Below are 72,089 nucleotides of genomic sequence, written 5' to 3' on the forward strand. Positions count from 1 at the left end.
GCTGTGTGGCGAGTGGTGAGGGTGAAATGGGATTTCTGTCTAAATGTTGTTGAGCTTCACTAATTTCAAGGTTGTCAAAGTGAGAAAAATGTCAGTTTTGTTCAGAGGTTTTCTAGGATCATTTGATTGAGACTGAATTAATGAGAAATGATTTTCTCACGTAACTCATTTCACAGAGTGTCAGAGGTTGAATAATGTGCAATAACTCTATGAAGAATTTGAATTAATATGAGATACAATATTTAATTTCTCTTCGGGATCATAAAGTATTTTTGGTTTGAATTTTGTGTCTCGGAAACTACAAATTGTTCGTCATCAGAACAGCTAAACTCCAATTATTGAACAAACAACAAAGAAATGTTACTTTCCAATGTTTGGGGAAAGGAATCTGCTTTGAAAACTGACAATTGTGATTTTCAGAAGTTTCTTTTAAAATTTTTTAGAATGGATTTTCTTAGATTAGCTCAGGATGATTTCTTCTTTCATTAATTTAAAAAAAATCTGACATTTCAAGTCCTGTTTTCTTTTTGTACCAGTTATATAAGAACAAAAAAGGAAACATTTTCACATGGATCTTCATGACCAATATACATGAATACATGTAGGAAATGTAAATATTTGAGCTAAACTTGTTGAATCAGAGGAAATTTAATTGTATTTCAATTTTATGTCTTTAATTAACAAAGCCTGAACTGTTTTCCTTGCTCTTCCTGAGCATGCAGAAACACTGAGGCTCTCCACTGGCTGAACAGAGGAGGCCGACTCTGTCGTCTGCTGACTGAGTTCCTGCAGCAGGAGAAATTTACAGACCAAGCCGTTAGGGCTGACATGCCATCATCCCTGTCTTGTCCTGTCCAGACAAACAAAGACTGAGGATCCTGTTGAACAGCTCAGTGTTGATGGGACTCCAACAGCCTCCTGTCTGTCTCAGCAGGGATTCAGGATGCAGCAGAGAGCTGCAGCTACACTGAGCCCTATTCACAGTGGCAGCTTGGTGATGGAAAGCCTGTTAATGTTCAACCACACACAGGAGCTGATGCAGAGCTCCCCTTCAGGCAGCAACGGAGGCTCGTTTTACAGATTTGTTCATTTATTGTATTTCACTTTAGTCTGAAAAGCTCCAAAATATATCAGTGTGAATTATTTAATATAAAAATGTAGTTATAGCTTGAATCACAGAAATACATGAGATCCCCCATACACACTGCTTCTCATTGTTTTCAATTAAAGACTGGAGAACATTTGTCACTCAAGGGTAAAAATCAACAAGCTTTGAATAACCCACTGGGTACTGGGAGTGAATAAAACAGCAGAGAAAAGTCTGGAAACCAGAGGAATAAACAGACATCTGAAAAAATGTTACACTTACTTAAAGAGCAAGTTTAATTAAAGATTGTTCCCACTGGATTATAACATGACAAAAATGAGTTTTACATGTTCTGCCTGTGTCATAAACAGAAAGATGTATATTAATAATCAGCAACTAACAAACTTAGATGGCTCAACTCTCACTGTTTACAGTTTAGATGATATCCAGGTCTGGATGGATGGATGGATGGATGGATGGATGGATGGATGGATGGATGGATGGATGGATGGATGGATGGATGGATGGATGGATGGATGGATGGATGGATGGATGGATGGATGGATGGATGGATGGATGGATGGATGGATGGATGGATGGATGGATGGATGGATGGATGGATGGATGGATGGATGGATGGATGGATGGATGGATGGATGGCACCAAATCCATGAAGGGGCCGTTAAATGGACCCCAGGTTTAAGACATTTACAGGATTCCAACGACTATCAGTTGTCCTTTTCTAGAGCTTAGTGGTTATTAAACCGTAGCAAATCAATAATATATTTCAAAAACTCATAAATTGTATTTTGCTCCACATTATTATAATTATTACCGGTAATCATTCCAATCCTCATCTGCTCTGGATAGATGAACTGAACACATATTAAACATACAGGTCTATTTTTACTGTCAGTATAATGATCAAACCCTCAAACATTTCTAAACTTCCATAGAGACAGAAAACAATGTGAACTGTTGCTTCTGTATTGACTTTATTTTTTTGATACAGTTGACTGCATGTTTGACATTTTCAAAGGACTCCAAGAATAGAAACAGGATATTTTAGAAGCCATTTTACATACTTCTATTATTATTATTATTATTACAGCTAAGGTTGTGTGAGGTTTGATGATGCATTTCATCATCAAGTTTATTAATAGACTATTTCAGCAACAAGGCATTCCAAGTGCTTTAAATAATAAAAGCACAAATCAATAAACAAACAAAAAACTTTGCAGTGACATAATGAAAATGAATTAGAGATTGTTATCCAGACTAGAATTAATCATTGTTCAGCCTTGATATAAACAAACTCAGTGTTCCAGCAGTTCTACAGTTTTCTGGAAGCTTGTTCTAGGTTTGTTGAGCACAAAACCTGAAATCAGTGATTTATGAACTAACATTACTTTAAAAGTCTATTCTCTCAATGGAAGGACTTTAGAGAACTGTGTGATGTAGAACTGTGTGATGTAGAACTGCGTGGTGTAGAACTGGGTGGTGTAGAACAATGTGACGTAGAACAGGGTTATGTAGAACTGTGTGATGTAGAACTGTGTGATGTAGAACTGGGTGAAGTAGAACTGGGTGGTGTAGAACTGTGTGATGTAGAACTGGGTGAAGTAGAACTGTGTGATGTAGAACTGTGTGATGTAGAACTGTATGGTGTAGAACTGTGTGATGTAGAACTGTATGGTGTAGAACTGTGTGATGTAGAACTGTGTGATGTAGAACAGGGTGGTGTAGAACTGTGTGATGTAGAACATGGTGGTGTAGAACTGTGTGATGTAGAACTGGGTGATGTAGAACTGTGTGGTGTAGAACTGTGTGATGTAGAACTGTATGGTGTAGAACTGTGTGATGTAGAACTGGGTGAAGTAGAACTGGGTGGTGTAGAACTGTGTGATGTAGAACTGTATGGTGTAGAACTGTGTGATGTAGAACTGTGTGATGTAGAACTGGGTGATGTAGAACTGTGTGATGTAGAACTGGGTGATGTAGAACTGTGTGATGTAGAACTGTGTGATGTAGAACATGGTGGTGTAGAACTGGGTGATGTAGAACTGTGTGATGTAGAACTGTGTGATGTAGAACATGGTGGTGTAGAACTGTGTGATGTAGAACATGGTGGTGTAGAACTGTGTGATGTAGAACTGTGTGATGTAGAACTGGGTGAAGTAGAACTGGGTGGTGTAGAACTGTGTGATGTAGAACTGTGTGATGTAGAACATGGTGGTGTAGAACTGTGTGATGTAGAACATGGTGGTGTAGAACTGGGTGATGTAGAACATGGTGGTTTGCTCCATCTTCCTGGTTCTTGTCAGAACTTCAGCAGCAATGTTCTGGATCAGCTGCAGCTCTCTGATTTTTTAGGCAGACCTCTGAAGACACTGCTGCAATAATCAATACTAAGACACAGGGACATAGTTGATGAAATTTCCAGACTGCAACCATAAATACTGACTTTCTGTAGGAAGTATTCAGGCTGGAATATGATATACAAATTGTCTTTCCTTGAGCAGATGCAGCTACAGTCTATCATTTTGAATTTTGCAGGTGGCTAAGTTGATGTTTGAGTGGAAAAGTTTATTCTAACATTAACTTTGAACATGTCATGTTCTGAAATTGAACTGATATAGTTCATCTGCAGTGCATATCCAGTATTCCCAGAAACGCTGCAGCTCTGACAGAAATTCATCCATCTCCAAAGTGACAGTCAGTGTTACTCCAGCCAGCCTCTTCCCATCTTGCAGCTTCACACACTCTGGTGCCTCCTGCTGCTCCTTCTACCCTGTCAGAAGAGCAATCTGTCCATCTACTCCTTATTGTTGACACTTACTGGTAAACCATGAATTTTGGATGTCCATCTTTTCAAAAAAATATTTGCAGTGGTTGTGAAAAGTCTAAACTGTGAAGTTTTTGTGATAGAGACCATAAGCAGGTTTAATATGACCGATAGTCAATTCAACTGACAAACAATTAAATCTGTTAGAGCATATGTTAAATAAACAAATAAATATTTTGTTGAAGCACATTTGATTAATTTAATAATGATGATATTCAATTGTCCTAGTTAGATTTTCCCAGTTTGAACTTCTGATGTGTTTTTTCTCATTCGGTTGTTCACACATACATTGAGAATGAAGGAGTTGCTGCAGAGTTTGAATGTAGAAGAACTGATTGGTTTGAGTTAGTAGCTTGGTTGGTCACTGAGGCAAACATTTCTTTATTTTACCTGTAACTTGGTTGGGAGGCAGGTAGGTAGAGCCTGATTGATATCGGTGTAAAAATGTTTCACTGTAATGTTTGCAATGTCTTCTCTACTCCCTCATAGTTCATTCTCAGTTCAGTTCATTAAATAGTGACGACTCAAATAAAATTTTATCTTCAGAGACTTCTGAAGACAAACAGATCCAAATTATATACATAGATATATAAATGATTCAATCCAAACAAATACATTTAACATTAAATAGAAATTATCCAACACAGTCCTGGTTCTAAATGCAGTGAGGTCAGTTTATTGCAGCATTTGATAAAAGAGTTTCTGAAAACCAAGCAACTGCATCCCATCACCCATCAGGGCAGAGGCCTGTCCAGGAGAAAGTCCAGGGCTGTTGTCCCACCTCGTCTAAACCACCACTGATCAGTGATTGTTTTCTGGATCTTTGCCTTTTTAGTCGCACAGAAAACACATTCTCTTTTCCCAAGTTTAACAAACAATATTGAGGCTTATGGAGGAGAATCTGTTGGGGAGCGGATCTTCTTCCCCCACAAAATCAGATTGGTGATATTGCATAACTGGATAGTAATATGAGAAGGTAGCAAAGTGAAGACACTGGTCATTATGTCTTTCAGAAGCCTAATCCAATGTCAGCAAAACTACAGAAAAAGCTGAGGATAACCTGAGGCCAGCCTAACTATAAGCAAGAAAAGGTTTCAATCTAGCAGCTTTTGATATGGGTGACATGGGCAACCGCCCAGGGCAGCATCTTGTGGTGGGCAGCAAGAGACATGAGATATGGCTTCTGACCCGTCATCCACCTTACCCCCCACCCAGGTCCTCAATCGTCCGTGAAGGAACCTCCACCCACCGACGGGAACCGGTCCATCACCATGGGGACAGTCAGGGTTACTACTGTGATACTTAGCAAACTTTTGTAAAAGCTTCCAAAATAAAGTCCATATTTGTTTGGATATGGACTTTGGATATGGTTCAGGAATGACTTCAGTTCCACGTTGCTTGTGTTGCCCAAAAAAACTATCCATAATTACAAATGTAGGAAGGTTTCATCTGTGTGCTGACTCACAGGATCAGCGTTATCTGTCTTCTGCTGTCTTTGTTTCTCTGACAGGACAAGACAGGAGCGTCGACACAGCAGTGCTGCCTCTGGCTGTTGGTTTTGTTGAGGCAATAGCAACGACAGGAAAGAACTGAATTCTAATTACACCTCTAAAAATGATGTGTAGAGATTCTAGACCATCAGTCACACACATCCACTCTGTGTTCTGTTGTTTTCATTTTGATGACTAATCACATTTTTGGAAATCTACCTCATCCATATGTATGAAAAAGATAACTGCTCAATACTCATAGATCACATTTACACTCACATATAAGTGAGCCGAGATATTGGGAAGAGTTGGTCCCGTTTCCAGATATCTGAATGTCTCACCTGCAGAAGGCCAAACATTTATATTATATCAATACACAGCATGGCAATGTCCAGCCATCACACTGTTCAGGAAGGAGATGCATTCAGAGTCCCAGAGATTAATGTTTATCAGTGTGAAATCCCGTAACGATGTTGCTGAATCTGGTAGTAGAGTTATTATCTACAGTGAAGCAAGTCCTGTCCCAACATGGGCTGAGAGACCACTCAGAGACAAAACCAAAAAAAACTTGATGATGCTGATGTGCCAGTAAATTTCCCTTCGTGGTGCAGAATATGGATTCAAATGAACAGTATGAAAAGAACTACAGTCTCACAATAGCACAACATTCTTCATGCAAAATAACATAAAGGGCTAAAATGGCTAAAAGTACCAAAGCTGAACTTTTGAGAATCAGCTAACAACACAAAGGAGAAAAAGCCTTCCTGCTTAAGAGAACTAAAACACACTGGTACAGGATGAAATGATCGCAGCATGATATTAACCCTGATAGAACCAGAACACCAAGAAATCCCCCCGAATTCAACTGACAATCAGGTAAAAGCTTAGAAAATGCAGCAGAACCATGATCATTATTAATCATTTAAAAAAGATTTGATCTAAGCTTCCCGTTGACTTTCATTGTCAGCATCATCATCTGCATCACAACAGCAATCTAAAGTTTTACCACATTCTCTGTGGCTGGGGCAAATTGTTCAGCAGCAGCCCAAATATATTAAAATCAGCTATGCTAATTAATTGATTTGTTATGATACTCTTGCAACCATAGATAATTTGCTGTTTAATTGCATTTCATGGGAGCTTTTAAGCAGCTCTGTCAGGAGGAATGTGTCAAAATTCCTCTTATCTATTATGAGACGTTTGAGGAAGAAAGCTGAAAAAGTTTGGTCTAAGTCAAATGGTTTAAAAGACAATTCTATGAAATACTGAGGAAATATAAAAATGTGAGAATATGAAGAAAGCCCTCCTAATATACTGTCATTTCAAAAATGTGAAAATGTTGGTAATTCTTACTGACCTCAAATTGAAAAAAGTTCCTTCATGATTTAATCTTGGACAGTGATGTAGAAATTATTTTTCTCCAGAGCATGCCAATCTCTAATTCAGCTGTATTTGCAACCATTTTTATTTTATGTGATGATATCACCAGTTATTATTAATAAAATATTTATGTCTGCATAAAAATTGCATTGTTTTAATTAAGGAATACAAATGTTGACATAGTGCAGACTGGCATTATTGAGGGGGAATGGAAACAGTAATGAATTTTACTTTGCACTGTTTACCTGTTGTAATTATTGGTTTCGAACAAATACAGTTAGGGCCAGAAATATTTGGACAGTGACACAGGTTTTGTTATTTTAGCTGTTGACAAAAATATGTTCAGAAATACAATTTATATATAATATGGGCTGAAAGTGCACACTCCCAGCTGCAATATGAGAGTTTCCACATCCAATCGGAGAAAGGGTTCAGGAATCATAGCTCTGTAATGCAGAGCCTCCTCTTTTTCAAGGGACCAAAAGTAATTGGACAATGGACTCCAAAGGCTGCAAGTAACTCAAAAGGCCTTTCCCTCGTTAACCTGTAATCAAGTAAGTAGTTAAAAGGTCTGGGGTTGTTTCCAGGTGTGTGGTTTTGCATTTGGAAGCTGTTGCTGTGACCAGACAACATGCGGTCAAAGGAGCTCTCAATTGAGGTGAAGCAGAACATCCTGAGGCTGAAAAAAAGGAAAAAATCCATCAGAGAGATAGCAGACATGCTTGGAGTAGCAAAATCAACAGTCTGGTACATTCTGAGGAAAAAGGAATTGACTGGTGAGCTTGGGAACTCAAAAAGGCCTGGGCGTCCACGGAAGACAACAGTGGTGGATGATCGCCGCATACTTTCTTTGGTGAAGAACCCGTTCACAACATCAACTGAGGTCCAGAACACTCTCAGAGAAGTAGGTGTATCTGTCTCTAAGTCAACAGTAAAGAGAAGACTCCATGAAAGCAATACAAAGGGTTCACATGTAGATGCAAACCATTCATCAATTCCAAAAATAGACAGGCCAGAGTTAAATTTGCCCAAAAACACCTCAAGAAGCCAGCCCAGTTCTGGAAAAGTATTCTATGGACAGATGAGACAAAGATCAACCTGTACTAGAATGATGGGAAGAAAAAAGTTTGGAGAAGAAAGGGAACGGCACATGATCCAAGGCACACCACATCGTCTGTAAAACATGGTGGAGGCAACGTGATGGCATGGGCATGCATGGCTTTCAATGGCACTGGGTCACTTGTGTTTATTGATGACATAACAGCAGACAAGAGTAGCCGGATGAATTCTGAAGTGTACCGGGATATACTGTCAGCCCAGATTCAGCCAAATGCTGCAAAGTTGATCAGACGGCGCTTCACAGTACAGATGGATAATGACCCCAAGCATACAGCCAAAGCTACCCAGGAGTTCATGAGAGCAAAAAGGTGGAATATTCTGCAATGGCCAAGTCAATCACCAGATCTTAACCCAATTGAGCATGCATTTCACTTGCTCAAATCCAGACTTCAGACGGAAAGACCCACTAACAAGCAAGACCTGAAGGCTGCGGCTGTAAAGGCCTGGGAAAGCATTAAGAAGGAGGAAACCCAGCGTTTGGTGATGTCCATGGGTTCCAGACTTAAGGCAGTGATTGCCTCCAAAGGATTCACAACAAAATATTGAGAAAAAACTTTTTTGTTTGGGTTATGTTTATATGTCCAATTACTTTTGAGCTCCTAAAATGTGGAGTGTTTGTAAACAAATGTGTACAATTCCTACATTTTCTATCAGATATTTTTGTTCAACCCTTTAAATTAAACGTTACAATCTGCACTTGAATTCTGTTGTAGAGGTTTCATTTCAAATCCAATGCGGTGGCATGCAGAGCCCAACTCACGAAAATTGTGTTACTGTCCAAATATTTCTGGCCCTAACTGTATGTTGTGAACAAAATTAGTTGAATTAGGCCAACAGGTTTCAAATTGAAACTCATGGACCTAATACCTAATATCAAAAATATCCTGGGCTCTATAGTGGACAGAGCCATCACTTCACAATATAATTAGTGTGAGCTCTGCTCCCCCACATACACTCCTTTTATTGATGAAATATTGGGATAAACTGAAAGTATTGTCACATAACCTTTTCTATTATATGTTTTGAATGAAGGACCTCAGAACAAATCCAGACCTAGAGAGCAGAGAGCATTGAGCTCCAGTTTCCAGCGGAAGCATCTCTTCCCACACAGATTCTCCTCTGGCAGGTATCTCTGTCTTTCTTGCTCACTTTGCAGCTGTCAAGGATGTCTGGGTCTCCACTGTCATTCTTGTTGACTTCTCTATAATACAGAGGAATCTGAGTGTGGGAGTGCTCCTATTCTCCACTCCAGGCTGCTCACACCGACACACTTTCTGCATCTTTATCCTCTTCACACTTTCCCTATCACACTTTTTATTGCCCTCACTTTCCTGCAGTCTTTGTTCTCCTGCCGCCGGTTTGTTGTCCTTTTCATCTATGGTTTCTGCCTTGCTGGCTGTTTTGATGAGAGACTCCAGCTGGAAGTCATGGTAGGAAGAAAGGCAGGATCCTGCCTCGAGTGTGTGGGCAGGTCTTTAGACTTCTGCTGTAAGGGGGAAGCCTACAATAACTCCCACAGACTTTCCTCACACACACGCACACAAGGAATTTTATTCCTGGCAAAAAGCTTTTCCTTATGAAAGTATTTGTTGTTAAATGCAACACAGCAGACGGTCAGCAATAGGGTTTTAAAATGTAGTTTTAACTGCAAACTAATTCCACTTCAACCAAATTTTAGGCTGACCCCAAAACAAGCTAAGAAAACTGATAAAAGGTCTTACTGAAAAACAAATCACCATCTGAATCAACAGATGGATGTTTCTTCTCATTGTGTTGTATCAGTGTCTTTATGTGAGATGCCTTTTTTTTCTTCTAAAAAAATTTCAATTAATATTCTTCTCAACTGTTTATCTGAAATTAAGTTAAAACAGATTTTTAACTTAGACTCGGGTTATTTAAAAATGTGTTTCAACTTTGAAAATGAAAAAATAAAACTAAATGCTTCTATTGCTTAATACACAGTGTTGCAGCTGCAGGCCTTTTATTTGCAACAAGAAGTTACTGGGTTTGATTACTTTGGTTTCCATCCTCAGCCCAAAAACGTTCATGTTGTGTTAACTGACCTCTAAAAATCTCTTTGGAGTAAAGTGAGCATGTATGGTTGTTGGCGTGTGTGTGCAGGTGTGCGCAGGTGTGTGTGTGTGTATGTTCGTGTGTGTGTTGCTACTTATTGAGTATGTAGCGTCTCTCATCCTATCATGACTGAGATTGGGACTAACCCTGCTGTGTCCCTGCAGTGATGAGGAAGGTAGAGCAAATAGATGAGTGCGACATTCATTTTCAAATTTTTTTTTTAAGTTTTCTTACTTGGTAATAAGTAATTCCCCTCAATTTCTTCCAATTAAATGCACACTAATTAAAGGTATTATTTTTCCTCAAATATTTAGTGTGTCTACTGCAATAAAATATAAAAAATATGAAATTGAACTCCCCTGTGGTGACAGAAATAAAATATATAGTGTGGAAAATAAAGTTGTTATGAAAACAGTAATTTCCAAAGGTTTCTTAGACTGAAGTTATTAAATGTTCTACTTTTCTGTTCTGCATAAAGACTTGCAACAATTATGATAATAGAAGTTTGGCCTCTGATTACAGGCCCTTCCTGTTCCACACCCTGTCAAGCTGAACTTATTTCTTTATTGAACAAGTGTCATGGCATTAAAAACAGACATTCTGCAATTTCATTAACAAATATTCTACTAATAAGCAATAAATTATGTTAGAACTAAATAATAGTTTTATTGTGTAAACTGTAAGATCAAAAAATGATAAAGCGATTTACTCTCCATCTGAAGATGGTACATTCAGGTTGTCTTAATAGGTTTGTAAAACAGACAAAATAGTGTAAAAATGCATATTTAAAATATTTTAGAAAATAAAGGAAAATTTGCTTTGCTTTAAGTTCACTAATCATAACCCTTTGATTGAAGGTGGTCAGAATATTATTTAATTGTGAGTGTGCCTGTTTTACCGTGTTAGTCTGTTTCTGAATATTAGGAGAGGGTGTAAATAATTGTGTTACCTACTTTGGGGGTGAATGGGCAAAGCTTAGATGTAATATATATTTTAAAGAAAACAATTTTCAAAATTCCACTTAAATGTGATCTCAGTTCAGCTAAATATGAGTTTGGGTTTAATATAAAATATGTTTTCAACTATGTTTATTTTTTTAATCATATATTGACAATAAAATCACCTTTTTAATATTTTAAATGAAAAAGGGCGTATACTGTTCACATGAGGGGAGAAATGACCAATTTATGAGCTCAGCGCCACCTTGTGGAAACAATGCAACTTAAATCGATTGTATGGAGAATTACACAGGACTGTAATGGTCATTATAATGTGACTATATTAATGAAATGTTAATGTATTTTATTAATTAAGTTCAACAGATAGATTCTTTTCATACGCAGTGGCGCATTCACGTGTTTTGTTTGTTTATTTCTGTTGACTTAGATTTTTTTGACTTGGAGCCAATTAAAGCCCCAAAATTCAGTTTTTCTGAAAATTAGGAAAGTATAAATCATCTATCTTTATTTATAAAGCGCTTTGCAACATCCGAAAGATGAACAAAGTCAGCAAAATTAAAACAGAAATGATCAAACACATAAAGAACGCAACATAAAAATCATTAAAAAATATGTAAAACTTGTAACAAAATAAAAAGTGCCAAGAAAATGTGTGCTAGTGTTAAAGCATCACAGCTCTACTATTACAATCCTTTTGAAGGAAAATGTTTTAAATTTAGATTTAAAAACTTCAGGATCCACAAGAAAAAAAAGAGCAGTCACTCCACTGCTCACCTTGAATTTGGTACCACAGTGCCCTCTGGTGGAAATGAGATTTTGTTTGAGGTTAGAAAGTCAATGGTAAATAGTTAGTATCTGGCAAATGGTAAATGAACAAAAGTCAGTACAAAGTCCTCAGATTAATAGTTCAAGATGTGTGTGTGTTCTCGTCCCCACTTGACCATACACACCCACGCGCTCCCACACACACACACACACACACACACACATTCCTGCAGGGAAAGCAGAGCCACTGGCCAGGAGCCACTGCAGGCCTCAGATAATACTTACTTCATGCTTATGTACCTAATTCATAATTGCTGTTTACTTAATACTACTTAGTACATAAATACTTACAAATTACTTAATTATGTAATTCTTACGTACATACTGTTACCTACATAATAGTACTTAATACTGACATACTTAATACTTATTACTTCATGCATACTTAGTACATAATTAACACTTAGTACTTAGTTAATACTTACATTTTTAATACTTCATTACTTAAAAATACTTACCCTATCCACTCTCTAAATGCTCTGGTAAAGCATTTAGTGTTTTAAGTGCATGTTCCCTGCTGATAATGTTTAACCTTTTTTTTCCAATTATTTTCCAGCTAACTTCTCTGACCACTGCTGGAAACCCCAAACATTCTGTTTATTTAGTTGAGGGAAGTTTACTTCCAAACATATTGCAATCCCTGATTGCTCAGTTGCTGACAGACCCACGCCATTGATTGACAGATGTACGTGTGTGTATGTGTGTACTCATTTAGTTTTAACAAATCAAAATTGTGAGAAAAACATTAGAAAACTATTTTTTTGTTTTGTTTTGTTTACAAAAGCAAAGCCAGACTGCAGGAGAAACTACACTTCTTAACACTTCCTCAGTAACTAAAATAAGAAGTAGCGGACAGGCGAATCAAATGTATTGATTAACTCATCAATTTCAGAGGATGTGTCCACCTCTAGAGCAGCAAGACTTTTATCAGTTTGATGGTCTGGTGCAAACAAGTCTGGACCAAACAACAGATTAAAAAATTACCTTCTTTCAGCAACTGTTGTCTCCATCAATCTAAGAAGGGTTGTAATGCTATATCAAGCTATTGAAGTAAAAATACTTAGAAAATGTTTATGACCGCTGTCAAAATTCCCAAAGGTGGAAGTTAAAGTGATGGCAGCACAATCAGACAGTCAGATGTATGACTTGTTTCGATGGGCTGCTGGGAGGAACAGTCAATGAACTGAAGCAACAATATAAAGTAGTTTGACTGAATTCTTTAGCAACAATGCAAGACACTGAAAAGGGAGATTTCCAAACAAATCATGTAGACTTGAGTTCTCATGCACTGCTTTCACATTCTGCCTTAATTTTATTCATTACATAGTGATATGATATGTAATGATTTTAGCTTTGATATTAATTTATCTAAGTCCTTAAAATAAAAACCCTCAACACTGAAGGACATTGCAGGCTTTATGACAACAATGACAATAGAAAAAAATCATCTTAACAAAACATCTGAATAAGACACAGGTTTCAATATTTAAGTGAGGCTCTATAAAACATTACAGTAATAGATCCCTTGTCTGTAGTAAAAAAAATTAATTGCCATAAAAATGTGGATACATTTAGCCTGATCTGCTTTGTTTGAATTCAGAAGCAGTTTAAAACAAAAACAAAAGCTGTTTAGTTTTCATTTTAAACTGAAATTAAATACAGTATACTTTACCATGTTAGTGAACATTAACAGACTGAGATGTTTAAATAGCCAATACCAGCCACCGATGGAGTGGTTAGCTCCCACCATCCTCACTTCTCTTCATTTTCAAGAAGTTAGGAGTCAGATGAGATTTTTCGATCACAGCCAAGGGAACTATAATTCACAATAATTTCATAAACACTCATTCCTAAATACTAATACCAAAAGAACAGAACAATTATACTTTTACAATGTATTGATCATTAATATTTCTGATTTTAATCACAAACAAAAAAACTAAAAAACAACTGATAAGCACATAAAATATGTCTTTACATTATGATGGCATTATGATGAGACGTCAACAGAACAAGTGTACTTCAAAGTAAACCAGGGTCTGAATTCCAAACCCATATTATTCTTTTAGACAGTTGGTTCAGTCTTGATCCACAGAGACGTATCACCAATTCTTTTCACTTTCACCACTTTCACCATAAGCTTACTTATGGTATGATTAATTTTACTTGTAAATTACAAGCATTCCATCAGAAACAACACTGACTGATAGAAAGTGCAAAACAATTCCCATTATAAAGTTGAGACATGGGTCATGTCACTGAGAATACATGTGTCAAGTGAAATTTTGTAGGGTACAGCTTCAAGTGTCAACAGCAGGATGAAAAAAAAAACCTCATCTTCAGGATGAAAAAAAAAACCTCATCTTCATATGGGCTTTTATGTATTCAAGCAGTGCAAACTGGCAGAGACATGGCACATAATTGCACTAAACAGCAAAAACAATAAAGGCCATTCAAACAATTGGTAAACTTTCAGTTCACAATGAAATTTCTTAGAGAAAGATTTACCAGACGATATATAGGACATCTAATATCAAGCATGAGAGGATTTTATTTATTTGTTTTTTTACTTTCTAAAACATTATTAAAAATCTTTCTGACATCCTGGCACATTTTAAAACTGGAATCTCAGTTACATCTGAGCTCTTCCAATTCAATATTTCAGTTTTAACCCAGCATGCATTCAAACCAAACTTCCACCCAGACTGAAGGGAGTGAACTTCTGAGCCTGTTGAGCTCCAATCTCTGCCACGTACAAAGCTCCGGCCTTTAGATCCAGATCAACCAGGTGAGGCTTCACATCTTCCGCCAGCTGGATGACGCTTGCCACTTTACACTGACCAATTAACCCCACAGGTGGTGCATCTAGCAGTGTAATCTGATTGGTGTTTAGCTGTACAACAACAAAATATTTTTTGTCTGGAGTCAGGCGAACAGAGTAGGGTGCATCCTCTGTGAAGCAGCTGCCCCATGTGCCCAGCCAGTCCCCTGTAATGGAGTTAAACACCTGGATCCTTTTGTTGCCCCTGTCAGCCACCCACACTCTCTGGGCACTATCCACTGTCACGCTGTGAGGAATATAGAACTGAGCCAGGCCTTGTCCTTTCTCTGCATGCATCCACAACACTTTCTGGTCTTTAGAGAGCTTGATGAGGCGGTTGTTCGTGCCTCCATCACCATCCACAATATACATTTCCTGAGATTCATGGACAAAAATCTCAGCTGGCTGGTCGAACTGCAGAGGGTCCAACCCAGAACCTGCTTTCCCTGGAGTCCCAAGCACCTGACACATGCAAGAAAAGATTATAAAACAATGTTGAGTGATAGAGAATGTCTCTGTGTTAAAATCCTGTTTCTGGCATTAAAGAAAACTCTAAAAGAAGCATTTACCTGCAAAAGCTCTCCTTTTGGGGAGTACTGTTTGATGGAATGGCCATACGGACCATCCCCCACATCAGTGATCCAAATGGTGGGATCTTTGGAGGATGCGTCTGCTAAAAACATCCCATGAGGCATCTCCAGGGTAGTTGTGTTCCACGACATGAGAAACTCTCCTTCTGTGGTGAAGACCAGCACTTTGGGGACATTAGCTCCTGGAGAAAAGCAAAACTCAGCATTGACTCAAATAACTAGAAATACGTCTAAAAATGGTGCAGCTAGGAACCGATAAAGATAATTTCAAAAAGAGTCTATTGTTGTTTTTGGTGCATCACACAGAATCATCAAAGTTACTCCAGACAAAGAAAAATTAACATTCTTTCAACATCTCAGTCGGTGAATGTTCCTTGTTGTTTTCAGTTTGAAAGAATCCGGATGATTTGCTGATCTGCCTTCTCAAGCTTGTGAGACATCTGTTCTCTGGCTTAACAAAACAACTGAATAAGACACAGGTTAAGTATAAAGTAGTTTGAGTGAATTCTTTAGTCAAACTACTAAAGAACAGTGCAGATTGTTGAAAACTAACAATCTGCACTGCAGGCTGTTTGCTGAGTTTTAAAGCCTGTGGTGGGCTTTAGATAGAACTGGTAAGATCATCTCAAAATGACAAATAAACAGTGAGGTTTTCAACCCCTGCAAATATGTTTTCTTTTCACTCTTGCTGCCATCACTGGTAAACAAACAAATAGCTGGAACAGATCAATGTTCTGCAAAAGTCAGCTGTGGCTTACTCAGCTAATTAATCTGATCTGAGGTTTCTATCAATGTTTCCATTGATATCAACTAAACAGAAATATTTGTCACCAGCTAAATAACATTATTGGGGGGGGAAATGATGGCAATATATTTCCAGATTAGTAGATTATCCCCACGATAATCACCTTTGTGACATTTGCCGCTGATAAATCTTCCGCAGCCAAACACACACAGTGTCACATTAACCAAGGTGTGTACCTCTCTGTGCTACGAACACCACCGCCGCGTACTGGTTGACAGCCACACAGAACACCTCTCCGGTGAAGATCTCCGGGTTCTTGGGCCAGCCCAGGTCCAGTTTGTACAGCGGTGTCCCCATCAGCTGGTAGTCATGTCTCAGGCTGGAGCTGCTCCGGCGCAGCCCGCCGCCGCTGCTGCCGCTGTACAGCAGCATCATGAACAGGATTAATGACACCATACCTGAAGCTATCAGGCACCAATGGCTCCTCTTCTTCATCAACATTTGCTGCCTCGCTGTGTCTGGAACTAGAATCTGTTTCAAATCGACGAGGACATAGAGCGGATGCACAAATTCAAACCCATATAACGATTAATAAAATGCGCGATAAAGTCCGTACGGATGTCAATCAGTAGGTCATAAACAGTAGTCACTTCCTGGACTCATTTGATGCGTTCTATCATGCTCGTAAATTGGATTATCGAGTCACCAGTTGGAAAAGGAATTAGAATGCGCCATGAAGTTGAAACCGCCCTTTAAAGTCGACGCAAGAATTTCCGAATTCAGCATGGCCGCTCCCATATAATGTTGAGTCAGTTGTTGGTTGGTTTATTGGATGTTATTGGCATTGTACTGCTTTCAGGAGTTAGCAATTTCGCAGCGCTCACCTAAGACTTCCGAGAAAACGTGAATACATCACCAGGCGAACAAACGTGTAGTTCCGGTTTGAACAGGACAAAACTAAATCACATGACAAAACTAAATCACATGACAAAACCAGAACCCTGACCAAAATGCGATTCAGGTTTTAGTATAAAGTAGCAAAAATGTTTAAATGGCTCATGGACTTATAAATGCATATTTTATCCAAAAGGGGGCTGTCAGTTTTATTTATGTGCAAATAAACAAACATTGCAGTGGAACTCTAATTTTCATTACATCACACCTGGAATATAACTTTGTTATATTCAACAAACATGCTTCTCAAGGTACTGTTTTTACAGAAATATCTTTTAAGTAAGCCCATTACTAGTCTAAATTCCAGTTCACACTAAACATTTTAATATCTATCAATAGCAAAATTCAACATTTAATGTTAATATTATTTTATATTATATTACTTAATACTATAAAATGTATTACAAAAATTTCTTCTGCGTTTTTGTAGATGTTGACAGCTCTGGGCATCATTTCCAAAAAGAAGTAAATGTCATTTATTATACTCAACTAGAGCAATGTACATTTTCCCAAGTGTACTAGCAATATGTTAGCAAGTGAACTATATAGGGAATATTTGACCCACTTTAAATTTATGAAAGTATACTTTGAAGTGTACTGTAAGTTTATTTGTACTAAAACTGCAACTTTTACTTTTACAAAGTATTTTATACAAGTACACTGAAAGTAATCTTCCAAATATATGGTTAGTTTTATAGAAGTAGATTTCTGTGGCCCTTTTAAACATTGTTAGGGTGAGAGTAATGGGCATGGATGTTGGGTGTATGACCTTTGATACCATGTGGGACATGCCAGGAAAGGAGCTGTCAACCTACAAAGAACTTCCATTGCACTTGTGTCAGTACATTTATTTTTCTATCAAGGTCTGTTCCTGACTGTTTTGGTTTGTAAATGCAAAACATTGACGCTTATGTGTTATATTGAGTACATCTGTCCACTGATTCAGAAACCACATTTTAATGTTGGTTTCTGTGATTGTCATTTTGAACTCATCCAAGAATCAATATGAATGTAACAGTAAAATATTAAATTAATGGCGGTTTACTAGTCATATGGCATTAGGGATGAAGCTGATGTGGAATCTGGCTGTTCTGCATTTGAAGCTGCTGAATCTTTTCCCAGAGGGCAGCAGGGAGAACGAACCATGCTGAGGGCTCAAGGGGTCTTTTGTATTTGTCCGAGCCTTGGACAGGCAGCAACTGTCAGGGGTGTCAAGGATGGAGGAAGTGTTACATGCTCCAAACCATATATGTGTTGCTGTCCTCTCTATTGTCCCTCTGTAGAAAGAGTGAGACTTAGAAACGCAGAGAAACATAACAAAGTAACTCCAGTGTAATGACGTGCATGTGAATATATCAGTAAAGATTGGCAGGTGTTGCATGTAACTGAGATATCAAGTGTGCACTACAAATCCGTTCATAAGGATCTTCAGGACAAACTCTCTCTCTGGTCCAAGAGTCATGTCGCTTGTGGTCATGAGTGAAAATCCTGTAGAACTACACTACAGCCAACAGCTGTTCTGACTATCATTCCTCCCCCTAGAACCTACTGATACCAGCGAGTTGTTTTGCCATACAAAAAATGGCGGCTTGCGTTTGCTCACCTCCTGCCTACTGCGCGTGCGCCTCTTGCCACGTCTGAATTGACAACTTGTCACGTCACGACGTTTTGCTGTACCTCTGAATGCTACGAGGGCAAATGAGCTTCCTCGGCTGTAATTATCTTCTTTGTGTTTATTGTACATTCGATATATTTGTATTGTAGTGCGAATGACACTCACGGAAGCTCAGACGCACAGTACATGTAGAGCAAACCATCGACGAAGCGGCACCATGGAGGTCGTGGACAGTCCGCTGAACCTGGTAAGTTCTCATCTTGATGTTGCAATAACAGGCTAATGTAAAGGAGTCCGTCCGTGTTAGCATGGTGAATGTTAACACACCGACACGGTGTCTGCCTTAGCGCTGGTTTTAAATGCCGACACAGTGCCTTACAAGGACTTACTGTATAGTACTTACTGTACTATCATGTTTGTTTCGGCTGTGGGTCAAGTATACCCCTTGTATCGGCATATTTGCTATTATAGCAGTAATATTTGTCCACACATTGACCCTCGACTAATTGCAGCACACGTTTAATGTTTTTATGTCATTAAACAACTTCAGTCTTTTTCCTATGAGGCAACGTTAGGCAAGAAAACCAATTATGTGAGCTGCTAAATATAGTCAGTGTTTTGGATTTCTGATATGCTAACGCTTATGAGGAGTGACGGGAACTTACTTATTTCTCTTTTTCTCTATGGATAACATCGAGGGACAAAATACTTAATGAGAAATTTCTCATTAAAGATAAGAAAGGCATTTTTATTTAGCTTTATTTTCACAAATGTTAGTTGTGACATGTCGATTAGGAAGTAATTGAACCTTGTTGAACTCTTGTATATGTTAGATCAGATGGCGCCCAGTCCTCCAGAGCTACCACCCAAATCCAACACACCCGAATCAAGTGAATGACTTATACATCTGCAGATGGATCGGCTGTGTTGAAAGAGGGCATGTAGGACATAGCGCTGGAAAAAAATCTATATATCAGAAGGACTTACCCAGTCTGTACTGTGTGAGGGAGGATTCCTCAGAATTCACCTCTCAAGTTACCAGCTGCATTGTGCTGTTAAATGTAACCATAGTAACATGTTAGTGACGTTTAAAAAAAATAATATTTCAGCTGCTTTATCTGCTGTACAGTACATTTCTACTTCCAGCTTGGAATGATGATAAATCATGTTGATGAAATTGTACCATCTCAGTAAAACCAGAGTCATAATTTCACTATTTACATGCATGCTCTCAGAAAACCATTTTTAAATTATGGATGTGCCAAGAACTCTGAGCTTCTTTGTGTGTTAGATTTAACTCTGTCTCATCATGTGTTAAGTGTGCATACAGTGTAGAGAGCTTGACGACTGTGTGTTTATTTTAATCTGTTTAATCCAAACATCACTGTTTGAGCTCCTCAATGTGTTTTATGAGCACATTGCTGTGGGACGTATTCTACTCCATATATGTGTTTTCACTGGGAGGGTTCTCATAAAAAGGCCGGGGATGATTATGAAATATTTTTCTTAATGCATATATTGCAGTTGAGCAAAGTGTAACTCTCAACAAATTCTTTTATTCTGCATCCTCTTCCCTGTTTCTACCATATTGCACGCGTGCCATCATTTTACTGTGGTCAGGCACATCAGCAGTGCAGAAAGGCAGAACGTTTGGTCACTGCTGGAAAGTATGAAGAGGCCATTTCCTGCCATGGAAAAGCTGCAGGTATGGTTTTCTGGATGTGTTACTCTTAGGAACATAAGAACAGAAACATTAATGTGGACTGCACTGACAAATATTTGTGTGACTATGTGGTTTTCCTAGTAATTTACCCTGTAATTATACTCATGACATGCAGTAGTTCTAAATGTTACTGAGGCAGGCTCACATTGACTAACAATGAAAACAGGTCATATCATTATTCTCTAATTCTATTTCAGAATTACTGTGATGCTTCAGTAATTTACTAATAAGCAAAATCCATTTTTCAAATGATTAACTTTATTGATATTAATTGAAATTATTGGGACGTATGTAAATTCATCCCAAAATGAGTGGAGCTCATTTCTTATGAATGAGCTCCACTCAGCATGCTCATCTTAATGAGCTCCACTCATCTTAATGATCTTCCACACAGCTCATCATTCTGATTCTTTCTGTATGGCTTCTTCAGCTCTCACTTTGTTGCATTCCCATAGATCTGCTATTGCCTCTAATGGCTTGGGGTGGTAAGACAACTGACAAAGACATGACTGGGGATACCACATGTCATTCCCATGTCTCTCTGTCTCTTTTAGATCTTCTCACAGAAGCAATGAAGTCAACAGAGTGTGAGCAGGTGATTTGCCTCATATTATACTATCACAATAGGGTTTGAATAAATATGAAAAGAATACATTTTTGTGAAAGTCACATACTGCATTAAACTTGTGATTAGAAATAAAGGTGTACAATAGCTGTGTATTTTCTTTGTCAGCTGAGTGTTAGAAGTCATTGCTAGCATAGTGTAGCGTAGCTCATGGCTGATGTTGGTGTTCTGCTTCTGAAGGCCCGTCTGTCCATGGAGCTACAGAGAGACAGCCATATCAAACAGCAGCGTCTGATTCAAGAGCGCTGGAAGAGAGAAACTCGACGTGAAGCAACCAGGGCGCGACCCGGCGCCGGGCCAGGCCCCCTAACCAAAACCCAGCCGTCAGGACAGCCCCCGGCTGCTGCCGCTGCCAGGCTCTCTACTGAACCAGGCGGAGGAGTCGGTGAGCGAGAGTACGACACCCTGCTTTACCAGTTCCAGACTCGGCAGGCTGGAGCCTGCCAGCGTTTGACTTCACCGTGCGCTGGCTCCAAAACCACCAAGGATGATAAGACCCGCCTGGAGGAGCAGCAGACCACCATCGACGACCTGCGGCGCCTGGTCGACCATCTGATGAACGATAACCAGCGACTGTCGGCCGAGAACAAGCGGCTACGTTTGGAGAACGCCCGGCTGCAGTCTGAGGCCGCAGACTTCGGGGAGCGTTCTGAGCTCTGGGTGCTCCCTCATGCAGCAGGTGCCATGGGAACGGGGAGTGGGCAGGAAGGGAAGAACAGTGGGAAAAGCAAGGAGATCGCTATCCCTCAGCTGCCGCCATTGGAGATGCCGGCTCAGGAAGATCTGTGTTTGGATGACCTGCCACCCCTGGAGCTGCCTGAAGACATTAAGAATGAACTGCAGGAGCTCCTAGACATAGACAAACTGGGATGAAACAATACTGAGCACACACACACACACACACACACACACACACACACACACACACACACACACACACACACACACACACACACACACACACACACACACACACACACACACACACACACACACACACACACACACACACACATCACCATCTTCATCATCAAACTATGTCAAATGTGGGTCACTGACAGCTGGGTTAATCTGGGTGAAACCTAAAGTACAGACATCTCTACTTTCAGGACAGGATTGACTCCTGGACTGTCTCAGCAGCTCAACATGTTCTACTGGACTGGAAATCACAGTCAGACATTAGCATCATTACACAACAGGGCAACTGTGGAGTAAATTCCTCTGAAGTAATAGCATACACTCATTCACCACACTGATAACTTACCCAGGCTTTGTTATTTGCTCCTGTTTAGAGGTAACACCATGCCTTGACCTTTGTGACCTAAGAACAAAGTGTTGCATAGAAGGACATCAGGTGAGGAACAGAAAGCTGCATGTAGTTCATCTGGCTGTTACCATGGAGAATGCAGTCAACAACATTACATCACCTTTATGTTCCCCTCCATCGTCCTGCATGGTTGTGGATGAATGAGCCCTGCCCCTCCCACAACATCTTTGGGATCATTTTGAATTACTATCCATATTTCTGCACACAGATAAAGATGCAGTGAGAATCAGCTGCAGGTGAGCACATTACTGCTGCTCTCTGGAAATCATGGCTGCAGTTTTCTATCACTGTAGCAGACAGAAATTAAAAAGTTTTAATTATATGTGTGTGCTGTGATCTTTATCTCTTAAGCATTACAACATAATGTCTGATCTGCTTATGCCATTAAAGTGTGATATCAGATTCCAGGCTTTAAAATTATTGCCGTGTTCATGTAACATGGTGGCATCACTCATTCACCACATTCACCCTCTGGGTCTTATAGTTGAAACAATGTTCTTATATTTTGTTTCTAAACTTAGGAAATTTAATAGGAGATAAGAACTAAAATGGTGTGGTTTTCCATTGTTCAGCTACCAAAACCTAAAGTTATAAATGGCATATGGCATGTTGTTCACATGCTGCTTATAGCATGTGAACAATATGTTATAAGCAGCATGTATTGTATTTACCCATCTGCATGGTTAAATACAGATGGAAGAGAAAAATGGCTGATTTGTCTCCCTTGACGTAAGTGAAGCTTTTCATGTATACTGAGGGACATCAGAGACTTTCCCCTGTTCTGATGCTGCAGCTGAAGTCTGTAGCCATGGTGACCATTACATTTGGAACAGAAAAGGGGGAAGTTTGCATCCAAGAGCTCACCAGCCCAGATGGGTAGTGCAGAGAGGCAGCATCATGTTGTTTTACTGCAGGAGGGACTGGTGCACTTCAGAAATCTATTTTCTGTGAAAATGTTGGAGCAACATCTCAATAATTTAGCCAGGAAGTTGAACTTTGAACCCAAATGGGTCTTACACATGGACAGTGTCTCTGAGTGAGTCACCAAATTAGTTCCAAAGTAGCTTTTGGACAAAAAAAAATAAAAAATCAATTTATAAACCAGTCATTCCCAGATCAGTCTTCTTTATCAGGTTGTGACTAGTAGAAAAGGTTTGACACATGTCAGAGTTTAAAAGATAGTTATTCCTGATACTCACCAAATGTGTATAAACCTCTGAAATAAAAGAAAGTTACTTTTAAAAAAAACTGTAGCGGCGATTGTTTGCCAAACCAAACATCCAATAAAAGTTCCATCAAGCCACTACTGAGGCACTAGGTCAAGATTCTGTACACAGAAAAAAGAAGTTTCAATGTCCAAACTTGATTGTTCTGGATGATTTTTTTTCAGTAAACGATTACAGAGTTCAAATTTTCCTTTGTTCTCATGCTACCTCTCTTGCTCTGGTAGAAACCAGAGGCCCCAAACGCCTGCTGCTCCTTTAGCAGGCCCTGACAATGACCCACATTTCTTCCCATCTTACTTAGAAAAAATAAATACAAGAAAATAAATAAAATCAACAATTATTAACCTGCAAATAAACTCTGTAAATAATAGAAAAAATAGAAATTTAAGAATAAATAGCTCCAACAAAAACACACACACACAAAAAAATCAACGTTTTTTGGCATTAAGTGAATACAAATTCTAACTGGCCGGAAGAGAAGTTTGGTCTGACTCAATGAAAAAACATCTGACCTCTGGTTCATTATAAGCCACAGGTCACAGCTGGAAACTCAAAGCCACTTGAATGAGTGACAGTTTAGATCAACTATTTGCTTCAGTAGATTCACTAACCAAAGAATACCAGCAGGGGGCGCTCAGGTTTTTTTTTTTGTTTTTGTTTTTTTTTTTAGACATTTTGTCAGCAAAACGGAAACTTCTAGACATGCCAAACTTCATACATGCAATCAACACTTTACTGTTTATGTGTAATGACTATATAGTTGGAACTAGATATCTATATAACCAACTTTATGTTTTCAATATCTGACAAATAATTAAACCAAACGTTTCCTGTTTTAGGTCAACTCCCATTACTAATATTTCTGATAGTTAAATACCAGAATCAGAAGTTTGAAGACATTTTGAAATTCAGAAGTTCCCTTCTGAACATTTTCTCAGTGTTTAGTAGAACTATCGACTTCACTCTGACATAGCAAAACAGTTAGGTTTCTACTTCCACAGACATGGTTTGGTGTGTCTACTGGATGTTTGGTCTACTTACATTTTCTCATGATGCCAAACAAGCAAGCAGTGGTTTAAAAGTCCTGAATGGAGGTTTTCACTGCAGTGATTTTGGGTGATGGGAGAAACAAAGAAACGGCAATGTCTGTCAAGCATAAAAGACAATAAAAGCCTCATTTTTTTTCTTCTGCCTTTGTATTGACAGGCAGATTTTATTTTAGTGTATTTACCTTACAGCAAACTTATCAAAACATTTTTAAAACTGTGTCCACACAGCCCTGGTGGGCACATTGGCCTTTGGTTTAGTCAGGTAAGAGCATTAAACTGACATCAACACATGAGCATGTGCAGCCTGCTGCTGCACATTTGCAGGTTGTTCATTAGGATGTTTAAAAAAACACTGGCTCAGAGAAATGCTGAGCTCCACTGGAAGCAACAGTGCTGCGGCTAACATGGTTTGGTCTGTCTCCACACAGAAAACTAGATTAGACAAAATGAGATGAAAAACATCAGCACATATAAAATAATGGGAGGATATGCATGTGCAAATTATGCTGTTACATTAAAAAGCATATGAATCACAAAAAGTCATAAAAAAGCAAACATTAACACTCAGAAAAATTAAAGCTTGAAATTTACAACCATGATCTTCTCTGGGTAGATCAGTGAAAGTCAGAAAAACTAGAGAATTCCCCTTTTTGACAGAATGAAAGTGTTGGGAACACTCCAACACGCCTGGCTTCCTGTCCATCCAGGGTCAGCATGTTCCCACTTCCTGTTCTGAGACATGACTCAGCTGCTGCCACGTTTGACGGAGGAAAAGCAGCTGAAAGCAGCAGCACAGTCAGAAATGCTCCTCATGTCTACACTGAAACTAAAAGCATCGTTTTGCTTTAAGCAATGGTTCAAAAACAGCATTTCAAATAATCCAACATACAGAAAATGGTCCACGAGTTCAAACCTAACAAGCCACGCGTCACGACGTCCATCAACCAGAAGAATGTTTCAGTTGATGAAAATAATATTTTATTCTGATTATGGAGTCAGATATTTTGGAAAGCAGAAGCAAAAAATGTATACTAAAGCTATATTAACAACATTTGAAATCCCCAAGCCACAGTGGTACCACGTTATTCATATTAAATGAAAGAGCAGATGATGAGGAATGTGTCTAAAAAACAAAAGACAAAATATTTCCCTCTCCTATAAAAACCCATCAGTCCCAGTGAGAGACGACAAATAGACCATAATACCCCTGAACAACGCTCTGAGGGGAAATACTCTGAGCTGCAGGTAATAAATATGTCAGCAGATTGGTCATCGCATAGAGTCCAGCAGAGTGAAACATCAGAGTGGGAAAACAAGGTGACAACATCATCCACCAATCAGCAGGCAGCTCTGCAGGGTCTCATGACGCGCCGTAGTTAACGGAGTTCAGCGCCGGCCTCTTCTTGCTTTTGATCTTCAGTGATCCATAACGAAGCTGCTGGTGACAGAAAACACAGTGAGTTTTCTGAGATGCTGAGAAACGTTCCGCTCAGCATCTTTAGCGCAGGTGAAACTGTGAAAGCATTTGGAGACTCACAATTAGTTATTGGCAAGGAAAAATGAGGGGACTGTCTGGTTTTAGCAATGAATTAGTTTCAGTGGAAAACATGCAGTCATCATTCTGCATCAGCCTCTCACACAGGAAACTACAACTAAGAATGTTCCAGCTAAAGTTAGAAGTTGCTGCAGCAACAAAGATCTGAGAATGTTCAGCACCTCAGTTCCAGTCAAAGGATCTCAGTGGTTGTTAAATCGTCTGGATTTGCCTGGAAGCCTTTGATAAAATTTTTTTTGACTTATTTAAATAGTGTGTAAATGTCCACGTGCAGAAGACAAATAAATACCCTGTCTGTCCCCTGAGGAGTGTATTTCAGATATTTTCCCTGTCAGCAGGGTCAGGGGACACTTACGTCTTTGCGGACTCTGGATCTTGTGATCTTGACGCTCTGGGAACGTCTCAGTCCTTTCTGACTGACGGCCTCATCTTCAGAGAACGTTGGCTCCGCCTCTTCATCGGACCCATCCTCCTGCTCATAGTAGTACTCTGAAGAAACAAAAGACACACACACACACACGGTAATCAATGAAACCATGTGACTGTGTGTGAAGCTTCCTTTGATGAGCTGAATGAGCTGAATCAAATCATCGGGCCTCTCCTTCCCTCATCAGATGTCAGTTTCTGGCATATGGAATGTTACATGTGGTAAAAATATACATGTAACAAACCTAACCATATGGGAAGATGATTATTATGATGCGTACTGTGAGAGAACTGTTCAGAAGAAGTGAAAAGTAGGCTCATGATTTAACGTCAGGCGGGTCCTCCATTTCTCACAAGGTCTTGTGAATGTTGACTGTCGCTCCGCTGAGGAGTTTCAGCTTCCTCTCTTTCCACATCATGCATGTTAGGTTCCCTTCCAAACCAAAAGTGTGTGTCTGTGTTGCTGGTGTGTGTTAAAGAAGTGAGGGTGCGGCTGAGTTCAGCAGAACCTCATGTTTCTGCTACCTACAGCACACACACTTGATCGGATTAATCATGATGAATCAGTTATTGAATTAATCATCAACTAATTTAGTAACAGATTGATTTTTAACTGGAGTTAAACATCAAAATGGCCATTGGCTGAAAAACAAGATTCTTAGAGCAATAATTAAGCCAAAACTGTATAAAATATATATGTTTTGTGTAGTTAAGACAAAAGAAGCCTTCTTTGTCTCTGTATGCTCTAGCCAAACTTCTCAAATGGTTTGTTTTAGCTTCACCTGGTAAAAAACCACCTGATGAGCATGACGAGTCCATCCATACGGCCAAAACACGTTACTTGTGTTTGTGGTACCAACACCTGGGTGACACATACTTTAAACGCTGCGATTAAAGTCAGAAGAATGGAGACAAATTTCACATTAGCTGCAATTATGCAATTATTTTTGAGTCAGCAGCTCAGACTTCCTGCTCTAAGCTTCACCAATAAACCAAAGGGCTAAAATGAAAGAAAAAGGTCGTCTTTACCACCTTCTTGTGGTAGACTGGCTGTTTAACAAAACACAAAAACTGGTCCAGTTTGACGACCAGTTTAAAATAGTAAAAACTGAAATTCAAAGTAAAGCAGATCCAGCTCAGAACTTTATTTATTCTGAATTCTGTAACAACACAAAACTTAGCTGAACACACAGAGCGACGCCCTCTTGCCCCGCCCACATCTCTGCCCGTCCCGATCCAACAGGACCAACAGGACTTTCTGACTCAGCAGCTCTGCACTCCAACCCACATCTCCTGAAAACAATGGTTTCCTTGCTGCTGCTTCCTGACTTGCTGACCTCTGACCCCAACAGCAGTTTTACCAGGGATTTCCTGGTTTTGTTGCAAGTGTTTGCTTTCTGTTTGTTTTGGGTTTTAGGTCCTGCTGTTGCTACATAAGATCTATGGTTGTCTCTCCACTTGTTCCAAGCAAACAGAAAGGAACCAACTACAAGAGTTGGAATGGGACCAAACTTTCCAGGAGATCAAGAAACGCCAAACAACTGACTGAATAAAGAAAATACAGCACTTCCCCTCAACTGTTCTCCATGTTCTCTACTTTTTTTCATCAACTGCAGACCTGATGCTCATCCCTCCGCAGACCAATGAAATGAGGTCTCACTGAGGCAAGCTGCAGATATTCTGCTGTTCATCCCACAGACCTTCCAGTCGGCTCAGAGCTCTTCTGTTCAGAGTCCTGTCACTTTCAGAAGAGCTTCTGCTTCAAACTCTATCAAATATGTAAGGTGGGATCTAGAACACGATAACATGCTGAGGAAATATTTCAACCAATCAATGATGGGTTGAAATATTGACCAGAGACAATCAACCCAGCAGAACTCTGGAGTTTGACTCCCAGCTGACCCTCTGGATTCCACAGAGTCACTTCTGTGGTAATTCTCTTCAACACCCTGAATGTGAAGCACAGAGCCAAATATCATTCCATCAACCTTCAGACGAAAACACCAGGAAGGTGAGTTGTTGCTTGCAAGCTTCCTCAGACACATACCAGGCGATGTTTCCCAGGCTACGGTTGCCTAGACGCCAGCTGTACGCTGTCAGAACTCAAAGCTGTTGATGGAAAGATAAATCAATTCCAATCTTTTACATCTACTGCAATGCCACTAATTACCAACATGTGTGTTCACAGGAGAGAATGTGTAAGAATGATTCACATCTGTGTGATGTACCCCACTATAGGTTTCCATGGCAACTCACTGGCTGTAACATCAGCAACAGAGCTGTGAGCCAGGAGTAAATAAGTCCAATAGGAATATTTGTTGATATAATTTATTCCACCTGTATTCCATGTATCTGGCCACTAGAGGGAGCTGTAGAGCAAATGAGGTAACCCAAGGTTCTGGCTGCCTGAGCTGAATACATGATGCCTCCATGTTCCCATCCCTCCATCACTCTTCCTGCATCCATCCTTGGAATCTCTTTTCTCCTCCTACATATTCCTCTGCAGCTCTGTCTTTTGGAGCTCCACTCAGAGAGAGAGAGAGTGTGTGTGTGTGTGTGTGTGTGTGTGTGTGTGTGTGTGTGTGTGTGTGTGTGTGTGTGTGTGTGTGTGTGTGTGTGTGTGTGTGTGTGTGTATTAAAAAGACAAGCATAGAAGGAACAGTGAGTATGTGTTTGGCATTCTGCTGGCATCCCCACTCCACCTCATCTCATCCCCTCTGTCTGCTGGGAAGTCATCTCACACACACTCTTTCACACACAGCTGCTGAGTGCTTTCATTGAAATGCCGGCCGACCTGCAGGGAAGGAGGAAGCCGAAGAAAAACAGCACACAGAGAAAATCAGTCCAAACAGGAGTGGACAACATGCAGTGATGACAGGCTACCTGGATCTGATCCTGATGCAGCCAGGACGCGACCTGACGATTAGCAACGCAAAGAATGGGAACAGGAAGTAGCCGTAACCCCCGGGAACCAAGCCATACCTTAGCCATGATCAGGTCTATTCTGTTTATTGTGAGAACATCACAGCTGTGATCAGTCCTAAAACACTAAAGATCGAGGTCAGACCACAACTACTCCACTAAATACATACAACATTGTATAGATTTTTGGTAATTTCTCCATTACATAATATGGAGAACAGTTGTTGTTTATTTCGAAGGCAGCAGGTAGATTACAAAATGTCACTGAGTTAGCCACAGATCCTAGTTTTCATGTATAGTCCCTCAGGATCCCACTGATATAAATACAATACATTACAGTGCAGTTGTAGGTACGTTAACAAGCCTCTTCCATAAAAAGACCAGAAACTAATAATAATAATAATAGTAATAATAAATATTAAGATTGTTCATCTTCTCTTTTCTCGTATTGGTAGTAGCCAGAGCAAGAGGACGAGCGGAAGCTTCATGAAAAGAAGAAAATCATTTGTTTTTATTTGTTGTTATGCGTTCAGAAACTTTGATTTTTCTGTGTCTCAAATGTGATCTTGTGGTCATGAGTTTGGATTTTAACATCACAGCCTCTGATAAAGGAGAGGATTTATGACAGACTCATTCTGGTTCAGAGGGAAACATTTCTCTGGACGTTTCTCCTGGATGTTCAGAGCAGTGCTGATGTGGACACATTCTGTGCAGGTGAAACTCACCACAACTCCTGATCAGAGGGAAACGTTGTGGGTTTGATTCCAGCTTCCTCCTGCCATAGGTTATTGTGCCACTGAGCCTTAATTTCTAGTTGCCTACCAATGTGTTGGTGCGTGTGTGTGTGTGTGTGTGTGTGTGTGTGTGTGTGTGTGTGTGTGTGTGTGTGTGTGTGTGGGTGTGTGTGTGTGTGTGTGTGTGTGTGTGTGTGTGTGTGTGTGTGTGTCTACGTACCATCTCTGGAGGCCGGGTCGGTGTTCTGGGACCTCCTGGAGGCCGGGTTAGCTGAGTGGGGGTTGTACGGGTACAGCTGGTTTCCTCTGTCATCCTGCTGGCTGATCTGCGTCAGGTCATGCATGCTCAGGCTGCGCAGCTTCTCTGTTATGGCTCCCTGACCCTGACAAGCCAACAGGAAACGTTACTGTACACAGCTCAACACTTCTCTCCATTACCGTCTACATGTCAGACAATACATTAATATGTGAGCGGTGAGACGTAGCTCCACAACAAAAAAAGACCCTGCTTTAAAAAAAAAATCCTAATTTGCTCTTCTTATTCAGAGGAAAACAAGTAAAGACGTAACATTCAGAAAATACAAAACTCTTCTTGATTCATTCTAAAAAGCATAAACATCATCTTCTATAAAACACTGACAGAAACACAGTTCAGTGAATTTCTGACTCTTCATTCAAGCAGCAGTCATCTGTCTTCACAATCTCAGTGTTTGCATCATTTCAACTGCATCATTCATTCTGACTCAGGTCCAGGAGTAGAGAAGTAAACATCTTCTGTGAAGCTCCACACTGAGCAGCAGCACAGACGCTCAACTAGAAAGCTGCCGACAGGTCAAAGTTAACTAAGGATTATTTAAAGTCTTTTTTTACAAAGATGGAAATACATTAAAAAATGCAAATAAACAAATAATCCAAGTCGTTTCTTAAACAAGAAAATGAAAATTGTATTGCCTAAAATGCAATAGCAGCATTCCTTTAGTGAATCCAAAGGAAGAATCTTTGGCTAATTCTATAAATCTAACATCAATATGTGAAATCCTCAGTCTTTTTTTTTTAATTAAAAAAAGCTCCATTATTAACTAATGGTGCTTTTTTATACAGAATTTGAAAGAGGTGAGGCTAAAACTGCTACTTGAGGACTTCTGGGTAGAACACATTTATAGATAAATTAGGTCGTTTTGTTTTCTTATCTTAAATTCCAAATGCATAGTTTTGTAAAGTTTTCACTTAATTTCTACTCTAAGTGTGTTGTTCTTTCACTAAAGAAAGAACAAAGAAAAATCTGTATACTGTGGTTAACGATCATTCACTTCTAAATTAGTTGATTACTATTTCAATAATTGATTCATCGTGATGGATCTGATTGTCAGTCTATACATTAGTTATGTTTGCAAAAATACAAAGTATTAAAAATGATAAGCTCAGTAATCCGAATGTTTTTGCTCTTTCTGATTATCACTGAGCTAAAGATGCTAATACTAGGAGCCAGTCTGTTAGTTAAAGAGCCACCATATTAATAAATTAGTCCTGTTGCATTAATAAATGAAGGACAGAAAGGTTAACAAGGCCAAACTGAAATACAGACATATGAAATATGATCCTTACCTTCATTTATTCAATAACAGATAAACAATTTCTTCATGCTGACATAGTTAGACACATTTGAACAAAATAAGTGGAAACTACAACAAAAGTAAGAAAAATAACAAAGCCTCGTATATGAAATAGTCAAAGGTAATTTGGGAATCACAGTTGTAAAAATAGAAAATATTTTTGGCAAGACATTGAATTATTAAATCCATACCAAGGCTTTTGGGTTGCAGGTCTGAAAGCACCTCCATGTTTGGTTCTAGGGTTTATTTATTAGCACATCATAAGAAAATGATCCAGTCTTTATCAGAGGAATCACTGTGATAAACTAAGTACACCCTTGCCGTAGGCTGTGTTTGGAATGCTGAGAATGCTAAAGTAAAACTACTAACCAAACAGACTAAACGACAGCTGATGGCAGTGACAAGACTGACTAAGTAGGGATTCTAAGGTTTTCTTGTCGTCTCTGACAGGACTGGCAGCAGGGATTCAGATGGAAAGTGCTGCAGAGACAGACAGTCCAGACCTCAACATGTTGGACTGAAGAAACAAATATCTGCCAGCATCAATAAACTGATGCAACACTGAAGGGCAATGGCTCCCTTCACACACCAGGTCTTGATGTTCAATTCTGAATCACATTTTTGTGTGTGGTTGTTCATTCTAATGAATGATGTGACCAAATTCACATCATTCAGACATCTGTGAACGGTTTGTGTCCCCAAAGTGACCCGCATGAGCAGAAGAAGAATGCCGACGTGACACAGCAGCACTCTTTACAGAGGTAGTATTGGACGCCGCCGTCTATGGAGGAAATGTAAAGTTCTTGAAAGCCGACAGCATCGTCACAGGATCAGAACCAGATGAAGGAAGCTAGTAAAACAAAGAACAACTCATAGCAGCAGCCTTTAGCGGAACATTGACTGCAGCTTCTGGAGAGAAATCTGTTTGGATGTGGAGTCGGACCAGGAGTGGTGCACTTCAGACATGTTTCATCATTTTCAGAATAGAACTTTCAGCCATTATTTTCATCAGAATTCACTTAGTCTAGTCTGTCACTTCTCACCCAATCAATTACATTGGGAATCAATCCGACCCTGACTAACTACAGGGCCAGTATCACCCATACCAATTCCAATACTTTCTTCTCAAAATGATCATCGTTTAATAACTTGATGGATTTGACTTCAGTTAGTTAATTGTGATAAAATGCAGGGCAAAGATTTTAGGAAAATCAAAGTGTTTTTTTATTAACCAACTACAATATACCATGATGAGGCAGAAAATGAATAAAATAATTCTCTTTTTACCTTCTGCTACAGACAATTGTTCATCCAATTCTTTAACTGTAATCTGCATGTAACCAAAATAAGAATATTGTTTTTCCTTCAATAGTTCACACAAAATGTCCGACTGGAGATAAGCACCAGAACCCCCCTGACTCCGAAAGGGACAAGGATGTCAGAAAATGGATGGATGGATAATTAAGCCATATTCATATTTGCAAACACTGCAAAGGTATAAAGTTCTGCTCTCAAATTGAAAATGTAAGCTCTTGATAATTAAGGTTATTATTCCTCCATGGGCAAATATGATTAATTGGCAAAGAGAAACTGCATATAAAAGTCTCTATCTCATAAAGCCAGCTTCTATCCAAAACAATATTCACCTCAATATTGATAGAATCAACAATTAGATCAATAGATACGCCGGCCCTACGCTTCAGAATATTGAACCAGATATGTATCTGATTTCGTTCTACATCTGGGAGGAGAACAGACTGGATTTCTTGGGGGTGAAGAGATCGTAATTGTGCCGTTTGTTCATTCAGATTTAGGTTGGTCTCACTCACTCTCATTCTGATCAGTTCAGTTCTAAGGCATACTTGATTTTACCAAACATTTTTACACTTTGCTCATTTTTTTGGTTTAGTAACTAATGTGTGTTTTTTTATAGACCCTGGTGGACCAGATCATTGCTATGATGTCCTGATATAATAAAGCTTAGAGTCCAAAGAGAGTGTATTTTCTTTACCCATGGCTGAATGCTGAGAGGCTGGTGATGGGCAGCACTGTATGAAGTAAGCATGCTATTTGCTGTTTACCTCTCAGAGGAGCATGCTGAGGTGCACACACTTTGAAGGATGTCAGTGCAGAGGAAGAAAAAAGGAGACAGTGAAGACAGTGAAGACCAGTTCAAGTTTAGAAACATTGCTTCATTCCTTTCTGAAGAAAATGTCTCTGATGGAACTGATAGAACTGCTCCTGGTGCAGTCAGAACCTGGCAGCCAAAGTGGATTTTCACAACTACAATACATCTAGAAGAGTTCACATCACTGTTAAAAAGCAGGTTTTTGAATCATTAGAAAGTATAATACAATAAACGGAGCTGAAGGATCCATTCCGTTCATGAGATGAGCAAATATAATAAAATGTTCAGGAGAACATGAAGTAAGAGTAACATTTTTGGAGAAAGCAATAATCCAGCAGTTTTGTTTTAAAAAGAGTGACTTCATAAACAGCAGCAGTGTTTCAAAGCATCTGCCATCATTGTAAAATAATTCAGTCCAACTTTAACTATGCCATATACTACCATTATGTTGGTCCTGAACTACGGTGGTCTAACGGCAGAAAAGACTAAGCAGGAGGGGCTGATATTTTCATCAGTGTCCTGTGGGCAGGACACGGCTTTCACAGGTGGTTCATTACACTTCAAGTTTCAGATCAGGCCTGGAGATACCTTGGCACAACAGATGGATGTTATCATCACAGTGTACCCAAACACAACACACTACAAGTTTAAAAACAGACGGAATAACTAGACAGATTTATGACTGCAACTGGTTCCCATATCCAGACCCATTTATCCCCATCATGTTAGTCTGAACTCAGCTGGGAAATGTAGCTACAAAGAAGCACACCAGTGGAATACTGGACACATTTACATTAACACATAATTTATTTTCATTAAAAGAAATACATTCAAAATGGAAAATGTTCTTCCACTCACCTTGACAGCAGCAGAGACAGCAGCCGTAGCCGCAATACTTAATCCCTGCTTGCCAAAGTTCACCATGGTCTCATAGCTTCTCTCTTTGGCCTGCACGATATATTCATCTATTTCCTAGATGGATACAATCAATAACACTCTTACTGGGAACGGTTTAATCAGGTAAAAAGCAACAGAAGCAGAATATTCTCAACAGAAGTTAAGCTTGTACTCGGAGGCAGACTGAGACAGATGGATGCTCGTACCCTCTCTCTGGAGGACAGCAGGGGGTGCAGACACTTCCTGTAAATGAGACTTGCTCCTCTGGTGTAAGGCGACAGCAGCCAAATGACAAAGGCTATCTTCAGCTCATAGTACAGAGGGAACCTGGACAGACAGAGAAACTGCTCACTCACACGGGGCTCAGGTCTGAGCTGCTTTTCACCTCAGACATGCAGTCAACATGGCCACTTCCATCAAGTTAAACATTATGTTAAACTATGTGTAACATAGCGTACCTATGTGTTAAGAAGGGCGCCTACAAATTAAATGTATTATTATTATTTTTATCTGATCGGAGTTGGCCCCCTAATCGCTTCATATTCAATGAAATTGGTGCCAAACTGTTATGTTACATTTGTGCATCAAAAAGTTAAAGATTAAATGATTAAATGATTCCAGAAATTAACAGAGGTCAGTCCACATTTACAAAATCAGGCAAATTTAGCATCAGTCAACTATGCTGCAAATATTTTTGCTGCACACACCAGCACAAATGTAGTCCGGTTGATTGACACCATATTTCACTTTATTTTGGTAAATGTTGACTGGATGGTTGACCTTTGATGAGCACTAGAAACATTTATTAATATTTTTTAAATGATAGCATCACAAAAAAAATGTTTGCTGAACAAACATTTGACACCAATTTTGTTCAATGTGGGGGGCCAACTTCACTCAGGTCTCAGAAAAATGAAGAAATGAAGAAAAATGGAGTTTCAGTTTGACAGCATTTATAAACCCAGGAATGCACAATGGACAGATAAATTAACCACAAATTCCTTCATTTTGGGAAATTGCCGATTGGCCAATACTTATCTGAAATCAATTTTATCCAAAAATCTGCCCTACCTGTGCTAGAAAATTTTGTGTTTTTTATTTTTATCAACAGGGCATTGCTCCAACTGTCAAGAGAGTTAATCAACTGAGTACTGAGACTAGTGTATCTAGAGTAGATTAAAAAATCTAAGTGGTCAGCAACAAATCAATATTAGTCATTTTCCCTGGGTTGGCAGCTTATGTCTTAGGTCATTCATAATAATTGGGCTCTTTGTGTTATAGTCTGTTGACAAAAATACTCAAATGATCAAACCAGAAAACTAGAAGCCAGTACTGGCTGGAACAAACTGAGGTTAGTGCTTTTAGCTAGAGGATGTGCACGACATGCTAACATCAATGCTAATTACGTTCAAAAGTGTGTGTGTGTGTGTGTGTGTGTGTGTATCGTGTGTGAGCTAAGGTTAGTAATGTGCTTCATTCAGGTTACTCACCAAGCTACAGTCAGGTCAGTGATTGTCTCCACGACTGTATATAAGGCAAATACAATCCAGTACATCATCCAGCGCACCTGAAGACACACACAGAATCACTACGGTTAATCTACACACACCTAAGCTCGATTGGTGTTTAAACACTGCAGAACATCACCATTACTACATGTTATTGAGTCTAATAACATGCATCTTTATAACAACTGCTAACTAAATGAGTGCTTGTCAAACCATGATTCTTGATATAATTACTACCATGACATGTTATTTTGACTAACATTTGTGAGTAAAATAAATTATTAAAATGAAAACAAGGACTGGAAGCCCAAATATTAAAACAAGCTTTTAATCAGATTCTTTCTTTTTCTCCTTGTTTGATCCATCCTGGAACCCGTAGCTGCTGTAGCAGCAGAAGTAAAGGGCAAACAAGATGAGCTCGCCGTCTTTCTGCTTTTTGCTGTCTTTCCTAATCTGTCACTTCCCCATTCCTCCTAAAGGGCTTCCCAGGCTCTCCTGGCTGCATATGAAAGCCAGCAGCAGAATGTGGCAGCCAGACAGTCACATGGCCAGCTGGAGTAGAAGCCAGACTCTGCTGCTGCATGACTGAACACACACTGACAGGACCTGAGAAAATGTCAGTGCATGTGCTCTCATCTCTCTGCTGGAGAGATGAGCGTGAGTATAGAGTGTGTGTGCTTGGGCAGAGAAAGTATGTAAACCGGAGAACACTCCAGCATCCAGGGGGTTTTCCCTTAAAGGAGCTTCAGAGACGGAGCAGCGTTGGTGCTGCGGTCTGTTCTTAACCAGCAAAATATAATGAAAGACAATACAGCTCCATGAGGGCCTGGAAACCCAGAGCTCCATCATGTTTGAGGTGTCCTTCAGTTTCTGCCAGATTACCCACATGTTGTCCTGGATTTCCGTATCAGAAGCGCCTTGTGTTTTATGCCTTCTTTCAAACAAACAATTCACTAAAACTAAAACCTCAGCTAACCAAATAGAGCACCCCCAATACTTGTCTAGCATGAGGTTTACAAGAATGTTTTGTCATAGTGCCTAAACATTCATCCCAGAATAATTAGAATGACAATTCTACAGTCTGATTTTTAGGGGTCAAGTTTAAACCCCTGCTGGCTTATCTTTACATACCAAAATATTCTGAACCTTTTCCCTTCCCATGTCAACCTATAGTTTCCAAAAAGCTCAAGCATAGAATCTTCACCCCAAACCCTCAGTTCAAGGTTGTACTGAGCTATTTTGACTGTGACATAATGAATCCATTCATCTGTTTTCCTCAAGACCTTCCCACGCCAGCCCTGTCCCTCTAGAACAGGGATTCTTAATCTTTTTGACCTTGGGGTCCAATTTTTCAGGTTCAAAGTGACCCGGGGCCCTTGTATATATTAGCCATCTGTTGGTTTACCAAAGTGATCTGGCTTTTGTTCTACATAAAAATCAAATCCATGTATGGTTTACCATCAAAAACATAAAATAAAGCGAGGTCATAATGTGATCATCACAAGAAGACTTAACCATTTGTTCGCAAATCTGCACATAAAACAACATTGTGAACAGGCCAGAAATTCATGGACAGGTCAAACTGCAGCAAGAGTAAAATTCTGAGATGGAAAGTTCCAGAAAAAATACTGTAAAATTGAAATATTTTCAACTTTTATAACTCAGAAATGTCCAGTTTTTTTTCTAGAAACTTGGCTAAAATAACACTTTTATTAATCTAAATATTTGTGGTTTATTTGGCAGAAATATACTAATTTTTTTTATATTTATAGTGGCCCTAATATGCATAGATCAATTGGTAAATTGAGAGCTTCACCTTGTGACTCAGCTGTCTTCACCATGGCAGACCAGTACAGCCCAACCTACTACCAGCTCCAAAACTCAACTGCATTTGGATGAGTTTAAAAAGATGTTAGCCTCATGTAGACTCTGATCACTTAATTTGCCACAATGTGGCATATATGAACCATAATTCCTGTTGATGCACATTCTACACATAGCAGTGATCATATTGGAATAGCTCAGGATTTAAATAAATTAATCGCATAACCATTTAGTTTGCAATTTTTGGCTCAAATTTCATACCAAATGGCAAGATTTCTACATGACTACATGACTTACAAACAATGTGAATCAGTCTGATTACAACATTGAATGCACATCTGGATTAATTCGGTTTATCCCTTTCTTTATAGTCATATTATATTAAGCCTTTGATGTTTTATGAAGTGTAAGCAACAAAGCATAGAATTCACAGAACATATATTATGCCATCTGGGCTAGATCAGATCACTTCTATTTCAAAGCTTGTAATCCAACATTGTCCAATGTAAACTGGATTATTTCAACAGGTAACTTTAGTTTTCTCTCAAATCCCCAGTTGATGCAGCAGATGGCCTCTTGTACCAGAGAGGTTTCTTCCTTTTAAAGGGGAGTTTTTCCGCTCCTCTGTCGCTACATTCATGCTCCGTTTTGCTGCAAAGTCAACAACGCAATTATTTGTGTGTTATGTACTGGTCCAGGAGGAGAGAATGCTGCAAGTCAATGACTCAATGCAATCTGCTGAGTTTCCCAAGACACAAAACTTTTTACACTAATTTTAATGCTCCATTTGATAACTAGCATCAATTGGAATGTATGTGTGGTTGAATTGTAGTGACTTGTTTGTAAAGAACTTTGAGACAACATCTGTTGAATAAAACTTTAAAATATATCAATATTTATTGCTGCCTTCACAGTAGTTCCATTTTCCACATCACAACTCCAACTCCAATCATTAACCAAGTCCATCTCGTCTGCATTAAATTAGCTGTTAGTATTTAAGGTAGAAATTAATCATAATGTCACCTCTGCTAGATAATTGACTGTTGAAGAGTTTCATATCAGCATATCTTTGTTGGCTGACTAACAATCGCAGTTGGAACGAAAACACCACAAAAATCTATATGCTGATAGACTAATACCATTACACTGAATTCAACATGCAGATGGTTCTGCTGGAGGCAGCATGACAGCTGCACAAGTGAACAGGTGACCTCATGATGAACTAGATGTCTGCTGCATACACACACGCACACACACACACAGTTGTGTTTTCATGTCTTGTGGGGACTTTACATGGACCTACAACCTAACCCTTACCATCACATACCTAACCCAAAACAGTGGTCCCCATACCCCATATTGTAGACAGAAAAAGGTCCCCGCAGGGATAAGGTCCTCTCTCTCTCTCTCTCACACACACACACACACACACACACACACACACACACACACACACACACACACACACACACACACAACACACACAAACACACAAACACACAAACACAGGAATCTAGAATGTAGAGCAGAGGAAAAACAGCGAGTGAAATGGAGAAATCAATATTTTATGAAGCAACCATCTACCTTTTAACACTTTTCAAACACAGTTTAACACATTCGCATAAAGTTAAGAAATATATTTACATTATACACATGTGTAACGAAATAAAATAACACAAGGCTTTGATATGAATCAATGTTGAATAATTACAGTTACAGTTATATTGGACTTATGAGCAAAGTTTTACACTTCACATTTATTTTAGTTATTGACTCAATTCAGAATACAAACAATAAAATGACTTGCGATTAATTATTTATGAGAGTAAAATTTGTTTCAACTGAATAAAAACATCTGCTAGTCCTTTTAGTGGTTTTTGGTTGGCCACCATCCAGAAGCAGGTACCACTGGTCATCCTTAAATGGAGCCAGTTGATACAGAAACAAAGATGGCAGGGGCATTCCACAACAGGAAAGAGAAATCTTCCAGTCAGAGTCTGCTGTGGGATGCAAAATTAACTTCATAAGTTTCTGTTTTGAAATATGAACACTCGACAACCTTCTTACGTTTCACCTTAATAAAGTTCACTGAGCTGCAAAAAAAAATAACTGATGTGATACAAGGAATACAGAAGACTTCCTGGTAAGTTCTTGTAAGACTATAGGATTGATTAGGAAATAATGAACTGATCAAATTTCTGATCAAAACCACAGTAGTGGTTTTACAACATGAGACCAGGTGACGTATCAAAAACAACCTACAAGAAATAGAACCATTTCATTTTCCTTGCAGCCCTGATATAGAGAGCAAACGTCTTTGTTCTTGTGCTGAGACCTTAAAGAATCAGTAAAGGCAAAAATCTAAAATATGAAGAAGAAAGGAGAGACACTCATGGTACCTAGGGTTTAAGATCTGCTCTGGGTGAGCTGGGAATGTGTTTCTAATTCAGTCGACAGGGATTTCACTCTCACTGACACAAGTTGCATCACCAATCTCTCCACAGAATCCAGCATCAGCTTTTAAACCAATATCTACATGTATGTTCCTATCAAAGTCTGGGTTCAAACAGAACCTGTCCTGCGGCATTTTCAGAGCGTCTCGTTTCTTCTAAAACAACATCAGTATAAAGTAGAACGGCCAGTTTCAGAAAGAGTGCTGCAGTTTTCATACAGGATTCCTTTGAAGGCATCCAGCGTTCACATCTGACTAGTTTTAAAACTGAGAGGACACAATGCAGACCAAGTGTCTTCAAAACCCCTGAAATAGCACCTTTGCTTTCATGCTGTTAGAAGATGGAAACCCAATAACTTCATCAGTCAGATCAATACAGATGAGTCGGACTTTAATCTAACAGAGCTTACAAACACTCCTGTCTCATCTGTCACTAACTGAATTTCCATTACAAATGTGCACAAATCTTTGTCCCTATTCTGTTGATGTCATAAAACACATCTTCACAATCGCAATGCTCCCATTAAATAAGAAATTAAATTAAAATTACACATGAATAAGTCTGTTCATGCGATAAGTCATTAACAACCATGGCAGTGACTGACATAAAGAGTCACATGAGATACATTCATAATTCAGTCATGGTGCTGGCTCTCAGCATCTATCAGCCAATCAGAGGAGACATTAGCGTTTTATTTAGGTGTTGGATCGACAAGCCCCCCATACTGGGGAGCAGCTACGTTTGGGACGTTTTGGGGAAATTGTAGTCGGCCATTTTGCAGAAGAGCTATGGATTCAACACGTTAGAATGACAACTTGCTCTGAACTGTGTGATACTGTGAGATGCTGGAGCAGCCACATTGTCAGAAAAACACAAAAACAAACCATCAGCCTCCTACTACTTCCTGTAGTCTTCTTTGTCAGGAGTGACACCCAGCTGTTGATCACAGTGATTCGAGTGATGCTAAAAAGAAGTGTTATGATACAGCTGAAAAACCACTTCATCTTAGCACAAAAGATTTTCATCAAACAACTTGAGCATTTTTTTTTTTTTTTTTGCAAAATTGGCATTTCCATTAAGTGAATTTATGGTGGTTCTGATAGACTCAAAAGTATTCAGATATTTCATTTTGTCTTATAAAAATTCAATGCTGGCCCAAACATTGAATTAGCTGACTAATTCAGATTAGCTGATTATTTTTGCAATAATTACATTCTGGTACTTCATCTTTTTAAATGTGCAATCTCTTGGATATAGGTAATGCAGTCAAAAGATATAAACCGGGAGCGGTAGTGAGCCAAGATGGAGTCAAAATGGCTATTTCAGAGCTCCAGCAGGTTTAACATTTTTGTCTTAAAAAAAATCAATTTCAGTTGACGTTTCTCAATAAATGATGGAACAAAATAGTAAATTTAAGTATGACGGCAGCGTATTGAAGCTAATGGCTAACACCATATCCACGAGGCAGCACACTCCAAAAGACAAAAATTCACAACCCAGGATGTGAAAGTCAACTCCTCAAACCGGGCCAGTGCACCCAGGAAACCAGGAGATGGGGAAAGATTCTGTCTTCATTGCTATGCTGCATTATGATGGAGACGCTGCTAACATTCTGAGGACAGCAGACACAAAGCCCCACTGACCTGCAATGGATTATACCTCCAGTGTGGCAGCCTTCTCAGAACATACAAAATGAGACTGAACCTCAAATGCAACTCTTGACAAGTAGATCTCAACAGTGAAGTATTGTGTTTTAAGTAGATCTACTGTCATCTACTAACTGATTACAGTTAGTAGATCATACTACTAACTGTATGATCATCAATGTCACTTATCTAAACTGGTCTGTCTCCAGGAAATGTGCCCAACATTGTTACTAACGTTTTCATATTACAAAGTCACAATTAGATCTGCCTCATGTACACGATTTATATTAATATTATTAGTAGATTTCACATTGTTGTTGTTGAAATACATATGTAAGTACGTACATAAGTTATGCATACCTGTAGGAGCTTAAACTGCTACTCTCTTAATCTTTCTCCTTTTCATTGTTTTCGTACACATACAATTTTTGGGGTTGTGTTTGTTGCTGCTTATTATAGTATAGGCCAGGAAATAACACAATTACCTTGGACTATTACTCTTTTAATAATTGTTGTTTTCTGCATTGTGATCTTTGGTTCCTGAGAATCTTTTTTAGAGCATTCAAATGCTCTAAAAACAGAGCATTTGAATCCTAGTTTTTAGATACTGTAAGGCAAAGTATTAGTAGTTTCTTAGTAGTTTTCAGCATCCATTTCACTTAACTGTAGAAAGTCATAATGTGAAGGGTGTGGGTAGTCCAATCAAAAGAAACAAACTCCAATAATCCAAGTATCAAGTAGCACTTTTACAGGGAACACACCTATCAGATGTGGAACATATAAAATTAAACAAGTTAAAGTTTAACACTCCTCGTGTTGTTTTGGTAGGAAAAGAAACATTGCCATATTAATCCACTGTGCAAAGTAACTTGACTGCAACCTTAGTACATAAGACATAAGACAGGGAAAGTAGATTTATACTGGTAAATGGGAGTACAGCTATGGTCTCCTGATAGTGGACAGGGGGAAGATTTTATTTGCGTAATTCCAAATCCAGATAGACAACCAGACTGTTTGAGCCCTATATCTAAAATGGGTAAAATGCTTCAAATCTATCTGTAGAAGTTGGATTAGTGAATGCATGGCACTCCAAATACCCAAAATGAGAGTAATCTGACATTTTATTCAAACCAACATGCATCTTACTCACAAACAGATTACTTCTTACTGCTAAAGCAGAGCTACACAGAATTGAAGATATCACAATATTGCCAATCACAATCTCTGATCATGCACCAGTTACTCTCCAGTAGAATATAGTTTCATTGCTGCCCATTCTTCAGATGAGCTGCTAGCAGCACTGCCAGAGCTTAATGCATGTGTTCCTGGCGTTGCTCCAGATTAAACTCCTAGTTATGATTCTCCACACTGAACAGCTCTATGATAGCAGATGGCATGTCTGCTGGCCCACTACTATACTGTATGAAAAATGTTGTTTGACGTAAATCATGAGCCAATCAACGAATATAGTCAGCTTCTTTATTTCTTAAATCAAATTGCTTCTGCACAGTACACGGCTCGCCACGCCTTGTACTGCAGAGAAGAGCTGCGAACCATTTGCTAATTTATTATATAGTTCCCCATTGGGGTCAATAAATTCAAAGGGGTTTCCCTTTGAATTTGAATTAATGGAGATGATTTTCGCCATGGCAGACTAGGACAGAACCAGTTAGTGGAGAAACGGTTTTATAGACGTTGTTCTCAATAAGCCTACAGCCTTTTTGAGAACAACGTTATGTAAAGTGGAACTACCAACTTATTTGTATTTTTTTCACGAGAATAAAATATCTGTTATTCACGAGATAACAGATTCAACCCATTAACAAAAAGTTTAAAGAAAATTTCTCCTGCTCATATTGTCCCCAAACTTAAGTATGCTAAAGAAAAGTATGTCATCAATTCAGTCAGAAATGTTGCTATGCAAGTAAAGCTTGAAAACTTACATATTCCTTAACATTTTTGGTCTTGACAGCTTTATAGGAGTAATATGCAGGATACAATGTCCCAAACAGGAGTCTGGAAAAAAAGGAGACAAAAGGAAAAAACTTCATGAGGTCAGTCAATAATGGCAAACAAACATAAAATATTAATCAAATATTCTTTCAATCCCAGCAGAACAGCTCTTCCTTTGAAGTCTTGAGATGTAAACAGAGACTGATTATTGGCCAAATATCATATCCCAGTGTGTTTATAAGGGTGAAATGTGGTGCAGTGCTAGAGCAGGCGCCCAACAAGCACTTGTAGAAACGCCAGACCGAGCCACTGCGTATGTATCTAAAAGGAGACACATCAGTAATAAAGAAACTCTGAATTACTGCTGTCAGAATTTGACGGAGATGTGTTTTATATCAACTCCACATGAACACAGCTGAGAGAAAACTATCATCATCCACACACACGCGCACACAGACACATATACACACACACAAACCCTCTCTCAGGGTGTACATTGTGTCTTCTTTGTTCCAAAGCAAGAAAAACTACTCTGTGCATTCATTCTCTCTGTTCATTCCTTTGCCATTTCCACAGCAGAGCTTTCTCTGCAGCTCAATCCAGAGTGGAAAAACCTCTGACTGCTGCTGCAAAATAATGTACTTTAAAACTATATGTGGCATCATGAATCTGTTTTTAATCATTTAGAAGATTGAATAATCGATTGTCAAATTTTCATTTTCTACTCATGTAAGTACTTAAATTGAGCACAAACCAGAACCAAGCCAGAATGGTCTCCTTACATTAGATTTTTCTTCTTGACTGGAATGAAAGATACAGATGACACGGATAACAGCAGCCAAGATGCCAAAAACTTCTGGAAGTTTGGCAAGACTGTAAAAAGAGCAACAAATATCTGCAGAGGAAGCAGAGGGACTGTTCATATGACACTTCATTAGAATTGAGTTATAAATTAGTTTGCAATGTCCCCAAATTTACAAAAGTTTCAAACAATTAGTGGTGCAAAGATTGCCGATTTCTTGCCCATCTCCAAACACAGATCTTCAAAAAGTATGACCTGCTGTATCTGACTTTGGCTGACAGCAATCTCCTAAATGAAGGAAATCAGGGCTGATTTATCGGTGCACCCTTAAATATAATGACTCAACTCAAGAGTGGCTGATAACAATTGACAACACAAAGCTTCTCACCCGCCTGTCACTTCAGGAAGCTGAGGTCAAACTTCACCTCACCATGGGACCAGACAACAGGGCAGCTGTGCTGGAATCCATCAAAGAATTACAAACCCAGCTCTGTCTCAGCATAATTCAGATTAGAGGAAAGAATGAGCAATAACTGGAAGAATGTGCATCGCTGTACTTGCCCCCTTAGCTAATGAACCAATCAATGGCTGAATAGGAAAATTATGTGTCCTTGGGCAACTTGAACCAAAGTTGCTACCAATCTGATCAGAATTTTGGTTCAACTATATCAACCACATGCCAATGTTTTGCTAGGATCACCTCCAGGAGCTTTCTGGGAGCAGCGTTTAATAGTGTGACGTCCAGCACTGTTGTGAGACAGTGAAAGAGATGTGAATTTCACCACTTGATGTAAACATTTCTAAAGCCTAGAGAAAAAACATCATTTCTTACAGTATGACAACACAAACAAACTCTTTCAGTAATAACCAAGGCTACTATGGTGGTTGTTTTCTGGCTGACCACTGCTCTTTAAAAAGCCTGACTTTTAAAGAGTCCAATATTGACCAATACCATATTTTTTTTTGTCAGAAAAGTCACTAACGATGGCAATCAAATGGCTAAGTGTCCTGGTGGGCGGGTCTGTCAGTCAGCAATCTCACTGCAGAGCAGAAGAGAACTTTGGCTGATTTTCAAAACTTTGTGAGGAAGAGAAGATCGGTGGATAAGATCGCTTTGTCATATATTGGGCGATCTCCCAAAATTAATTGGGAAGATTAATTGGTCCAAACCTAGTGATAAGATTCAAGGCAATCAAAAGAATAGAAGAACTCAGTGGTTCTACAGCACTGACACAGTAAGGATCACGCTCTCTGTCAACAATACAACCAGTCATGTGAAAAACTTAAGACACACCTTAAGACAGTGATTATTTTAGAACATATATGGCCACACCAGATTTTTACATCAATTTTAATTATACTCAGACCTTCAATGACAAATGAAATATTTTAACCACCTGAAGCAAATACATGAGTCTGTCAAAATGTCTTCTCAAACTCTTTCAGTATGCCTCTTGATTACTTTATCTGAAATAGTCAAAGTTCCGTGTTTCTTCCCGCACAGAACACAGCTTCTGCTTCCTGTATTTGGTTTTTCTGTCCTGGACAGATTTGACCAATAAAACAGACTAAATGTCCTTGCAGTTCGTAGTGACTCACTTAGAGATTTCTCTGTGTGGAAGAAATTTGAATCACAAAACGGAATAAGGCAAACTGAACAACTGAGTCAAACCACAATCAAACTTAACTGAATATTTAAATCTGAAACAAAAATTAAGAACAGATCTTGATATCCGAATATTTTTAAGAAAGACAGTAATGTTGAATGAGTTGTCCTCATTTTTTCCACAAGTCTGTAAATGACATAAAAACTTCTTTCATTGTGCTGGTGAAATAGTGTGATAGCTTTTTCTGGCCAAAATTCCCTCATTCAGAGTTAGCCTTCCAACCAATGAACAGGTCAACCTTAGCAGAGCATTTACATACACATACTGCACTTTATAACAACAGCTAATCTCACAATATGGGAAAAAATCTGGAGTTGGAAGGCTTCCATAAGAACAGCAGCTTCTCAATACACAGACACACTATATTTAGTCATGTATACTCCCTCAAACCCAAGTCTCCACAGCAGCATGCGAGCACAACCACAGCAGTTTATTTTCCCATTGTTGCTATAGAAACTGAACGACTGCCAAAGCTCCCTGGCTCTTGTCTTCACAGTGTGCTGCACTCTCATTTCAAGACACTGTGAGGTTTTGTCCAGAAATGTAAAGAAATGTGAAGAAAAATCTCAGAAATATGCTAAACAACTCTAGAAGTACTTTCAAAGCTCTCTCCTTTGCGAGCAAATTGATGTTTAAATTAGGGCTGAAATAATTTGTTGGATTACTCATGATTAATCAATTATTAAGACAATTGTCAACTCATTTAAAATTTGATTAATTGTTAACTGGACTATACAGATTCAAAAACTGGTGTGCTTATGAATATTAATAAGCTAATGTGACTTGATTTGTGATCAGTGTCACACGGTTGGAGTGGAGGATGTAGGGTAGTGATCGCTGTAGTAAACAGCCTGTACTTGTACTCATGATGTTGAGCCCACACCAACCACTGTGGAGTGGCCATCCAGAGGGAGAAGCAGCACTGGTTACACAGGCCTCCAGCCTGGTGGTGGCACTGTGCTAGCGAGTTGCTCCATCCTGACTTTATCCAAGAACGTCTGGAGTTTAGTCATGGAATTGTCATGGGAATGTGCTGTGAATTTACAGTGTGTTGAAGGCACAGAAGAGAATCTCAGAGACTCACAACAGTCGTTTCCTCCAGTGGATTCTGCCTGGCAGGCCCCCAGGTTTCATTTGCCCCCCAGCCAGTCTAAGCATTGCTTGTTTTCATTACAAAAAAAAAAGGGAAAAACAATAGTTTAAAGACTACCTGTATCTTCGCTGTACTGAGCATTTCACCAGCAGAGCAGAATCATTCCTGAAAGACTGGTTATTAGTAGGTGTGCACCTATTGCTGTTTTCTGCACTGTGGTTGATTTTTAATGACGACATCCCATAATCTTATGAGTATTAGCCAATCATTGTTGATCTCCCAAAATCAATAAAATCGGCTTACCAATAAATTTGTGCACCTCTCGTTTACAGTTGATGCATTGAACAGGGCATGTTTCTTCAGAGCATACTGCATCAAGGTAGGCTTCAAGCTTAAAAGCCACAGCTTTCTCTGCTTGCGCAAACTCAATGTAAATCGCAAATATAACCTATAGTCATGCTTTCACCGGTGAGCATTGAGAGTGCCGTGAAGTGAGAATGATACATATTTGTGAACAAAGAACATGTGCATTTATGCCATAAGTGCACAAGTACTTCCACATAGTGGGCAGCATATGTAAGATGAGAAAAACACGTCCCACAAAATCTGGACAACTAAAACAAATTGTCTCTGTGGTGCTTACTAAAAACTCAGTCACAACATGGAAAAACTTGATTTCTCCTAGTGCCTCATCAATTAAATGTCCTGTTTGTCTCTCAGCCAGCAGAGAGATGCCAGTGCGGTGGATTTAGCTCCTCATGCAGGTCCGGTCCAATGTTCTCAGTGCTCCTCTTCCTGCTGAGAACATCAGCACCACTAACAGTGTTTCATACAGACTGAATGGAATCTGGGAAAGGGGGTCTAGTTTAATTAGCCGAGCATAAAAGCAATCAGTGATGACTGTAATTTCTCGAGATGTATTTGTGAACAAATAAAACTCAAACTCAAAGATTAAACTCACATAATCAGATTGTAGCTATGATAACAAAACAATGTGACTATTAAGATCTATCTATCTATCTATCTATCTATCTATCTATCTATCTATCTATCTATCTATCTATCTATCTATCTATCTATCTATCTATCTATCTATCTATCTCTCTCTCTATCTATCTATCTATCTATCTATATCCATCTATCCATCCATCCATCCATCCATCCATCCATCCATCTTCTAATTCGGGAGTTGCTGGTGTTCATCTCCAGCTGTGTTGCGGGCGAGAGGTGGGGTAAACCCTGAACAGGTTGCCAGTCTGTCGCAGGGCAACACAGAGACAAACAGGACAAACAACCATGCACACACACTCACACCTAGGTTGAATTTGGAAAGACCAATTAACCTGACAGTCATGTTTTTGGACTGTGGGAGGAAGCCGGAGAACCCGGAGAGAATCCACGCATGCACAGGGAGAACATGCACACTCCATGCAGAAAGACCCCGGGCCGGGAATCGAACCCAGGACCTTCTTGCTGCAAGGCAACAATGCTCAGCTCTTTTTTCTTAAATTTAAATGTTAAACAATTTAAAACGTTTTAAAGCATCTAGAATCAAATTTAATATCAATATCATTCTCAATAAACAAAGTCTTCGGGTCACAATTGATTACCCCGTAATATTTTACATTTCATGCCAACTTAACATTTTTAACCGCTCCGGTGCCCCGACCACCAGTCTTAGCATGTTTTCTGGACAAAGCCCAACACTAAATTCTGAAAAGCCTGATTTGGTGAGCAAAACAGCGGCATGTCTGTATGGGTTGAATGATTACTGACATAAAACTCAGCCTCTGGTGATTTTTAAACCCTCAGAGAGGACTTAAGAAATAGTCTACATGCAAAAATCCTGAAGACCAAAACATGACGGTACTATATTATAAAGTCATTATAATACACTACTTTAAGTTTTTAAAATGTATTCCTTTTCAAAGTCTGTCTACCTCTGCTCCTGCAGACTTTGTAACTGTATGAAGAGAATCAGACATTCCTGCAGGATACTTACAAAGCTACACCCATTTTTGGTGAAGCACTCTGAACACGACAGCAGCCAACTGTCACTAAGTTACAGTAGTACAGAAAGACTGCAACACATTTCTTGAAATCCTCAGAAAAAACAGCAAATAAAAAAAAGCTTGAAAACTTTCTTAAATTCTACAAACCAGAAATTCACATGTATGAAAACATTTTCTCCTTAACTTTAAACTTGGGGCCCCTTCCCCATACTAACTCAATCTTTCTGTACCTCGCCCACATCTCCACCCTTCATGCAGCTGAAAAAATAGCCCCAGTGTGTTCTAATGGGCCTCGACTTGGGGCTCCGGGTCAACTTCACTAGTTTCCTGACACTGAACACCACCAACAGTCAGTTTTAGGGAGGGAAGCATGGAGCAGAAGGAAACAGAAAAAAAACCCACAAGAAAACAGAATGAAACACTCAGAGATGGGGGAGGGTTCCAGTCTCTGCCATGTTGAGCTCACAGCATCTGGTTTGAACTTCACAAATAAGAATTTCAATATTTGACTCTCCCCTAAAAGCACTGAGTGGATTGTTTTTGAAGTACTGCTGGAACAAATGGGAGTAGTTAGAGAAAATTCCTTTATGGAAGAATAACCAACATTGAGTCATATGTGGTGAATTAGATGTGTTCTGATGAGGTTCGTTTGTCAGTCTGAGAGAACCTTTTCTCTCAGAAAAAGGCTCTCTTTTTCTGTCTCATATTTTGTGTGAGTTTCAGTCTCTGAAATTAGAGACAAACATTAAAAAACTTTTTCACAATATCAACTTGACCATTAGACTGTTTGGGCAACCAAAACACTTTCTGTGGTGCTTCTTAAAAATTGAACAGACACGAAATGGAAGAGCTACTAAAGCCACATAAATTAAATCTTCCATTTGTCCCCTTACATCCAGCAGCAGAGATGCCAGTGCAGTGAGTCTAGCTTATCGTGCAGGGCCTGTCCAATGTTGAATGAGGCCTTGAGCAGAATTTGATTTAGGGGCCCCTCTTGCTGCAAACATCAGCACCACTAACAGCATTTTACCATGGTTTTAGTGAAATCTGATGAGGGGGCCTAGTTTAATTGACCAAGCAGCCAAATGTCATTGTAGTTTACTAAGATGTATTAATGAACAACTAAAACTCAAAGATTATACTGACAGCATCAGATTGTTGCTATTGTAACAAAACAATCTAACTATGAAGTCTGTTCTTTGTACGGAGCCCTCCAGGGAACCTGGGGAACATTTTTTCTTTTACTTTCCCTCACAATATGCTTACTGCGATATTTGCTGGTCTATTTTGTGTACAGTCACAAATGTCAAATGTATACACATTTAAACAGTCTCAGTGTTATTCTGAACTCTTTGGGGCAAAAAATTGATTGAATTTTTTTATTTACTGCGTGTTTGTGCCTGTTTGTATAAGGCTGAGATGGACCTGCTCGATAATGGCCCTTTAAACCATTCAGACGATGAACACAAAAGAGACAATCAAAACTGACTTTTTACCCTGCCATAATAGCTCAGATATAGCTTGGATGTGTTTTTTCTTCTTTACTACTTATGGAAAGTTTCTGTTTTTAATCATAGGTTTGTGGTGCATTTCTATCCTACAGAAAAAGACATAGAACTTCAGATATTTCACCAGATATTAAGATACATGGAAAAGCCTCATGAAAATCTTATATTATAGCAGAAAGTATGACGAAGAAAGGCTTACAGTATTCAATGATGCCACATGAACTGATTAGGACATTATTGTGAGAAAACGCAAAAGAAAAGAAATTCCCTGTCCACTAGAGAACTTCTAAAAAGTAAACTTACTAGCTCATTAAAATCTTAAATTTAAATGTTAAACAATTTTAAATATTTATTTTATCTATGTTGAAATCATTAAATAAAATTTAACAGCATTGATATTCTCTTAGTTCATTTATGCCTTGGGCTGGTTCTAAATGTGATCTGCAATACATTGTTTTTAGATCCACTAATTGATGACTTCATTTGGATTTAACTTGAGTGCAAAAAATTGATATTTATTTTAATTGTACTTTTGAAACAATAATTGTGGGTGTAAGTATCGTCAGCAATGTCTTCTGGTAACATATTTTACGTTTCCTGTCAATGTAACATCTTTTAATACCAAACTCTGGTGGTCCACCAAAGTACCACAAACACCGGGCTTTCTGGAGGGAAGCCCTGGAATATGATCATTTCATCAAATTCTTAATAAGTTAAGTATAAAATAATAAATTAAATATGGAATAACATTTACTCCCTCTCTTAATGTTTTTTTTTTATTATTTTTATAGCTATATTTTTATTAGTAAAGACAAATTTATATAATGAATGCACATTGCAATCGTGTTTTTAAATTTGGTGCTAATCAGCTTCTGATGCTGCTAAGCATTTCTCAAGTTATACCTGTATTCATTTCTTTTTGTTTTTTTAACCGTAGACTCAACAAACATGAATTACTTTTGACCTCTGGCATCATGGAACAAAGCCTGGACATTAGCCAAGCAGATAAGAGCTCCAGGAAATAAGTTTAACAACATCTATGAAACACGTTGTGTCTCAAAGTTTTATTGGGCCAAGAGAGATCGACTGCCTGGAACACCAATCACATCTGAGCTGCAGACGGATCAGAACGACTGATTCTCTCACAAGAACTAAATACAACTGAAGGAGGTGATTTGGAGCGCTGGCCTGAGTGTAGAAACTATATATATATATATATATATATATATATATATATAAAAAATTCCCTTCTCACCCACCGCGGGTGGTTCTTATCCTCTGAGCTCGGGTCCTCTACCAGAGGCCTGGGAGCTTGAGGGTTCTGCGCAGTATCTTGGCTGTGCCAAGGACTGCACATTTCTGGACTGAGATGTCTGATGTTGTTCCTGGGATCTGTTGTAGCCACTGCTCCAGTTTGGGGGTTACTGCCCCGAGGGCCCCGATGACCACAGGCACCACTGTGGTCTTCACCTTCCAGGCCCTCTCCAGTTCCTCCCTGAGGCCCTGGTATTTCTCTAGTTTCTCGTGCTCCTTTTTCCTGATGTTGCAATCACTTGGTATTGCTACATCTACCACAACGGCTTTCCTCTGATGTTTATCCACTACGACAATGTCTGGTTGGTTCGCCATTACCATTTTGTCTGTCTGGATCTGGAAGTCCCACAGGATCTTAGCTCTGGCGTTCTCCACCACCTTTGGGGGTGTTTCCCACTTTGATCTTGGGGTTTCCAGTCCATATTCTGCACAGATGTTTCTGTACACTATGCCTGCCACTTGGTTATGTCGCTCCATGTACGCTTTCCCTGCCAGTATCTTGCACCCTGCTGTGATGTGCTGGACTGTCTCAGGGGCCTCCTTGCACAACCTACACCTTGGGTCTTGTCTGGTGTGGTAGATCTGGGCCTCTATTGCTCTGGTGTTTAGGGCCTGTTCCTGGGCTGCCAGGATGAGGGCCTCTGTGCTGTCCTTGAGTCCAGCTTTTTCCAGCCATTGGTAGGATTTACTGATATCAGCCACTTGGGTTATTTGCTGGTGGTACATCCCATGTAGGGGTTTGTCCTCCCATGATGGTATCTCTGGCACCTCAACCTCCGTTCCCTGTTGTCTGAGACATTCACTGAGCACATTGTCTGTTGAGGCTTTGTCCCTGATGTATTTATGGATCTTAGTTGTTTCGTCCTGGACAGTGGTTCTCACACTCACTAGTCCTCTGCCTCCTTCCTTGCGGCTCGTGTACAGTCTCAGGGTGCTGGATTTGGGATGGAACCCTCCATGCATTGTTAGTAGCTTTCTGGTCTTAATATCTGTGGCTTTTATCTCCTCCTTTGGCCAGCTAATTATTCCAGCAGGGTATCTGATTACTGGCAAGGCATAGCTGTTTATCGCACGGATTTTGTTCTTGCCATTGAGCTGGCTTCTCAGGACTTGCCTTATTCGTTGGAGGTATTTAGCTGTGGCTCCTTTCCTTGTGACCTCATCGAGGTTGCCATTTGCTTGTGGTATACCTAGGTACTTGTAACTGTCCTCTATGTCTGCTATTGTTCCTTCTGGGAGTGAGACCCCTTCTGTGTGGATGACCTTCCCCCTCTTTGTGACCAGCCGACCACATTTCTCTAGTCCGAATGACATCCCAATGTCAGTGCTGTAGATCCTGGTGGTGTGGATCAGTGAGTCGATGTCTCGCTCACACTTGGCGTACAGCTTGATGTCATCCATGTAGAGTAGGTGACTGATATTATATATATATATATATATATATATATATATATATATATATATATATATATATATATATATATATATATATATATATATATATATATATATAAAATAAATTGTACATTGTGATTTTCTAGGTAATATTCAGTCTAACGCAGTTGAGGTGTTCCTATAAAAATTATAGTGCTCTCCATTCTTTGTCGATGGGAAAACTCAAAAAATCTGCAGTGCATCAAATACTTATTCTCTCCACTGTATATTATGTCACAACATTTTTGTAAAATATTTTCTTTAGTTTCACCCATGTAGATTACATCAGAACTTAGTTTGGAGCTAATGCTAACACCCATTCTGAGCAATCAGATCTCTAAACACCCATGAAACCAACAGGTTTGTTTTGATCTGCTGTGAACTAGGATGACTGCAACCCGTCCTGTACAGTCAGACAGTAGAAGAGTCTGGTCCACTCCCTGTCGTTGAAGTGCATTTTGCATCTTGAATAAACAAATGAACATGAGAAAAAGTGTGAGATCGTAAGATCTCATAAGTTTTGTAGCGTTCCATTTGCACTTGGAAGTAGTAATTTTGAAGTTCTGAACGGAAAAAGCAAGTCCAAACACCAGCAATGTCAGAGGTTCCTCTACCAACCCCAAGTAAAACTGTAATGTCTGCTGCCTTGATTAAAGGTGATGATAGTGATAATTATTACCTGCTTATTTGAACTTCGACTGTTTGAATCTTAGTAAATCAGTCAACAGAGTAAAGACCCATCTGCTCATAAATGTATTGTTACAATGTTTAAACGTAAAGATCTTCTTTTCACACTCAGTTATAGTTGATCCAATTACTCATCACAGCAACCAGAAAAGTATGCTGGTTTTATGACTTGGAACTTCTGATGCAAAGAAAGGTTTTTCAAAAAAATAAAGAAAATTAAGGACAACCCTGACCATCCTCTTCATGAGACTGTTTAGAAAAACAGAGGTTCTTCAAATTTATTGTAATACAGGCCACGAGTGACAAGAGATCTTTCCTGCGAACAGCTATCACCATCTACAATAACTATTTGAAGAATTTAAATTAAAATGAGTTACAAAAACATTTCATTTCCCTTTGGGATCAATAAACTATTTTTGAATTTGAATCTCGACTCCATCCTGTACATGTGAATGATCCATTCCCCTGTACAGGTGAATGATCCATTCACATGTACAGGGTTTTTATTAGGGGTGCACTGATTGCAGTTTTCTGGACATGTGAATGATGCATCCACATGTGAATGATGCATCCACATGTGAATGATGCATTCACATGTACAGGGTTTTTATTAGGGGTGCACTGATTGTAGTTTTCTGGACAATCACTGATTACCGATCTTTTGAAAAGCCGAAGCTGCCGATTTTGGCCATACCATTTTTTTTTTGTCTGAAATGTTGTTAAATATAAAAAAGAGAAAGTTGTTGAGTTGATGAAAGTGGAGTCACTATTGTTAACTGTAAACTTGCAGACAGACATAACTTGGTGGGGGGTCTGATTCCTAAACATTTGCCAAGCGAAATCAAATCAGTGGATAAGATCAGCTTCATAAATAAAACCTGAATGAAATGAAATGTTGCTAAGATACATGTAGTCAGTGCCCACATAGTTTACAAATCCTGAGAAATACTTTTTTGTTCCTTAGTGCGATAGGTTTGGTGTGACGTAATTCCAATAAACGGAAAAGAAAACCTACGGAATGACATTCAACATCCACACCAGAAATGACGGCGACATGACGAAAGCAAGGCAGGGTTTCCAAACTGTTCTGCTTCAACACGTAAAGCCTTCAGGAGTGAACAAAAGGTGCAGAGTGACTCAGGCAGCTCTGAGGGTCACACGCTGCGTTAGCATGAAGTTCCTGTCCCCCAGACCAGCCAGCAAAGGGCCCGACAACTTCTATAATATATCCACTAATAATCTTACAGATTAAACTAAATCGCGTGCTGTTGACAAAGATTTCACTACTTTACAAGAATGAGAGTTTGTTTAGTTCGGAACCTGGCGTAACTAGGACAACAGGTTAGCTAACCTAGCTATTACCAGTATTGGGTTAAACTAACTTAAAGCGAAACTCAGTCAGGAGTTGTGACATGTTAGGACTTACACGACGCTTCTAGAAATGATCCAAGACACCATGACCTCTGCTTTTGTTGGGAGAAGATGTGTCAGAGCAGGAAGACAACACCGATGTCAGGTCTATTGTCAGAACTTCTTCTGCCAAAACTTCGACGATCAGATCCAGCAGAACTTCGCCATATCAAAGAACAAGCTGTTGAAAACACCGCGGATCTCACTGATCACTGCCTGTAGTCATAGCCTGGTGGTTAAAGACATATCCAAGAGCAGCGCGGTGGCTGTTTCTGACTCTTCTTCCTTCGCTTCCACTTCTCTGCCCAGTTCCTGACACCACAGCAGTACAGATGGAGCTCGGAGATTCTGACGTAAACAGGAAGAGAACACGTTTCCGTGCATTTCATTGGCCAGTGGGACCTGTTTACAAAGATTATTCATCACGATTGGCTGGTCACTCTTTCTCCGCTGAATGATTGAAGCGGAAGATTTTGAAGTTGAGCTTTATGTGCTCTGATTGGTCGGATTTCTCTTTGCCGGGTTCATTACGTTTTCAACTTTAGTGTTACCTGGAGACGTTTAAAAGGCATAGTCATATGGCAAGCCATAATAGTCTAGACAAAATGTTTTGTCCTCGACACAGGTGTCATTTTCTGTAACTTCACCATGTTTGAATAAATTTGAGACATTTTACTTAGGTTTTAGAAGTTCTCTGCTCACATCTGAAAAGTCAATATTTTGATTGTTGACAGCTTTCAGAACATCCACACTTCCTTCTTTCTTACTGGAAGTAAACATGCTTTTTACACCATTCAAGTTCAGATTTTTTTGGGAGTCCTATTGTTAAAATGAGTCCTATTGTTAAAATGAGTTCTATTGTTAAAATGAGTCATATTGTTAAAATGCCTAGCTGAGGCTGTTGTTGTAACAAATAAACCAGACTCATCTTTTATGATTCATTTGTTAAGGTGTAGAAGAGGGCACATGTGACACCATGTGCATGAGTTCTTACCCAAACATACCATCACAGGATCCTGAAACAGCACAGTTAGAATGTATGTGGCTGCTTCTCTTGCGAAGAAAAAGAAATCCTGCCAACACTGTGTTTTTCAGACAATATCTCAGATATCCCCAACAACAGAATAGAGGATTGATAAAAGAAATATCTGCACTGGTCTTCTGCAGTTCATTCCTGTACTTCCTACAAAATTGTTGATTGTGAAATGACTTCTTTGCTACTCTTTTTTTTTTTTTTTTTTTTTTTTTAAGACTGTTATCCAAATGTTCTCCCCCTAAGCAACACTCTAGGTATGTTTCTGATGAGGGAATAACATTATGACACGATAGAATATGTAACCATTCAAAACCAACATTAAAATTATTTGAGGCTCCTCAGTCTATAAATATGTTTTACTCGTTTTAGAAGGGACATTTCATCTGTATTCACAGAATAAATTAGCTCATCATTTAGAAGCAGGCTAAAAAACAGGAAAATTAAGGATTTTTATTGGAAACATTTTTTATTTGAAACATTTTAAGCAGATCTAAATATTTATTTGCAGTAAATCTGTATTGTTGCTGTACAATTATGCAAAGAATGTAAATTCTTGGCAAAGTTGCAAAGTTTGCAAAGCATGTTACTGCCAAAAATGTTTGGTCATGATTGTACATGTTACAAAACATTACAGTATTTTTCAGGGCTCATTTTTATCATGTGTTTGATCTCAGTGAAAACACTGAATGATGAAAATTTTTCCAATACATACTGAAATAAAACTTTAAAGTAAATTAGAATTTTTTCATTGCTTCTGCAATTGATAGTTCAGCTTTTTGTAGCAGATGTACAGTACGGTTCTTTTTTTTTTGTGTTCACTGAAAAAAAAGTGTCAGTGGCTTCTGCTGAGTTATGGAGATCACACGGTTCTGGACTGCAGGAGCCCAACTGAAAACAAATCAAATTGCCTGAAATATAATGAATCTCTTCAAACTTTTTTCTCAGATATTTTCATGGACATACAGACATCTGTGGATTCTGAACCAAACAAATATTAGTCTTATCAGCGGAAACACTGACTTCCTTTAAATCTCAACTAAAAACACACCTTGTATTGTATTTGGAATGTAATATGTAACAATGTATTGTTTATTCCATGACGCATGACTTCGTGTTTTGTGTTTTGATGTAAAGCACTTTGAAATGCCTTGCTGCTGAAATGTGCTATACAAATCAAATTTGATTGATTGATTATTGCAGCAATATTTAATCTTTTTCTGTTATTTATTGCACATGAGGATCAGAACTGAGGCAAAGAAATGATTTTGATAACTGCATGCCTTTATCTAACTGTGTTTGACAAGGCTCACCAGGAATACCAGAAACATTAATCGGTAGACTACCTTTGTTTTAACTTATTAAAACACATCAGGTCTCACAGTTTTATAAACGTAACTCTTGGCAGACACAAACCCCATCTGTGAGCCTCTGCCCAGCTCTATGTTCATTGTGTATGCAATAGTGTGAGCAGGTTGTGCATAATGATGTCTGAACTATGTGCATGTGGGATCCATGAAGGCAGGCTACAGTATTTATATGTCTAGATAGAAATATATGGATGAAAATACACACATTGAGAAGGATGAGAGGCATAGGCTGGGAGGAAGGAAGGGGAGCAGGGTTCATAACTGCTTGTTATTCATAAAGGTAGCTGCTGTAGTGTGCAGAGGGAGAATTCCAGTGGAGCCTCTTGAACATGACACACCTCCAAACACTGGTTGATGTCTCGCAGATCATTCAAATTTAGAAGACACAAACATTGGGAACTTAGTAGTGTAAGAGTACAGGTTAACCCATGCCTTAAAGGAGCAAATAATAATATCTGAATATAGGCATTATTAGGGCTTTGTCCATCTGTATTGTCATAGCAAAGGTCTTTTCAAAGTGTGGGTCATCATCAGTAGCCTGTTTACACAAGGCTAACTGAGCTATCATCGCATCAGAGTAGTTTGTACTTTTAGCTCTGTAAATGACAAGGCAGCTGTAGCATCATATCATGTGGCGCTATGCAGAGCTAAAGCAGGTAAATCTCACAACATTCGTGAAACAAATGATGTTGCCATACTTAAGTATGGCATCAGCATCAAGTACAAAGAAATAATAGTAATAACATTTTGTTGAGGGGCGGGGTATGATTGTTGATTTGCTGTCTGAAGGGGGGTGACTTTGGAAACAGCTGCTGTAAAATAATAAAAAGCTTCATTGTGTTACATTACTGACTGAATTAAGTGTTTTACCATTACTATCTATGGTAAAGAAACAACTACTACATTTGCTGTTAATATCTATGCTACAATTAAAAACAACTTTACTTCGGCAAAATTCTGTAAATAAATATATAAATATAAATATAAGACACAGAAAACAAAATATTTTTTAAATATATAAATTCTGGGGTCTTTCTACATGAAGTTAGTATGGTCTCTCTGAGAATGTGTATTCTTCCTATATTCCAGTTTCTTCCCACAGAACGCACAAGACAACAGCAGTGGTGGATTGAGATCAAACAATCTGGCAAGGAGGTAATGAAACTGACCACTTTTTAAATTCTGGGAATGTGGAAAGGAAATATGATGACTATGTGTATGGATGGAGGAAACCCTGATCAGGGAAAGTGACTTATAAACAAGGGATCTCACTCAACCAAAAAACTGAACCAAGAAGAACCTAAGAAACTCAACAGAGGAATCTACAGTTACTATTTGTAGAGAACACAAATAGTAACTGCAGTTAATAATCAAAATTGATCTAAATACAAAAACATTGAAAAATTAAAATCAAAGAATATTGGATTATGACAGTCATAGTTCACTTTTCTAACCATTTTCCAGAAGCATTTTCCTTTTAATTATTTTTATTATGCACATAAATATACAGCAATAAATATACAGTAAGATAAATAGGAATCCTTCTGAAAATAACCAACAAGGTTTAACCGTAACTTTTCCCTCCTTCTTGACCTTCTGATATCTACAAATTATATCTACAACAGCATATCACTTTGATGCACAGTCCCATAACATACAGACAGCACTAATTGGTTATTCAAATGATGTGTGGTAAAAGTTAGTTTTTTTATGTAAATTTTCATTAAGGTTATTTATGAAGCTTACCCTAACCCCAAACATAAAATACAAAGCTGTTTAGGTCAGTTAGCATTAGCGTAAATGTGGCTGTTTACTACATTTATACCAATCAATTGGACCAAACAAATATTAGAGATTGGACCAGTTTTTCTTTGGTTCTGAATGGGATTGTCTGCTGTAGCTTCACATATGACCATCCAATTCTGGGTACTTATAGATAATGGATGGATGGAAGGACAGATCTTGTTTTTAATAAGCAGGTAACATAGAAAACCTGTTTTTCCCTTTAATTTATTGCATGCATCACAATTAACTTTGTATTTAATTTGGTGGCCCCAATGGAGAATACCCATTGGGGCCATGTTTTAACTTCCTGATTTACTGAAGTGTTGAATATTTCTACACATTTCCTCATGTGGTCCTTTATTTTGTGAAGTGCACTTGTTCATTCTGCAGTAAAACATTCCTACATAATACTGCCACTCCTGTACTTCACTTGGTGTTTGCAAACTTTTCTATTGTTAAATGTTTAACAGTACATTGGTCATTGTTGATTAGGTTTGCAGTTTGAAACATTCTGGGTTTTTTTAATGTTTTTGGATCAATGCATTCTCACTCTCCAGGTGCTTCTGAGCCCATGTTGGTACAGTACTTGTTTTACTGTGAATAAAGAGACTGAAGCTCTGAAAAACCTATGAACTCAGAATGGAGTTTAAAGTATTTTATTCTGGAGATGTAAAGACTCATCTGGAGCGGCCCGGAAATTCAGTCACAACACGAGCCTGAAAAGTGTTTTATTTAAAAAAGAGACAGATGGTAGGGGAGAGATTGGTGATCTGAGAAACACTCCAAATGAATCCATTAGTGTGTGGGATAAACACACTAACCTGATCTGCCAATCAGCTGTAGTACTGATCAGCCAAGAGGCAATGAACGGAGCAGACTCTGATGAGGGGTCAGGAGTGAGAACCCAGGAAATAAAATTGTTGATGCATAAATCTGCGTCAGTCCATCATGACGTGTTGACCCCCCCCCCATATCATTCAGTACATGCACAATTAATTCCTCATCCAAATCCTGGGTCAGACGGGCAGTGCAGTGGACATTCACAAAGAGGCACAGAGAAAAGTAATTATTTGTAGGAGCAGGCGTAAGTGGGAAATCCGTAAGACATGCGTGGGTCGAGGCCCAGATAGACAAACAACGACAAGAAGACAAGTGCAAGGCAAAGGGGACAACCCAGGGAACAAGAGCAAGAGCACAACGATGAGGATGAGAGTGTTGGAAGACTAGGTGCATAATGTGTTTGAAATCTGGCAGCATGAGTGTGTTTGAGTGAGGCTTAAGAAGGGGAATAATCAGGGAAGCAGCACAGATGTACAGAATAAATGGTAATGAGGATGAAACATGGCATGGATCAGCTCAGAGACAAAAGACACAAGGCAGATTGTGAATATCACAGGAGAGATGGTCAACAAATTGGAGGACAGGGGACTGAAAGGAGGGAGAGTTGGTTAATCAATCGTTTCAGAGAGTAGTGAGGAGATGTGAGATTGTCTGGAAAGTCTTTATATTTATTTGGTTCCAGAGTTTGTTGGTGCGGTGGATGGGTTCTATACCCAATTGAGGCTAAGGTTGGCAGATTCAAAAAGACTCAAGTGTCTTGAGTTGCTGTGAAAGGTGTCAAGGAGATCTTGAGAGAACACCAGAAGGTTGAAGCCAGCAAGGAAAGACAGCAATTGATCACTTGAAATCATCCCTTTGCATCTCTTCAAGAAAACATTTCATGTTATTGGACCCAGTATTCTTCACTTGGTAAATTGTTCCTAATCATGTTTGCTCTGTACCAGCTGCTTTCAAACACAATGTAGTGTAAACTGTTATTAAAAAGAAAAATCTTGGTGGTATTATGATGTTTGTGATGAGTTTTGGTCTGTTACTTTTAATACGGTTGTTGGCACTAGAGCCCATTATAATTATCTTTGCAGGAGGCGTGCTGTGGTGGTGCATGGGTTTAGCACGCCCCACGTTTGGAGGCCTCAGTCCTCAATGCAAACATCGCGGGTTCGACTCTCTGTCTCCTTGCCCTCTTTCCTGTCTGCCTACTGTTGAAAATACGAGCCAGTAACACTGCAAAAACTTTTCAAAGAAAAAAATGATTAAAAATAAATAAATAAATAATTATCTTTGCAGGAAGAGGGGCAGAGAGAAGAGGAAGACATGCACAGAATAACCCGGGGCTGGGAATCAAACCCATGACAGCAGTGTTGAGGAAAGTAGCCTTTGTATATAATAATGATCAACATGTGAAGGGCACATTCACATGTTGATGATGGCATGCTACTGGACTGTAGTTACAGCTGCCCTGGGGCAATCTGATAGAAGGAAGGGTTCTTCCTTTAGATCCATCAAAAAAGAAGCTATAGTGGCTAATTTGCAAGTGGAGAAAGATTCCACTGTTTTTGTCTTGAAGAACTTTTTCATTATTTTGGCATAAGTTTTAGAACGCTTTTCTGTCTGGAGAAGTGATTTGCCCAAGGACACAAACAACAAAGGCAGGCAGACTGGGAATCAAGTCGGCAATCCACTGATTGCAGCGCAAACTTCCACCACTGTTGTCACCATTGCCCCCAACTAAGATCTGCCGTAGATTTTTATTGATCTTTTATTATGTTTCCTGGGTTTATTTTATAGACACAACTGCTGCTGAACAGTTGATCACAATGTTCCTTTGTACAGATTTCAACATAAAAGTGTCAAAGGCACTGTCATGTCATGGATTTTGTCTTATTTGTCAGAAAAATATTTTTCTATTTCCATACAAAAGTAAATTTCTTATTTTCCCCCAGCTGTTGCTGTTTACCCAAATGTTAAACCTTACAGGTCCTCATTTGTGTTCATTTTACATGCTCCATTTGGGATTAATATTTAGGAAGTAATTTCATTATTATATCATCATCATGTTGATTCAAATTTGAATTTTGAGGGAAATTAAATGTTCTTGTAATTCAATTTTAATGCAGATTAATTTTACTTTTGACAATATTTGCCCCACTTCAATCTACTGTATTGTCTTCAAAAAGTAAAAGTAAATAATAATACTATTACTACTACTACTAATAATATATATAAAAAAGATCACTCATAAAAACTCCTTCTATTTGGAAATTACACTCCCATAGAATAACTAACTGATTTTCTGATTCTTGATCTTCATCTCATTGTTTTCTGTCACAAGAGATCTTGGAATGTTTCAGATAATTATTTTAAATTAGATAAGAAAGTCAAGACCAGATTGATCAGTTTTGTCAGATCTCTGGTGTGAAAACTTTTCTTCAGTTAGAAATCTTTGAAAATCCTATTCATAGTATGATTACCTCTAGATTGGTTAGAATTGCTACAAAATGCCATGGAATGTTTGCAGACTGTCAGAAGTCATGATTATATCACCCCAGTTGTGGCTGATTAGTAGTGGCTGCTTAAGTTTTTTCCATCAGTCTATCCATTGTTTATACCAGGTTACCTTTGCAGTATTGTGCGGTAAGCTGGGTGAGGGTGTGAATGGGAGGGGGTACAATATTAAGTTTAATACTGACTTTAAAAGTATTTTACTTGCCTTTAATGTCTTACATAGTTTGGCATTCATTTATTTAACATATATTTAACATATATTCTCAAAGGAACATTGGGATCATTTGACCAGATGCTTTTATTGCAGGTCTAAATCTTAGAATAAAGTGAATTTTGTAAAGACAACCTCTAAATTCTGTACTGCCTGTAACTTGATATTTGTACTGAAGAGTCCATATGTCTTTCAAATCCTCTTGAAAACATATCTTTTCATGTTTGTTTTTAACTCCAGTTCAGTTTGAGTTCATTCTGGTGTTTTATACTGCATTGCCTGCTTATTATGGCGTTTTTATTCCTAGTTTATTTTCTCTATTATTCATTGATCATACTTAATTTTATTTTGTCTTTCTAAATCACATTTAATTTTGTGAAGTACATTGGCCAACTTTATTTTTAAATGTGCTATAAAATAGACGGTGTATGTAAATGTCTGATTTCAACTATTGATGAAAGAGAGCAAAAACAACACAATTTAGTATATTTTAACTGAAACTGTAAGATACAAGTCCATGTTACTATTTATGCCAAAATGCAAGTAAACAATATTAGACATAAGAACTACGAGTTTAAAAATCAACTATTATTTTTTTGCTCGACAGACATGACCCAATTTTTCAGTTATTTTTCAAAACCAGTTCGCCTCTTTGCAGACGCTGTTCTTGTTTATGCTAATAATAAAGGATTAATGACAGACAGCGGCAGCCTTGGCTGTAGAACAGATTCTCCCTGCATTGTGGACTGACAGGGTTCTTGGCTCTGGTACAAGAAACAACATTTGTCGTGGTGCCTTTGCAAAAATAGCTCCGGAGTGACTGGAGACTGGCTGTGCGGAGGGATACAATAGTTCTGCGGTTTGTGAATCCTTAGCAGCGGAGAAATACTAGCTAGCATGGATTTGGTGCGGTTCAGTGTTCCACTGTTTTTTTTCACCCTCAAACAGAAGAGACTAACGCTTGAGCGGGTGGAGATTGCTATTCTATTAAATCCCCACTGTCGGGTTTTCAGGTTTTACTAGCGAACAACTTTCTTTATCTTTTTTTTTCTTTTTTACCGTTGGATTCCTAGTAGCCACTTTAATGTCATAAATGACACGTCTGTGAGGTCGTCCTTGTTGGGAAGTTTTCCGAGGGGGGTTCGACCAGCAAAAGGCCATGGCAGTCGAGGCTCGGCCGGAGCTGGTCGGAAAACGGTTCCTCTGTGTCAGCGGGGACGAGCCACCTGAAATCGGCGATATTGTTCGGTTGCCATGGAGGTCCGGGGTAATACGAGCCGTCAGCAACCGTGACAGCACCAATTCCGACCTGACGGTAAGGAATGTGGGGATTTTTATCCTGCCCTGTGGTAAATTACATGAAACACAAATGGGAAAATCTGTGGTTCCTGGCGAGGCAGCGAGGTCCTGTGGTAGGATTGGCAGGATGAAAGATTTTTCTTGCTTTGTTCCCATAGATACGAGACCCAAGACTCAACACCTTGTATTGTTTAGTGTATTTTCGCTGCGGTGTGTGTAGATGTGCCCGTTACTGACTGCACAAGCAGCCAGCCAGGCAGTCAGGCTGCCAGCGAGGGGTTATGGAAAGCAAACAGCTAGCTGCGGGCAGACACTTCTCTGCATATTTACATGGAAGTCCTCAGAGTTTCGCAGTCCATGTAACATTTTCTGTGGCCACATCAAACCTGTGTGTTCGTGAAAAGAATGTGTAAGCCGCAGCGGGCTATCAGGTGGTAGGTGTATAATCAATTAGTGCAGCCAAACAGCTGGCAGGTCTTGTTGGTGCTGCATTTGTTTAAACATGTGGAGGAATTTTACTCCCCAGCAGCTAAATGTTTTAATCTGCTGTACACTGCAAATCAGCTGACGGTGGTGAGCTTAGCTTTTCAGTGTTTCTCTCGCCTTACAGACTTAAGGTTGAACTAATCCCCATTAGCTCTTGGCTACACAGTGTTGGTAATTTATTCATTTGTTTATTTGTTAATTCCCCCCCATACTGCCTGTCCTAAAAATAAGCTCAAACTGTTAGAAAAGACTACATCTTTGTATAAACGTGCGCTGTAGCTCAGACAATAGCCAGTTACTCATGGTGTGGAGAATTGTTCAGATTTTAAAGGGAACATGCTGCCAAATGATGAGCCACTGAGCAGCAGCAATCTTTTTGTTTTTGACCCTCAGATGCAATAATAAAAAGGCATATTTTTCACAACTGGTGCCAACCATGGCAATACAACTACACAAGAAAAATATATGTCTTGACAAGCCCTTGGCTAGGTACACAGGATTTTTCCCCACAGTACACACTGTACAGTATGCCTATGCTCAGTTTTCTTTTGTTCCCAGACACCTTCTGTCTGCCTGTGCAGATAACTGGGCAGAGCCTAGCACTGAACTGATTTGATCATTTCGCATATTCTCTTTGTGTGCATGTTTTGCTGATTGAGGATAGCCTCTCAGGATGTATTATCTCTACTAACAGAGATCAGCTGCTACTGACAGAGCTTTGTGCTAGTTATTCTTTGTGTCTGAAGTAATGGGTAAGACATCAGCTGTAGTTTGTTTCTCATTTGCTCTCTAGCATATATTCAAGCTTAAAAGTAGGACAATGTTTGTATCACAAGTTCTTGTGTTTTGTTGTTGAGCGCTTCTGCAGCTTTCCAAATGAAATGTTGGTAAACAGATTTTTCAAGCTACAGGATCAAAGTTTGGTTGTTTTCAAATTAGATAAAATATTTCAGATTTTGCATTTACATGCATCACAGGTTCATGAATTAATTAGTGTTGCACTGCTAAAGACTCCTCAGAGTGACAATTCCATGAACTGCATTGAAATATGCTTATGATCCAGCGAGTTTCCTGGTAGAACTCTGGTTTCATCCATATTATGGTGTTCAGTCAGTTTAAAAAGATGAAAACTCTAAATGTGAATTCAAGCTGTCAGGATTTTGTCAACTGCTTGTCAGATTGTCATTGATACAACTTTTTTTGCCAAGCTTTCTGACTCTATTAATTGTCAGTTCAGTAACATTCCTGAGGAGAGAAAAAGTAAAACCAATTAAGGCCTTATTTCACCTGTTTGTCTATGCTTTGTGTATTTTTTTACCTTAGAGTTAGATGTTGACATTAGCTGAATAGTTGGTGCACTAGTTTGGAAGAAAGAATGAACATATTTGTCACTGGGATTGCAGAATAACTGGAGTACCAGCAATAAAATCTGAGAGTTTCAGCAACTGACTGAGAGCAACCATCTCAGAGGTTCATTTTTATTGTGTTATTAATTGTAATGTACAAATCTAATAGTATGAGAATGATAATTGTCCTTTTCATTAAATGAAGCATTTGTAACCTAATTTATTTGATGACTTTGCTGTTGGCTAGTTAAGAGCTCCATGTCTTTTGCCCCCATGTTCCTCCCCAGTTGATGTTTGTTTTGGTGACTGCAACTGTTCACAGCATGTTTGTGTTTGAACAGAGATTTGTGGGGCATTTTTGAACTAAATATGGAATAGGTTTTGACAACAGATGATTTCATGCTTTGGCATCTTAAGACGTGACAAATATTGGTCAGTTTGTTGACATTCACACTGTTCCTCATTGTTCTGACAAAATCTCGACAGTACAGTGTTTATGCTCATTTTTAATAAAAATGGAAGCAAGCTGACAAACTGTTTTATGCAGACGCTAAAGTTGAAATATCGAGACTCGCACACACTTCTCAATGTGCGAGCAACAAAGTTTTGTCTTCCTGTGAAAGTGTGCGTAAATGGTGAAGGTGTTTTTTCAGCACTCATCAATATCTTAGATTTGTGTCCATATTGTTTCTTCCTGTACATTTATATTTATTTTGTGGTGAAATCAAATGCTAGAAGACCTTTAAATTAACTCGTAAAATATAAAGTGGCAAATGGGAAAAAAAAATAAACAAGCAACAAATTTGTTTATAATGTGCATTACTTTACAACTCTAACATCCATCTGTGTTTAGGAGATGGCCTGGTAGTCATACTTTACATTTGCATTGCTTGTTATGTAATCACATTGTTCATTGATCAGTTCAAAGTCTGAAGAGAAATGTAAGGTCAGACAGTAGAACTTTCGTTATCAATCAAAGTGCTTCAGATATTAATCTGATGCTTATATGTTTTTGTGTTTTAGTTGCTCACTACATATATAAAGTACAATAAAAGTGTAATTTTATGTATATAAAAATTTTAGATTAGATTTCTGCTAGAGGTTTGCCAATTTCCATGAAAAAGTGCATGACCAGTGATCGCCAATCAGATAAAAAAAAATATCATTTTCCTCTACCTCCTCTGTGCTCTTCAGAATTACTCAACTTGGTCAGAAACAGCCAATCAGAACCAGCATTGATCAGCTGGCCAAGCTCTCAGGAAATTTGGATTGTTTATTTTGATTCAACCTGCATTTGACTTTTAATAAATGTTTTCTGTTTTACTTGACATTTTGTGATATAGGCAATGCAGAGAACCTTACTGTCAAATATTATTTTACTGATTGTTGGTTTTTGACTGAGTATTGAGCTGCTGAATTGTGCCTGCAAGTACTTTGTATGTTTTATGTTTGAATTAGGTAAATTTAAAGCCAAATCAGAATTTATTGCCAGTTCATTTTTCCATTTTGCCAGATAACATAGTAGCATTGATACTTATCTTGAAAAATTGACAGCCAATCCACGTGATCAGCAATGATCAGTGATCAGCCCCACTGGGTCATCGGAATCTGCAGCAAAAAACCTGAAAAGAGCATCCCTAATTTCTGCTCATATCCCTCTTGTAACTGAGATCTGGAGCTCTGTGGGGTTTTACCCGGTTAAATAAAGAAAGGAAAGAGAACGCAGTATTTCTACAGAATTCTGAAACGCTCCAAATGACGAGCCATAATCCGATCTTACCCACTATCTCTGTAGATCCTGTAAGACTTTTTATAATAAACACACAAATATGAACCATTCATTACAGAATTGATTACAGATTGACTTGTGTTGATTGTAAACAATCTGCTGAGATGGTGGGCCATGTGGGCTTTCTGATCATAAGGGGTACAGCTTATGTTGTCAACTTATCCAATCAGCATAATACCAGTGGAGCATTTCCACTCCATAGGAGAGCTCTGTTGTGATAAACAGGCAGGCTGTTCAAGTAGATTCATTGCTTTACACACAAGTTAGTTTTGCACCAGAATGTTATCTACATCAGATTCTGCTGATAACCACATTGCTCACATCAGACAGATGATAGAAGTGATGCAGTGGCCCGGCTCAGGTGCTGAGCTGCTTCACCTGTGTTTGCTTGGTGTCATATTCCTTCATCACAGTTGTTCTGCATTTCTGGATTCCCTTACTGTTCATAAAAGTTACAGGCAGGGTTACACAATATATCCTAAATTTATATGCAATATGCATATACCAAGGAAAATGTTTGAGCTTCAACAGGTGTTGGCCAGTCAAAGGAAAAAATCTGACATTCAGCGTAGCCATTATTTTTGGTATACTTTGATTGGCGAATAAATGAAATCTGCCATACGTTTACATCACCACCACCTGTACTTTTGGTCGCTGCCTGGTCATTGACTCTGCTTATTGCTAAAATAATAGTTTTGATATTTCTCGCCAGCTGCTTGGATCTTTTTGAGCTTCTGCTGGCCAGTTCACTTGTTGGTTTTCCATTTTGATGTGCATGTGAACCTGATCACCTCTTTAGAAGAATCCTTGTCCCTATAAATTATGACTGAACATAGATGGTTTGTACGATTTCTGAAGCATTTCTCGTCATTGGTTGCAGTTTGGTGTCTGTCTTTCTGTGAGCTTGTCTCTAGTCATTTTGAGTTTCCATGAGGTTTGATAGGTTCAGTTGGCTTTAGTTATGTTTATAAAGCCTTTTGTTCATCATCCCTCAGTGGTTCAGTTAAGTGTGTGATCTTCAGCTGTAAAAATAAATCCAGTCTGTCAGTGTGAATGCTGTTTTCAAAATCTGTTGCTACTATGACTTATCGCAAGTCACATCATTCACTTTCTTTTCTTATATTTCATGATTTTCTAAAAACCTGCAGCCCTTTACTTCCCCTGTGGTGGATCTGAGGGGGATATTTGGGAACTGACTTGTTATTTTGAGCTCCTTGTTCCATGTCCTCATCTTTCAATTGGGTTAAAGAAGTGAACAGTTCATGGAATGATAGGATGTTCTGAAAGTTAACTGAATAGCGTGCACAAAGCATTCCTTTATCATTCTGGCTTATTTTGGTTATGTTTACACGAGACCACTGCCCAGGAACTGCAGGTATTGTCGGCTGTTGATTGGTGAAAAGTTTCACATTTAGACACCATGAGTCAGCTACAGTTGTCATGCCAGGCCACTAGATGGCACAGTGATTTGAAGATGCCATCAAATGTGCATTTGACCCTTGGCTTCCACCTCATAGAACAAAAATGTATTTTATGTTAAACAATACATATATACTTTATATATATGTATTGTTTATACAATATATATGTATATACAATGTATTGTGTTACACCTGTAACACAATACAGTTACTAAGTTATCTACCATTGTTTTTGTTGTTTGCTTGTGCTTGCATAGAGTAAGCCCAACAGCACTGTGTTCTGCAGAGTACTCGTTACAAAAAGTTTCACTCTGAAACTTGGATTCAACACATGCTGGTGTGAGATACTCCGGTCCGTGGTGTCGTATGAACGAGCGTCTGGATCAAAAACATTAAGGTTCAACTGAAGAGTGACTCTGTGTAAACGGGGCCTTTAATATTTCTTGAATTATCACGTGAAGTCGCTCAAACATGCTCTTTGTCAATTTTCATTTTGTTGAGGATCTCTTCCAGGAATCTCACTGGTTCTGGCCATTAAAGTTCTTTGTGGTAAGCTCAGTTTGGCTGCAGTTTGCCCCAGTGGCAAATAATTACCGTGATAGAAGTTGATTTTAAAGTTCTGCAGGTTTTCATTTATTCTGCTGTCAGCCCAGCAGTATGAATAGAAACTGTTGGAGGTATGGGTTGCAGGGGTGTGGAGCAGTCCCTGTTACAATATAATTTTTGTGCGAGATGTTAAATACTAAACAGACAACATATTTGTAGAGAACAAACAGCCCTTAGTGTTTTATCAGGAATTAAATGTGACAAGATTTTAGATTACCCTCAAAAGTGCATTTTTGTGAAAGTCTATTGATGAAGACAGTAATATTTAAGTTTGCCATACTGGTGCCTGGTGGTCGGGGTCCATTCATGGTATGCCATGTTTTTTAATTAAAAATGTTAAATATGACGTGATAATTGTATGTTGACATTGTTGGAAATACTTAAACACAGAACTGTAGAGTCTTAAAAACAACAAACAAAAAATCGAATTAAAATAAATATTTTGGACGTGTTAAATCCCAATTAAGTAAACAGCCAGTGACATGTCACATGTAGAGCTGACCCTAGGCATGAATTGACTGAACAGCTGCTTAGCTAACATATTGACATATTTTGAATTTTAACATATGTTTATTGAAAATGAAAATGCTGTTAAATTTGATTTAATGGTTTCTGGTAAACTCTTTACAAGAGTTCTACAAATTTAAGCTTTAAAAGAGCTGATAAGTTTACTTTGTAAAAGTGCAAAGAACAGTCTTCATAATTTTTGTTTCCATAGTTACAATCTGATGCCATGAGTTTAATTTTTGGTTTGAGCTCTGCTTGTTCAAAAATTCATGCTAATGATGATAGAGACCAAAATGTTCTATTTTGTGACTGTTAGTTTATAATAATTGCCATAGAGTTGTTTGTTTGCCCAGTCTTTATGGGATGAGTTATTTTGATCTCTATTCTTCAGCCAGCTGGCCCTGTCGGACTCATTCACATGTTACAGGTTAAGTCTGTGGTCGCGCGATACTCTGTCTTCTCAACCTTTGGAGTGAAGCAACGGAAGAGAAACAATTTAATTTGGCGCAGTTTGAGGCATTGTGGCGCTGCGTGTGTGACATCCACAGACCCAAACGCATCATTCACTGGGGAAACAGTCATAAACTTGATCAATTTGCAGCGCAGACACAAACCCAAGCTCTGTCAGAACATGTATGTGGTGAGTGCGTGTGAGATGTAAACACACACAGCACACTTAATTCTTTGTTCTCAAATACATATATTCTCTCCACGCACCTCTAAAAGAGTCACTATTGGTTGTATTTACGGTTCACATTAAGTTTGAGCAAGCAGAAAAAGCACTGTGGCTTTTAAACTTGCCTACCTTGGTGCACTCTTCTCTGAAGAAACATGAGGGGTCAGTATAAATGC

At 38.8% G+C, this 72,089-nt stretch overlaps 4 protein-coding genes across 10 annotated transcripts in view; 2 read left to right on the forward strand and 2 right to left on the reverse strand.

The window, feature by feature from the left end:
* Window positions 1-14,137: 14,137 nt before the first annotated feature.
* Window positions 14,138-19,582, reverse strand: LOC129352269 (NHL repeat-containing protein 3-like). Of its 3 annotated transcripts, none has more exons than XM_055021178.1 (4): window positions 19,491-19,582; window positions 16,171-16,352; window positions 15,169-15,371; window positions 14,138-15,061 (listed from the first exon to the last, which is right to left on the reverse strand). In XM_055021178.1, exons 2-4 carry the CDS (start codon window positions 16,289-16,291, stop codon window positions 14,462-14,464), a joined length of 924 nt encoding a protein of 307 aa, XP_054877153.1. In that variant the 5' UTR covers window positions 16,292-16,352; window positions 19,491-19,582; the 3' UTR covers window positions 14,138-14,461. The 3 variants fall into 3 exon arrangements, with proteins under 3 accessions (XP_054877153.1, XP_054877152.1, XP_054877151.1); XM_055021177.1 differs by lacking the exon at window positions 19,491-19,582 and adding an exon at window positions 16,819-16,857; XM_055021176.1 differs by lacking the exon at window positions 19,491-19,582 and having other exon boundaries at window positions 16,171-16,805.
* nrbf2b (nuclear receptor binding factor 2b) lies at window positions 18,515-23,591 on the forward strand. The gene is made up of 4 exons (XM_055021179.1): window positions 18,515-18,750; window positions 20,124-20,208; window positions 20,781-20,821; window positions 21,032-23,591. Exons 1-4 carry the CDS (start codon window positions 18,658-18,660, stop codon window positions 21,722-21,724), a joined length of 912 nt encoding a protein of 303 aa, XP_054877154.1. The 5' UTR covers window positions 18,515-18,657; the 3' UTR covers window positions 21,725-23,591.
* A 973-nt stretch (window positions 23,592-24,564) lies between these two features.
* On the reverse strand, window positions 24,565-56,378 carry reep3b (receptor accessory protein 3b). 2 transcript variants are annotated; one of them, XM_055021182.1, is made up of 8 exons: window positions 56,056-56,378; window positions 44,103-44,175; window positions 36,219-36,295; window positions 34,935-35,055; window positions 34,690-34,803; window positions 30,311-30,473; window positions 26,364-26,497; window positions 24,565-25,888 (listed from the first exon to the last, which is right to left on the reverse strand). In XM_055021182.1, exons 1-8 carry the CDS (start codon window positions 56,085-56,087, stop codon window positions 25,814-25,816), a joined length of 789 nt encoding a protein of 262 aa, XP_054877157.1. In that variant the 5' UTR covers window positions 56,088-56,378; the 3' UTR covers window positions 24,565-25,813. The 2 variants fall into 2 exon arrangements, with proteins under 2 accessions (XP_054877157.1, XP_054877156.1); XM_055021181.1 differs by having other exon boundaries at window positions 24,565-25,891.
* Window positions 56,379-64,675: 8,297 nt separating this feature from the next.
* Window positions 64,676-72,089, forward strand: part of jmjd1cb (jumonji domain containing 1Cb) — a 96,770-nt gene continuing 89,356 nt past the window's right edge. For all 4 annotated transcript variants that reach the window (XM_055021168.1, XM_055021169.1, XM_055021170.1 and 1 more), the window contains exon 1: window positions 64,676-65,098. In XM_055021168.1, coding sequence (XP_054877143.1) covers window positions 64,943-65,098 — 156 coding nt within the window. In that variant the 5' untranslated portion in view covers window positions 64,676-64,942. The remainder of the gene's footprint in view (window positions 65,099-72,089) is intronic.

This window comes from Poeciliopsis prolifica, unplaced genomic scaffold (assembly GCF_027474105.1).
Source record: "Poeciliopsis prolifica strain line A6 unplaced genomic scaffold, Auburn_PproV2 SCAFFOLD074, whole genome shotgun sequence".
NCBI lineage: Eukaryota > Metazoa > Chordata > Actinopteri > Cyprinodontiformes > Poeciliidae > Poeciliopsis > Poeciliopsis prolifica.

Bases quoted from the DNA above. Each gene is read 5' to 3' on its own strand.
- LOC129352269 (XM_055021176.1), bottom strand. From the start codon at position 16,435: ATGTTGATGAAGAAGAGGAGCCATTGGTGCCTGATAGCTTCAGGTATG. The intron at 15,372-16,170 runs GTACACACCTTG...GCTTTTCTCCAG, and splicing joins GGTGTTCGTAGCACAGAGAG to GAGCTAATGTCCCCAAAGTG. The intron at 15,062-15,168 runs GTAAATGCTTCT...TGCATGTGTCAG, and splicing joins CAAAAGGAGAGCTTTTGCAG to GTGCTTGGGACTCCAGGGAA.
- nrbf2b (XM_055021179.1), top strand. From the start codon at position 18,658: ATGACACTCACGGAAGCTCAGACGCACAGTACATGTAGAGCAAACCAT. The intron at 20,209-20,780 runs GTATGGTTTTCT...TGTCTCTTTTAG, and splicing joins CTGCCATGGAAAAGCTGCAG to ATCTTCTCACAGAAGCAATG. The intron at 20,822-21,031 runs GTGATTTGCCTC...CTGCTTCTGAAG, and splicing joins AGTCAACAGAGTGTGAGCAG to GCCCGTCTGTCCATGGAGCT.
- reep3b (XM_055021181.1), bottom strand. From the start codon at position 56,087: ATGGTGTCTTGGATCATTTCTAGAAGCGTCGT. The intron at 35,056-36,218 runs GTGAGTAACCTG...CTGTCTGTCCAG, and splicing joins ACTGACCTGACTGTAGCTTG to GTTCCCTCTGTACTATGAGC. The intron at 34,804-34,934 runs GTACGAGCATCC...GTATCCATCTAG, and splicing joins TGCTGTCCTCCAGAGAGAGG to GAAATAGATGAATATATCGT.